The 70,067-nt window shown below is 52.2% G+C and overlaps 2 protein-coding genes and 1 long non-coding RNA gene across 8 annotated transcripts in view; 1 reads left to right on the top strand and 2 right to left on the bottom strand.

Moving 5' to 3' along the window:
• Positions 1-767, bottom strand: part of NPEPL1 (aminopeptidase like 1) — a 21,206-nt gene extending 20,439 nt beyond the window's left edge. The window contains exons 1-2 of the mRNA XM_086702584.1: positions 578-767; positions 1-40 (exon numbers count right to left, since the gene is read on the bottom strand). The exon at positions 1-40 is cut by the window's left edge and continues 146 nt beyond it. Of these exons, the coding sequence (XP_086558710.1) occupies positions 1-40; positions 578-727 (190 nt within the window). The 5' untranslated portion in view covers positions 728-767. The remainder of the gene's footprint in view (positions 41-577) is intronic.
• An 11,555-nt stretch (positions 768-12,322) lies between these two features.
• STX16 (syntaxin 16) lies at positions 12,323-39,323 on the bottom strand. 6 transcript variants are annotated; one of them, XM_086702583.1, is made up of 10 exons: positions 38,402-39,323; positions 30,655-30,690; positions 30,492-30,503; positions 22,855-22,962; positions 22,304-22,444; positions 20,961-21,126; positions 19,747-19,838; positions 19,045-19,188; positions 17,712-17,792; positions 12,323-15,324 (listed from the first exon to the last, which is right to left on the bottom strand). In XM_086702583.1, the coding sequence occupies exons 1-10, from the start codon at positions 38,531-38,533 to the stop codon at positions 15,220-15,222; spliced, it is 1,017 nt and encodes a 338-aa protein (XP_086558709.1). In that variant the 5' UTR covers positions 38,534-39,323; the 3' UTR covers positions 12,323-15,219. The 6 variants fall into 6 exon arrangements, with proteins under 6 accessions (XP_086558709.1, XP_086558708.1, XP_086558704.1 ...); XM_086702582.1 differs by lacking the exons at positions 30,492-30,503; positions 30,655-30,690 and adding an exon at positions 23,088-23,204 and having other exon boundaries at positions 38,453-39,320; XM_086702578.1 differs by lacking the exons at positions 30,492-30,503; positions 30,655-30,690 and having other exon boundaries at positions 38,402-39,322.
• LOC147582846 (uncharacterized) lies at positions 34,459-38,458 on the top strand. The gene is made up of 3 exons (XR_015249569.1): positions 34,459-34,608; positions 37,412-37,506; positions 38,321-38,458. It is a non-coding gene; the product is annotated as an uncharacterized LOC147582846 (long non-coding RNA).
• Positions 39,324-70,067: the final 30,744 nt, after the last annotated feature.

Here is a 70,067-nt window from a genome sequence, read left to right as displayed (position 1 = left end):
TGGGGTTGGGGTTGAGCGTGCTTAGCGCGGCCTGCCAGAGCTGGATCAGAAGGGGAGAGACCAGAGACAGACACCAGACTTCAAACAGCCCGCATGCCGGGAGCCCGGCCCTGCATGCGGGCGCTTGCGTCGCCAAAAGGGCCCTTTTGCAGCTTCCCCGGGGCACCCACGATCCGTAATTAAGATGTGTGGCATCTCGCTGGAGCTAAGCGTGCGTGTGTGTGTGTGTGTGTGTGTGTGTGTGTGTGTGTGTGTGTGTGTGTGTGTCTGCTGGCACGATTCCACCCTTGTGGGATTACACGCTGGGGATTTAAAAGGCCGGCGTGGGGGCCGCCTGGCTTCGAGCTGCCAGCCCGCACCGGGGTGGGCCCGGCCAGGTGCCGCCGCGAGGGCTTCCGGAAGCGGGCGGCCGGCTCCTCCCCCGCGGGGCCGCGCGCGCCCCTCGAAGGCGGCGGCGCCCTGGAGGCGGCTCCCGGGGCGGGGGGGCGAGGGGGGTGGGCGCCCAGCGCCGCCGGGCTGGCCTCGCGCCCCTGCGGGCGCCGGGCGGGGCCTCCGGGCGGCCGCGCGGCCCGCTCACCTCCTCGGTGACCCGGGGCTGCAGCTTCCCGCGGACGTGGCTCCAGGGCACGCGGTGCAGGTGGTGCAGCTGGCCGAGCAGCAGCAGCGGCCGGCTCTGCGGGTCCGCGTCCCCGGCGCTCGCCTGGAACTGCAGCCCCACGTTCGCCATCTTCCGCCGGCCCGCGGGCCCCCACCCCGCCCCCCCCAGGCCCGGCCCGGCCGCCGCCCCGCTCCGCTCGGGCTCCGCTCCGGCCCCGGCCTCGGCACCGCCCCGGCCCTGCCCGGCCCCGCCTCCCCCCCCCGCCGCTCCGGGGCCGCTCGCGAGACGTGCAGGGCCCGCCCGGGGCGCGAGGGGGCGCCGGGCCGGCGGGGCGGAGCGGGCCGCCCTGACCCCGGGGCGGGCCCCGACCTGCAGGCCCGGCCTGGCAGGCGCCCGACCGGCAGCCCGGCCCCGGGCCCGGGGTAGGCCCCAGATGCCGGCAGGCTGCAGGCCCCTGGGCAGGCCCGGATCCCCGGGGCGGGCCCGAAAACCCAGCAGCCCCGATCCCGGGGCGGGCCCCGAAGCCCGGCGGGCCACCCCCTCCCCGCCCCCACCGCCACCGCGGAGGCAGGCCCCGAGCCCCACAGGCCCCCCAGTGGGTCCTGCCTTCAAAGTGAGGGAAACAGCTCTCCGGATAGCTTTTCCAGGGAGAGGCCCTGGCCTCCAGCCCCAGCACACCCTGGTGGCCCTGACCTCCAGCATATCCCGAAATGACCCAGGCCCAACCTCAAGTCCACCCACGCAGCTCCCACTGGACCACAGTCTGGATGAGTCCTAAGCAGGCCCAGCTGCCAGCGGTGGTCCTGGGTGACCCTAGGCTGGCGAGTGCGTGCCCTTCCCACGCCACCCCCCCAGCCCCCCACCTGTCAGGTTTGCACTGGCCGGGTGATGCCTGGACCCCTGCCAGCCCCTGACTTAGACAAGGCCCCACTGCCTGGCGTGCTGGGCAATATCGTTCCTTCCTCCTCGCTTGATGGGTTCGTTGATCGGCTCCCCACTATTTTCCAGGCAGCGTCCTGGATGTGAGTAGGGTGTCATTATGTGGGTTTCCGTCCAGGTTACTGCTTCTGGGACGGCCAGTTATAAACTCAGGCGTGGCCCTGTCCCGTGGAGGGCCCTTCTTCAGCCCACCCCCTCGGCGGGAAGGGTCATCTGACAGCCGTCTGAGCAAGCTGCCCCCTACGGCCTCCCACCCCGCCTGGGGAGGGAGAGAGGAGGCAAGGAGACCAGAGGAGGGGCAGCGGGTGGTTTCCAGGACGGCACCAGAGCCACCCCTCATTGAGGAGGGGAGGCTAGGCAAGGCGGGGGGGGGGGGGGGGGGGGACACCTGGAGAGTGCCTGGGGGGCATGTGGTGGGGTGGTGGAGGGGCCCTGGGGTATGGGGTGGATGGTGGGTGTCTGGTTGGGAAGGGTCTTAGCTCCCGCCCAGCTCAGATACAAGGTTCAGGGAGTGATGACCCGGATGAGGAAGCGCTCCCCGCGCTCATTTAAAAATTAGGCTCCTGCCCACATCCTGATTGCTCAAGGGCCTGTTGGCACCCCTCTCTGTTACCGCCTGCTAGTTCCATGTGCCACCGTTCCCATTTTGAGTTTCCTTCATTATCAACCTTAAAAATTACCAAAGCCATCTCCCCCGGCTCGGCATCCAAGGCTCTCGGCTGCTGGTTTCCTAGTGCGCCTCCCCAGCTCCCTGCCTGGCCAGGCCCCCCGCGAGTCACAGCTTCGTCGTCCCTGTCAGTTTTGAGTCACGGTCCCTGGTGCGGGGTCCCTGGTGGTCCCTCCAGACCGGAGCGTCAGCATTCTGGAGGCTTAAGTCTCTTTGCTCCAGGGCCCAGCACAGAGCAGGTGCCGAGAAAAACAGTTGTTGAATCAGCGAAAGGGATTCCTTCGAAAACCCTCAGCTTTCCCCACATGAAAGTCGACGCTAATTGGATCTTATTTTCCTCAAAAGGTTTTACAGCAGCTGAATGTTTTCACACGTTGTAAAGGGTACGAGAAGAGCTCCGTATGAAGATCTATGGCTGTTTTTTTCTGTTTGCAAATACGTTGCAGAGAGGCACAGGGCACTCCAGCAGTGGGGGGGGGGGGAAGGCCGAGGGGGATCTTCTCCGAGGGGGAGGGCCGGGGGCTTTGTCCTGGAGGGTGAAATGGCACACACAAACAGGGCAGGGAAGGCGTTGAGGTGGGGGGAAACCCGGGAGGAGAGCCCAGACCCAGAGTGGCCACGTGTCCACCGGGCTCTGAATCCCCGGGGGTGGGGGAGGGGCGGGGGGAGATGAGAGGGTCCCAGGGAACAGGGAAGGAGAGGGCTGCGGTTGTAAGCCGGGGATTCACTCCAGAGACTTCTGCCCGCGGAAGGATCCAAGCCACGCTTTTAGCAAGCCGGCTATGGCAGGTTTGAGTGCAGGGAGTTGGAGGGGGAGAGAAACTGCTCGTAGAGAGATCATTCTAGAGGCTCTTTCCTTTGAGAATTCTTTCATATGTAAGAGGAGAATAACCCCAACAGCCCCAAGACAGGATGAACAAGATTACCCAACCCAACAGGCGTTTAGAGAACACTTGCGATACACAGAGCCAGGGAAAATGCTAGATGCTTGTTAGGAGCAGATAGTCCGGATTTTGCCTTCCAAGCGTCCCCTCCCCCCACCCCGAGTCGAAGAAATCCAAACTAAACAGACCGCTAAGGAGTTATTTCACTTCAAATGCCTGCCAGTTTCCTCAAGATGTAGCTTGTGACAGATACAAATATATTCCAGGAAAGTACTTACCCTTTGCACCGCAGACTTGACGGACTCCAACATAAATACGGCAGGCAGCACTTTGTTTAGATAAATTTTTACGAAGGTATTAATCCACAACTTAGTATATATTTCACTGTCAATGAAAAATGCACCTCAACTTCATTTTCTTCGAAAAAATGAAAAATTTAAAACAACTTACCAGATCTTTAACGCAACCCAAGAAGTAACGTATGTTTTTGATGGGGTGTGACTCATCCCGAATTCAACCGGGCGTTCAGGCTTTAGCAGCTGGGGAAACAAGCCCTAAAACTGGAAGAAATCTGAATGAAATTCCCAGGACTCCGGAGGAAGCTTTTGGTGCCGTTCACATCCTAAAACACATTTCTGAGCTCATGCCCTGTAAGATGGCTCTGGGGGTATGAAATGTGCATTTATCTGTTAATTTCACGCCTGTAGTAAACCCCGTCTGATGCCTGCTTAGACTGATTGCCACGAGATTCCCAGATTCCATTATTCTGATGTGAGAAACACTCATTCCCCTCGGAGCGCTTGTTGGTTCTTTCTAGTATCGTCGCTCGTCCAAACAGACACTGAACATCAGTTCCCAAGAGCTCCAGGCCTGGTCAGGCTTTGGGGGTCCAATGGCACGTGGGTGTGTGTGGCAGGGGTGGGGTGTGGGGATGTGCATGCGTGCGTGTGTGCAGAGCTGCGGGAGCAAAGAGGGTGGTGAAACTCAGAAATCCAGTCCCTGGGGAAGACTGAGCTGGGATGACACGGCCAAGGACAAACTGAGGTGCCCCAGGCAGTCTGATCCCCGGTAAGGGGTTTGTTCATGCGAGGGCTCACAGTCCGGAAGAGCACGGTCCATTCAGAACCGTCAAAAGCTCACTTGCACACATAAAGTGTGCGTGAGAAGTACGCTGAGCCACATTGTTTGAACTTGATCTCGCGGCTCACAGAGCCAGTGGAAGTGCCTCGGTCAAGACTAACATGAAATCAAGGTAGGGTTCATTCCTGGTGCACAACGGTCTGCTTCACACGCCCGGACAGAAAGGAGGCAGGATTGGCTCCGGGAGCAGCCGGTGGGGCGGTGAGCCCCCGGTGAACGGACAGACGGTGACACCCGCGTGACCTCGCAGAACGTGGTCTGTGCTGTGCATGTCTGCGTCTTCCTTCGCCACACCGTAAGTGCCCGGGTGTCAGGGAGCACCCCAGTTACCCTTTGTAAATCCTGTGTCAGGCACGGCACCCAGAAGATTTGTGCCAAATGTTTCTTGAAGGATTGAAAATGAACTAATAGCCATGAAAATCACATTTCTCTAGAAATTCTGAAAAATGCATTAACTTCTGGAAAAGTTGAAAAACAAATAGTGAACACTTGTTTACCCTTTACCTGGATCATATGATGTGTGTGTGTGTGTGTGTGTGTGTGTGTGTGTCCACGGACATATGTCTTTTCCTGTACTATTTAAAGTTGGTTGCATACACTAAACACGCTAAATACGTCAGCGTGTATCTCTTAGGAACAAGGACACGAGCCCACATAATCACGATAATATCCTGATCATACCCATGGAAATGAACACTGAAGCAATACTATTACAGTCCACACCGAAATGTGTTTAATTGTCTCCAAAATGTCCTTCATTGCCTTTTTAAAATCCAGAACCCAAATAAAGACGAGGCCTTCTGCCTGGTTGTCAATTCTGTTCGGTCTCCTTGAATCCAGAACAATCCCTGCCTTTGTGTTTCCCGACATTAACATGTTTCATAGAGGGACCCATGGCCTGGATTCGTAGGAGTGTTTCCTTACGATTAGATTCGCGTCAAACACATTGTGTTTCCCACTGCGCCTCATCAGGAACCACGTAACCCAGGTGTCTCCTGTTACTAGCCAAGGTGGGTTGTTGGGTATAAGCGGGGTTGACCAGACCTCTTCACGGTAAAGGTCCATTTCCCTCTTTGTAATTAATAGCATTCAACTCGGTTTCCTCTTCAAAGTGCATGGACGCTCTGAGACTGTGACCTCGTCTGTTTCCTGACCTCTCCCCCCAAAGCTTTCACAGCCAGTGACGATCTCTGCGTCAATCAAGTATGGATTGCAACACGGTGATTTTTCTAGCTGAATCATCCCTCCCACATTTGCCACCTGGAAGTCTTCAGTAGCGACCTCCCTGCCTCCCCTTGTCCCCAGGACCAGTTCACATAATCTGTAGGGTCCTGGTGCAGAAAGGAAAGCGCCAAGAGGCTCTTTGTCAAAAGAGAATTTCAAAATGGTGGCAGTGGAGGATCAACCCAAAAAACGGGCCTGTGCCCTAGTGGTGGCCATGGGCTCCGGGACCGGCCGTGCCCCACTTACGTCCCTATGTCTGGATTTTTCACGGTCACTGTCCCCACTCAGGCCAGCCAGGGCCCCATCACACCAGCCCCCCATGTCTTTTTTTTTTTTTTTTAGTGTTTATTTATTTTAGAAAGAATGTGAGCGGGGGAGAGGCAGAGAGGGAGAGGGAGACACAGGATCCGAACCAGGCTCCAGGCTCTGAGCTGTCGGCACAGAGCCAGGCGCGGGGCTCGAACTCACGAGCTGTGAGATGATGACCTGAGCCAACGGAGCCACGCGGGCGCCCCTCCCCCGTGTCTTTTCCACGTGTCACTATTCCGTCTTTGAGGACTTCTGTCCTCTTTGGAAGGAACTGATGATGCCCAGGCTCTCTCTGCTCCTTCCCTGCCCCAAATCAAGAGTCTGCCAGGCCTCATGGGAGCCCTGTCTTCTTGAAATCGGGGGAATGGCCGTTTAGATTCCCATCTGGAAACCCAGTGCTGCGTGGGAAGTGTGCTCAGTGCTCCTCAGCTGTCGCTGTTCCCGATCCTTTTGGTAGACAGAAGGAGGATTTGGGTTTGTTTGTTTGTTTTTAACATTGTGGGTTCACACAGATTCCTCCGATTCGAAGCCCGTGTTACTGGGCTCGTCCTCACGTGCCCCACCCTATGTTTGTACTTCCTTCTCGCACAGTGAGGACCCGAGGCCCCGGTCACCCTTCTGTGGCTACTGGAGTGTTCTTTCCATAGCATTCGTGGCAACAAACCCACCGCCTCAAGTTGGGAGAGTTCTTTCTTTTTGTTCTTAGCATTACCCCACTGGGGTGGACAGCACTTGACTTGGCTTTTGTGTGTGTTCACCTCATTCCTTCCTCACTGGGCCTCTGTTTGTATTGAACTGAAGGGCTTGCTGTTTTCATTTTTTCATTTTCTTTTTTGAATACGAACAGCATTTATTTATTCCTTTATTTTTAATATTTATTTGAGACAGAGACAGAGCATGAGCGGGGGAGGGGCAGAGAGAGAGGGAGACACAGAATCCGAAGCAGGCTCCAGGCTCCGTGAGCTGTCGGCACAGAGCCCGACGAGGGTCTCGAACTCACGAACCGTGAGATCGTGACCTGAGCCGAAGGTGGTCGCGCAACCGGCTGAGCCACCCAGGCGCCCCACGAACAACATTTATGTGGTTCAAGTGTTGAAACCGCGTGAAGGAATGCTCAAAGATGTTCCCTGTCCCTTCTCCTCCTTTTCCCCTCCCCCCTCCCCCCAGAGGTGACCATTTTTTTTTTTTTAAATTTTTTTTTTTCAACGTTTATTTATTTTTGGGACAGAGAGAGACAGAGCATGAACAGGCGAGGGGCAGAGAGAGAGGGAGACACAGAATCGGAAACAGGCTCCAGGCTCTGAGCCATCAGCCCAGAGCCCGACGCGGGGCTCGAACTCACGGAGCGTGAGATCGTGACCTGGTTGAAGTCGGACGCTTAACCGACTGCGCCACCCAGGCGCCCCAGAGGTGACCATTTTTATCAGGTTTTGGTTTATCCTTCCTGTTTCTTTTTGAAAAAAACAAAACAAAACAAAACGCGTTTATACGTATTCACGGATCTATACAAAAGACAGCATCCTGCACGTGTTCTTTTGCACTCTGTTCAAAAAGCACATTCTGCAATCTCCTCTAAAGCGCTTTTTACCTTCTGGTATCAGTGGGATGAGAGAACGTTAATAAAAATGTACCAGAGGAACCGCTTATTAACAACAAAAAGCATTCCTGCTAACATCAGTTTTTAGGAATTTTCGAGAAAATGAGGGTCTGAGCTGGCTGCTCTGGGCCTAAATTATCCTCCCAGGGAGGCCGCGGGGTCGGACAGTAATAACCCTCCTGTCTCGGGGACCACATTCTTATTTACTCTGAACACCGGCAAAATTATTTCCGTCGCCGCGGAAGTCTTCAAGGGCACATGGAAGACCTGGGACCTTGGGACGGGGTGACCCCGCAGGAAGGAATCGAGAAGTAATTAACAGGCCGGGCGTGGCTCCACATCCCTTGAGGCAACTTAGCATATGGGAAAGAAGGTGTACAGAAAAGCAAAATGAGGGGGTAAATGTTTATTTTGATCAAGAAATCTTTTCCTTAGGAGAACCTTCACTTACAGGATCCTTTTAAGTGGCATGTTTCTCTAGTGCATCAGAAATGATTCAATCTTGGGGTGCCAGGGTGGCTCAAGTCGGTTAAGCCTCCGACTTCGGCTCAGGTAGGTCATGATCTCGCAATTCGTGAGTTCGAGTCCCGCATCGGGCTCGGTGCTGACGGCTTGGAGCCTGGACCCTGCTTCAGACTCTGTGTCTCCCTCTCTCTCTGCCCCTCCCCCGCTCATGCTCTGTCTCTCTCTGTCTCATTTATAAACATAAAAAAATATATATATTTTTTAATAAAAAGACATGATTCAATATTGAAAAACCTGAGTCCCATTTTTTCCTCAGAAACACTCTTGTGTGGAGCAACATGTCTATCGGCATTAGCTAACCGTGGATCTTTGGGAAAGTAAGACAGGATCACACATCTGTTGCTGAGGATTTTGGCAGCTGAGGAGTGTGAGGCAGGGGGTGTGGTGGGGGACAAAATACCAAGCGGGAATTGTTAGCCTTAAGGGCCCCGAGAGGGAACTTCAATACAATTTTTTTCTCACTAACTCTGGAAGGTTCCATCTTTCAGGGTGGCTCATAGTTACAGATGGAAAGTACTGAACGGATGCAACCTTACTCACATTACGATGCAGGTTAAAATGCTAGATTTGAAATAAGATCACTTATCCCTTCTCAGCAATTTACAAACCAAGAGTGACGTTACAGCCCCAACAGGGTAAAGAGTGTTCCAATCAGGTTCCTGGCTCGCCTCACACCTTCATAAATTCAAATATTCGAACATCACCTATGAGCACCATAAAAAGACATTCTGAAGTCTTTTCCTTAACACATTGGGAACACAGGGTCAATACGCACCGTAAAGTACTATTTTTAAAAAAAATTTTTTTTTCAACGTTTATTTATTTTTGGGACAGAGAGAGACAGAGCATGAACGGGGGAGGGGCAGAGAGAGAGGGAGACACAGAATCGGAAACAGGCTCCAGGCTCCGAGCCATCAGCCCAGAGCCCGACGCGGGGCTCGAACTCACGGACCGCGAGATCGTGACCTGGCTAAGTCGGACGCTTAACCGACTGCGCCACCCAGGAGCCCCAGTAAAGTACTATTTTTAAGACGTGATTTATTTGTCCCATTAGAAACTCGGCAGCGCATGAAATCGAGTAGTTTCGTGGGTACACCAAGGGTACACGCGCCAAGAGACCCCTCTTTTTTCTCTTTGAACGAGGTTACTTTCCGCCTCCCAACAGCCCCGGGGCCGGAAGAAGGGGGAGATGGGAGGTGAGTGGGCACCAGGGCGTTCCAGGGTGTTCTGTGGGAATCCCAGGGGAAGAAGCCACGGGGATGGCAGCCGGGGCCTGCGGACTGACCCGGTCAGGGTTCACGGTCGGCTGGCGTGCGGGCACCCCGGTGGGGACGGGGTGGGGGTGGGGGGGGTGACTTCTGCCTTACATTTTTGTGCAACACACAGGATGTCTGCCTCCACGAGGCAGGACGGAAAGCGCTCAAGTTCTGTGTCAATTTAATTATTAGCATGAACTGACGGTACTGTCATTGTTTAACTCAGCCGACCTTTTAAATGGATAACCAACCTTGAGGCTTAATTGGATTTAAAAAAAAAATCAATTTCTAGCCATTTCATAGTGCGGAAATGAAGTGTTACATTCTCAGGCAATTGTAAGATCAGTTTTGCTCAAGCCTACTTCTTGTTATTTACAACTCTAAAATGACACTACCCATCTTGGTAAGCATTTTATGTACACATATACCTTTCGTAAACACCCCCAAGTACACACACGTGTGCACACCGAGTCATGTCACAGAAGAATCATTATTTTCTGTTCGGCAGCCGGCTTAGACATCAGCGGTAATCTCTTCACGCCAATTACACGAAAAACTGAACTAGGGATAATGAGATACCGCTGTTTACAAATCTCTCTTAGCCTCAGTCTGGTCTGATCTTTGTAATAAGGAAAAAATCCTTGAGGAAGCCTTTACCACATCACATCTTGCCATTAAGTCTTTCTCGTAGACGGTCATTTGATTTTATGGAAAGAAACGAACGATCCAGATGACACAAGCAGAAGTGGTACCCGGGTGTGCAAACGAGAACGCTGAACATCCTAGTTCCAGCCCTGGGTTGTACTAGTCATGTGACCTTGGGGAGCCCCCTTGAGGGGGAGGGGGGGTCTCGGTTTCCCCACCTGGGAAAGGGGGCTGGTTGGGGGAAGAGAGGAAGATGGTCTCTCTGCCTAACTGGCAATGAAAATGGAGGTCCACCACGGGGTCCCGAGTCAGAAGGTCAAGTTAAAAAACCATGTGACTCCCTCAGCGCTTCCTCCAAGAGGGACCACGTGACCCAAACCAGAGCCCCTTTGGCCTCCGTTACATCTATGAAGTGAGAGAAACGGTGATCACTAATGGCAGACTTGGGATGATTAGCTACAAACAATTCTATAAGAATAGTTGACAAGCAGAAAACACTCAACCCAACGGTCTACTTTCACGACGTCTGATGCAAATGTACATCGTATCGAATGGCGTCTCATTCGAAGGGTCCCTTTGAGCCAGATCACGGAGCTGAAGTGAAGGCCCACACGACTATCCCGAGCATCCGGGACGGTCCAGAGAGCTCACCTGGACAACTGGACAAATGATCATTTTCTTTTGCCTCAACTGACCGGGTAATTGTGCACGAGTCTCTGCCACTCGACTCTGTGGAATGTTCTTTTGTGGCGTCAGAAGGCCGCGCCGGAGACTGGTAGGAGGAAGTTGAGGGCGGTGTGCAGTCAGGCCGAGACGCGTGAAGCACACAGCTCGTGCCCGCCGTCCGGCTCGGAGTGCCACGTCTGGATCATTTTCAGACGAGCCGGAAGTCTCTGAGCAGGGCCCACCCCGCATCCACATTAGGTCACCTGAACGAACGCCCATCACTGACCTCAATTCCAAAACCAAACTAAACGAAAACATCGGGCAACGAGGTCAGAGGTGGCATCTGGGTGGTCAGGGCCATCTGTAGAGAGGAAATGAGGAGTTTCTAAGGGCTAACACACACAGAGACAAACAACCTGAAGCCACGTTTATGCGTACCCTCGCTGCTAGGTTTCAAAGGTAGCTAACGGCAAACGAGCCACGTTGGCCCGGCCCGAATCTGAGAATCTGACACGGGAACTCGTGCTAAACGAGTCAGTTGAAGTAGCAACACGGCAGCTCCGTCCTAACCTCCCGACACCCGCCTATCAGACGTTCCTCCTGGGAAGAGGTGACCTGGGCCTCTCCATCTGGTTCCCGCAGGTTTTGACGAGACTAGGGGAGCCCGATGATCAAAGTTAAGCCAGCACGTTAGAGTAACACACTATCCTACCCATGATGCCGGGCTGGGTAAGTCATTTTGCTGCAGCTCCAGGAGAACGGGGAAGAATTCTAGGTTGCTCACATTTTGGGTGATGATCAGAGCTCCTGAAGCCCGTTCTCCTAAGGCTCCCTGCGGAGCCTACAGAACGTTCCCAAGTGTTGCCACCTACATGGCTGTCCCCGTCAAAGTGGAGGGTTTCTTCAAGGTTGTTATCGCTGGTCAGAATGTTCTTGAAGCCTACGGCAAGTGTCTACCCTTTGGGAGGTGGCTTCGATTCTTGGACAGAGCCAATGGCTTTTGAACAAGTTGGGGAGATAGAATTCCTAGCCAAAACACAAGGTGAGGACACAAGAGAAGGTTGCTTCTTTTGGGTGGTTCATCGACAGGCTCTGAAGGCAACTAATCGTGACAAGCAACAGCAACAGCCCAGGACTGAATGCCTCGTTGGCCAAGGGGACTGCTGGGCCAGACCGCTCCTGTGCAGATTCCGGCGTTTCACTTAAAAAAAAAAAAAAAAAGACTCACCCCATCATGCCTCGATGACGTGTAAGACAATGCTTGGGTGACAAAGACCCAGCCCAGCCTTTGAGGAGGAGCCCGGGACACAACACATTCGATGGGACACGAGGTCCTGGCTTTGAGCTCAGCTGGCAAAGCCTCGCTCTCAAGTTTTCAGTGGCACAGAATAGGAAACATTCGTAGTCACTTAGAAATGCAAGTCTCCCGGAGCCCAGCTGTAAGAATTACTTCTCGACGAGGCTCACACACCACAATTTCATTTGAAGGTCTCCTAATGTTTCCTGGTATGTATATAAAGCATACATTTCCATAAGGAAAATAATTATCTGCCTCTACGGCACCTTCCCTTTTGTCTACTGGATGGCAGACAGATTGGTCCCTTTGCGAGCGTCCATTAGGCAGATGGATGGACTTTCAGACATTGAGGCAAGGCCTCCGACACAAAACAAATAGTCATTTGGCCCAAGCGATCACAGAACGGATGAGGCCCTCCTGTAACACAGATGCATTGGAAGAAAACACGAGCCCCGTCGTTAAAATTAATACGAGGACGGCAGGATGCTCTTTAATCCGCATGATTGCTTTATTGTACAAAAAGTTTCCAGTAACAGTGAATTAGTTTTAAAAAAGGACAAAAAAAAAAAAAGTCATTTTGGATAGAAGCGCTTCACTAATTGCTTTATTTAAGCACACAAGGAAAAAAAGTCTTATCTGACCAATTAGGTTGGAAGGGTTTTATTACCTTTAAGAAGCCATTAGCTAGGATAAAACACTGAAAGCACTTGTGTCAAAACAAATAAATAATGCTCTCTCAATTAGCAGAGAAAGCGGTAAATCCGTTAAATTAGAGACACACACCGCTTCACGCCCATGGCGAAGCCAGCACCCCCCACCCCCAAATTAATACAACAAGAGACAGTAGACTTGTTACAATCGCAGGAAAGATCAGGAGCTTTGGAGACCTGACGGTAAACGTTTCCTTATCTCCTCTCCGGCCCCGTCAACGGAGCCACCCCCGGACACGTTCAAGGGGGCAGGTGTCCAGGGGCCGAGCCCAGGGCTGCCCAGAGGGAGCCTCCCCCTCCCCCCCACCCCCTTTCTCCGGTCGTGTCCCAGGCGCGGGGAGAGACCGGGCTGGCGGTCATTACCACCAGAGCCCAACAGAGCTGAATGGCCCGGCCCTCCCTGGGACAGTGGCCGTCTGGAGCAAAAGGAACCCGTCTCCTTCAGAGGCACAGAATCACCCGCTACCCTGAGGTACCAGGGCCCCAGGACCAATCTACTCTTACTTCCCCCAAGGCTGCTGATCTTTCCCTAAGTAAAGGCTCAAAAGAAAAACACAGTGTTTTGAGGAGCACACGCCCTGGGGCCGCTTCCCCGCCTGGGGACAAGGTGGCCTGGGGACAAGGTGATGGCAGCAGACAGTGGGGGGGCTTTCTGTGGCACTGCACTGCTTTCTCAGTTCACTGGAGATCCTCAAGATCACTGCTGTGTCAGATCCGTTACTTTACCCTGGTGGGTGAGGGGGGCAAAAACCAGCCCCAATCACCCTGTTAACTGAAAATAAATATAAATAAATGGTGATCCTTTCTTTTTTTTTCTTTTCTTTTTTTCTGGCGATCCTTTCTTAAAGGGTCACTTGCCTTGCACGTTAAGACCACCGAGCCTCCTGTCGCCACTGTCCACCGCTGGGGAGGGAAGCCCCGTGACCTTGAATGGCCCCCCGCTCCTGGGAGCAGTCGGTCCAGAGGAACATCTCGACTCGGCCACCGGATTAAAACCCGCTGTGACTAGAAAATGCCTACGGCTCTTCTCAAGATCTGCAGAAGCCCCACATGTCAGGGGTGATCGAGGAGGTGGATTCTTACTTCCTGACCTTTTTGCCTAATACATAATGGCTGGTCAGGGAATACCAGGCGATTTCCTGAAATGCCAGGGGCACCTTCGGATCGTTCTACAGCCACATCGGTCGTGAGAAAACCAGTGGTGGCCGGGAACTTGGGAAGGGGAAGGCTGGGGCATGGGTGTGGGTGCTAAGACCATGATCTGTTTGGACAACCTGAACCTCTGGACTTGCGTTTAAGTTTCTGGAAACGACTTCAAAGTCAATTCTAAAGACACATTTTATATGTGACTGATCCAAATAAAACATAGCACATTTAATGAGGTCACGCTCTTCGCAAACTTCTCGGGAGAGGTAAAAAAAACAATGGAAAAGCCATCGAAAGTTATACAAAGACCATCAGAACTATACTGGCGTCTCAAGACCAAGTAAAAACACGAACAAGTTGAGCTTTCAAAGCCACCATCGCTTTCCACATTATTCTACAGTTCCAGGAATATATTCGAGCACCATAGTGATAACAGGTAAGGAAACGGCGAAGTCCCACTCTGGCGATCTGATTCGTGCTCGCACAAATGAGGGACTCCTAGTCAAGATTTTCGCAATCTGTCGGAACGTGCTTACTTTCTGGGCATGTTAAGCAGCGACGCAAGAGCCGATAAATCATGCCCCTGGTGGAATATTCTACTTTGAAACGGAGTGATGTTTGGTTAATAATTTGAGATCCACTAATCCTAAATGGGGTGACCCATTTAGAATGGCCTCCGTGTAAATTCACAGTTCATTAAATGGTGGCTAGTTTGAACAGGTCATTATGGAGTTAGTGTGTAAGTAAGGGATTGAGCAAGGATGGCTGGGGACGAGGACAGGGGCACACTGGCTGATTCTGGTGACTTCCATGACACGGCCAAGCTTCCCTTTTTCAGGTTTTCAGGTGCGGTTGGTTCAAATCACCAACTTTTAAATTTAGGTGGTTTTGTTTGGTAACCCCTTTTGGTTTACAGTAGAAAATGCAGTGCACAAACTCTAAATGAGGAATAGTCCATTTACGATTAATTTAAACTTATGAAGCTGTTTTAACTGGCCCATCTAAATGTGTTAATTAACATCAATAATGGTTTCTTATTTTTCACACTTTGTTACTCTGATCATTAACGGTGATGGAAAAGCTAAATTAAGTTAATGGGGAACGGATTATAAATTCTTAAAGGACTTCTCAGTTTGTTTTCAACTGGAAAATATACAGAGAAAGATGAAGAGGCATTTTTGCCTCTACTCATAAATTTTTGGTACCAAATTTCTTAAAAACCAGATGGTTTTTAAAAAACGTTTCCAAAAATTATTTTTACATGCTGCTCAGACATGACTGCTAAAAAAATAGCATATGCACATACAATATCGAACAGCTTGCGGAGTGCCTGTAAACATTCAACTCATTTTCTTTCTAAAAAAAATATATATTATAACTGATGACAGAACTCAATCTCTATTCTGCAGCAGCATCAAAGGTCCTTAAATTCTTGACAACGAAGGAGAAACAGCAGCTCATCCCCCTGCTGGAGCACGACCGTGACGAGGGGTCCAGGCAGGCGCTCGCCGCCCCCACGCGGTCCGCAGCCCGCGCCTCCGCTGTGCCCGCAGGGCGGCCGAGCCCCTCGCGCCCGGGAGCGCACACACGGGCGGCCCACGTGGCCGCACGGCCGCCTAGCGAGACTTCACGCTGATCAGGACAACAATGAGGACAATGATGATGACAAATAATATTAAAATCACAAGCATCTTCCGATTCTTCTTCTGATACTGCTCTGCCTACAGAAAGAGGAGGGGAGAGAGGCCGTCATTTCCCCGAAAAGCCAAATAGCAAGCCCGCCCGCTTCCAGTTCTGGGCTTGCGGGTCCGTCTGCCCAACTGGCGTCTCCGCCACGGGCTGCGTCATCAGAATCCCGCCCGCCAATTCCGGCACGAGTAATCGACACGAGTGGACGAGTGCCACGGTCCCGGAGCCGCCCATCTCCCCCCGGGGCTGCCCCAGAGCCCGGGCCTGGGATCCGCCGTTACGTTACGACAAAGGCTGGCAGGGGGAGTCCACGGCTCTGCCTCGGGGCCGGGCCGACCCGCTTCCCCGCCCGCTCCCAGCGTCTGCGACGAGCCACTCTTTCCACCCGAGCCTCCCGTTCCCGGACACGGTTCCTTGGACGGACGTGTGCCTCCTTCACCCTGACACCCAACAACTGGCTACGGATCCCCCCTGGGACTGACGGCCCCCCGGAGGGTGTTTCCCGCCTCCCCCGACTTTGGAAACAAGAGCACACCCCTCCTTTGAGATGGGAATGGGAAGGAGTGAGCCGCGGGTAGCAAGTGCAGAGAGACCCCGCCCCCCGCCCCCGCGGTCCTCCCTCCCCGGGCTTCTGCCGGCACCACAGGCAGGCGCCGGCCGACCCCGCACCCTCTTGCACACCCCGCACCCTCTTGCACACCGCACCCGCAGACCTCAGCCTGGAGGCCGGGAGAGGGGGCGGACGCGCCGGCCGTCACACCTCCCCTGCCGCGCACAAACCCAACGGCGGCCCGCCTCGGCTTCCCGGGGACTGGCCCAGGGAAAGGAAGAGCAGGCCCTGCGCTCCCCCGGGGGCGGGTGGGGGGGGAAGGACAAGAAGGCGGCAGCTTGGTGGCCACGTCTGCCGAGCAGATCCAGCCCCTTCTGTCTTACTTCCGTGCTCCCCGCCAACCTTCTGACTGGCAGGTCTGCTTCCTAAGTGAACCCACCTACCCCCTGGGAGCCACTCATCCACCGGGAGGAAACCGCGGCCTAGACGGGTCAGCCCGTGTTGCCAGTCGGGCCCGTGTGCGGCCACTCCCGAGGCTCAATCAGCCCCGGAGGAGGTGACGGCCGGCTAACGGCCAGCCACGCTGCTGACAGAACGTGACGTGAGAGGGAGCACGGGGCTGGCTCACTTCTCTGACAAGGAACCCGGGACGCCAGGGGAGCCGATGCCGCACGGGACTTAAAAACCCCTCAGAATGATTCATGAAGTAGACCCTGAAACAGCATTCTTAGTTCCCCCTGGATTTGTACGCTCCTGCGGAGAAAGCTTTGCCCGTGGTCTGCGTCCTATCAGAGGACACGTTTCACTAGTTTTTATTGAAGAAACTCTAACAACAAGAGCGCATCAGAAGCTGGGTATTACAGAGCGGGAAACTCGAGCTGGCGGACGAGTCGGCAAGCGTCGAGCCCTCAGCCCGCCTGAGGCGGGCCTCTTGTTCCCGCCAGGTGCCGGGAGTCTCACTCCCACCCTGCTGCGGCAGCGAGCGTCAAGGGCTTCTGGTCACACCTCGGCAGGCGTCACCTTCTGTGCACTCGACACCACCCGCAGCCGGGACCGTCCTGGCCGGGGAGCAGCCAGCTTCCGCAGGGCGACAGAGCGGTACGTTAGTGGACTGGAAAAATGCTCATGCTATGGCTCCAAGTGTCACTGGGTCTCCAAGATACAAGGAAACGGACAGAAACTTGTCTCCTCTGTGAAGCGTCCTCGTCCCTCTCAAAGCACACAGGCCCCTAATTACACACGAGATCCCCTCGGCTGCACGTGTGTGTTTCTCACCACTGACGACCAGGCTTCGAAGACGCTTCCCGTTTATCGTTAACAAGTATCATGAAAGATCTTCCCGAAAGAGCTACCTTCCCAGCAAAGAGTAACGGAGCTAGCCTCACGTCAACAAACGACTCTTTTCTCAAGGTAGCGCACAGAGACGCCGTGGCAACTGAAAGGGAAAACGAGAGTTTTATCTGCTCCAGAATGACCCTCCAGCAGCAATCCATCAGAAGGGCGTCACAACAAGAGAGCCCCGAGTCGGCACCAACGAGCCAACGGAATGTTCGACGCGCGTCTAACAAATGCCCATTCCCCTGACTTCCTGAAACAAGATTCAAAGAGCGAGACGCTTTCTGACAGAAAGAAAAGCCCAACTGCTTTATAATTTCCTGTCACGGGAGGGAGTTCTCAGCAACGTCAAACCCACGTGTGAGGTGCACCTGGAACCGTTTCCTGCCGGGCAAGGGTAACGACCGCCACGGCCGGCTCCACACAAGCCGCTAGCGTGTGTTCTTGTGCTGCTACACGGAGGGTCCTCCTGGGAAGCCTTGGTGTCTGAGAACAGTTCCTCGAGTTCTAGGTTACTGAAACATCCGACATTACCTTGTGAAGCTGCTTCAGGCCGTCTTTGGTTTTGATGCAGGACTGTTCGACATTATAGTCAATTCTATCAAGGACTGTACCCTGAGTAAGAAATGACAGTTACAGACCATCAACAACCCCAACGGGAAAAACGGAACATCAAAAATGAGAAAGGCACACTGCAGACATCGTTACGCACAGGATTATCTGTTTTACTTAACTGGGTGGTAAAGGTGCACATGGAAAGCTCTGGAATCCATCCCCAAGCGCTATTAGGCACTCAGTGGCAGAGTGCTGTGTTAGTTACAATAAAGTCTACCTCGTGAGACAGAAATACTGACAAACCGAGATTTCTTTTTTGGATTTAGCCACTCTAAGATATGCCACGTTCAGACTCACTGGGGCTTTAAAAAACATACGGTTCAGTGGAAATAGGCTCTGAGAGGCGAAGGGCTGACTTCTGTGCCCATCCGCTGCGTAAATGCTTGGATGCAGGTAAGCAGAGAACGCGGGTTAAACTAGACCCAGCCATGATTAGGCCTGGAAATTGCCCATCATGTCTACACACGTCAACACAGGCTTCCATGGGTCGGAGCAAAGACAGTGAGCTCCAATCCGCCACGTCAAATTACACCTTTGCCTCCAGGAGAATTCTGGTTTTAATTGTTTAATCTCTCGGTTCACACAGAGAGAAGGGAACACCAGGCTACATGCAAGAACAGGGCTCTTAATGGAACACGCTGTATCAGTAGAGATAGCAAGAGCAGTTCCTTGGGAACCACGGGAGTAATTATTGTAACTAGATCTTCCACAGCCTCAACACTCCATTCTGCAGCTGGTGGCAGGGGGATCGGGACCCAAATCCCTGCTGGCAAGATAATAAAACCCCATAATCAGATTGTAACAGCGAACAAACAATTTAATTCTACTTGAAAGCTAGTGGTTCCCGTTGCCATTACGCAGTAACCTGCCAAAATTAGAAGGGAAACTTTATCTACTGCCAGAATCATTGCTGAGTGGGGGGCACCAGACCCCCAAAGCGGGGTGGTCCCCTGAGCATCCTTGGAGTTCGGTTGGAGAATAGGAGACCTTTGGATATTTGTTTTTTACTTCAAAAAAAAAAAAAAAAGAGAGAGAGACAAAGCTCTCGGTATTTTTACAGGGAGTGACGTTAGCACGTGTACGTAATCTGCACGTGTACCTATGTAAACGTGCACGCACACGCATACATACGTGCACACGTGGGGGGAGAGGGGCAAATTCTGTTCCCCGACGGGAACGCAGAATCAGAAGTCTGAAGAAGGACCCGAGGTACGGCAGGAAAACTCAATGACGAGGGAGCTAAACCACGTACCTGCTCCACGATCATCGCTCCTAAGTCCCTAAAGATTTCATTCAGGTCAGAAATGGATTGCACGATCTGGCGTATCTCCCGCTCCCTCTCCTCCACCATCAGCGTGTTCTGTTCCACCAGCACTAACTGGTCATCTGTAAAACCCTAGCGAAACAAAACATACAGGATTTGTACGTTGGAGGCCGCCCCCGCCCCCCACCCCGCCTCCAGAAAGGGATGGTGTGTGATGTTAGACGGAAGTCAAAGAATGAATTCTGGAAACACTTCCACAAAGCAGGTAAACAACACACAAGCACTGATTTTTTCCCCGACAGGCAAGATCCAAACTCCTAAAACACGCCTCAGGATCTAAAGCACGACTGGCCCGAGCAGGGGACGCGGGGGAACCCACGTCGGCCGCTCCGCAAGGGCCGAGGAGCAAAACCAGCGGGATGAACCCTGCGCTTCTCGGGGTTCTTCCCCAAGTGGGGTGGGCAGACTGCTTTCCTGAAGGTTCCGGAAGGCAAGACTGCAAGGTCTCCTCGTAGCCTCTGCAGAGGGAGAAGCAGTATGGCCCCCACGACCGCTCCTCGAACCGCTGCACAGACTCTACCTGAAGCAGCGCTGACCCATCTCATCGCACACAAGCCAACGGTCTATGAAGAGAAGGAACAGAGCGGAGCGCGAGTGTGGAGCAGTCAGTTCTGCAGCCCCTTCACGTACCCGATCATAGAGAGTATTATCGTCTCCATCATCCACTAGTGGTACTGCTGTATCAAAAAAATGCTGGGATCTTTCCTCTCGATTCTTCATGCCTATCATAGATAGGAATTCACTTTACTGGAATATGTAAACCGTCCTGGTTACTGCTCCGCCATTAAAAAGGGGAAATCTGGAGTAAAACTCAACAGTCAAAATGGAGATACTCTCAGCAGCTTTAAAAGAAGCCTATCTCCAACAGAGGTGGGGGGAGAGTAAAGATTATAAACATAAAACAATATGCAAGCATTTGGCGTTTTTCAAGACAAAAATCACACTGCAAATGGGTACAATTCACTCGATGCCAAGTGAGTGACAAAAGGACACTGAAACCATCTGAGCATCTCTAAGTGAGGCAGAAATATTTAATCTCACTGCTGTTACAAAACATTTTTAAAAAAAAAGCGGTAGTTCTCTCCAGAAGCATCTCTAGTAACAATTCCAAGTGGCCCTAATCAAGTTTTAGAAGTAATAAAATTAAAATACAAATATGCCAGTTGTCAGATGGAGGGGGAGCTAGGTTTTTGTTTGTTTGTTTGTTTGTTTTTTGTTTTTTTTTTTTTGAGTATGTGGGGATATTACTGATTGCAGTGGTAATAAGGAAAAACCTAGTTTATGAGGTAATTCGAACGCGGACGTGGCTGACACCAGACTTCCCACTGTTCAGGAAGAAAGGGCAGGGCAGGCTGAGAGGATCACTGGCCAGGACAGCCAGCAGCCAGCATTTCACCCACTCCCAGAAAAGATTTTCAGGCACTCGAATACTTTAGTTGTTTTGCAAATATAAAGCTTCCGCGTGATTGCAACTTTTTACCTCCGCGTTCACACTGTCCTCCAACCCCACATCTGGGAAGCTATGGGCCTCGCCAACGTGCTAGAATGCTTTTCACATTGTTCGAGCTTGGCAAAGAGTAAGTTTTGTTTTTGCTGCATGTGAACTGTTCTGACACCCCGTCCTCGGCCTCGGTCCGGGCATCATTTCACACGGTGTGTGTGTGTGGGGGGGGGGGGGTCCCTTTCGTTGCATAAGCTGTGAAACGTGCTCAAGGGGTGGCGATGGGGGGCTCGGGACGAAATGGAGAACTAGCGGCCAAAAGGAAGGATGGAGACAAAAAGCGGTCCTAGTGCTGGAACTTTCATGCCTCGAAATCCCGTCCATCACTCCCGGGGACACTCACGTCTGAGGTAGCCCGACTGCGCGCGCCGGAAGCTGGCCGACAGCTCCTGCAGGGCCTGGGCCAGGGAGGCCACGACGTTGCGAAGGAGCCGCTCCTCCTGGTCGGAACGGGCCCTGTGGGCCCGGCCGGGCAGAGCCTGCACGGCCCGCTGGCACCTGTGGAAGAGCTGGGAGAAGGAGGCCACGGCTCCCAGCGAGCCGTGGAGGAGGGGCCTGAGTGCCACTGCCGCTGCGCTCGAGGGCCTGAGAGCCGGGAGAGGCTCTGTTCGCACAGGCCGGCGTCACCCAAGGCGCACAGGCCAAAGCAACCCGAGGCTCCGAGGCTCCCAGGCGTGGCCAAATGCTGTGGGCGGGGCGGGGCGGGGCGGGGCGCACACCCCCTCGGCCCGTCGCCTGGCCACGCACCGCTCTGGGACTACGGTCCTCTCCCCAAGCCCCCGCCACCACCCCGAGGCGGCAGTTGCTGCAGTTACTGTTACTGTTCCCGCTTTGCCGACGACAACACCGGGAGGCAGAGGGAGCAAAGGGGAGCCGTGGCGCGGAACCCCGGCCAAGAGCCAGGACCCACACATCCCAGCACCCGGAACCTCTGAGCGCCAGGAGATTTAAACAAGTACACGACGTAAACACTAAGGCTTCCCCACTGGTCAGGTTATTGAAAAAGTACTCAAACTTGGGGCACCTGGGTGTCTCAGTCTGTTGGGCGTCTGGCTTTTGGCTCAGGTCATGATCTCATGATTTCATGAGTTTGAGCCCCACGTCGGGCTCTGTGCTGACAGCTCGGAGCCTGGAGCCTGCTGCGGATTCTGTGTCTCCCTCTCTCTCTCTCTCCCCCTGTCCTTCTCCTGCTCAGTCAGTGTCTCTCTCTCTCTCTCTCTCAAATAAATACACACTTTTTTTAATTGCTCAAATTTAACATTTTACCAGGAATGTTTCTAGGGTGCTAAGTTTCTCGAAGATGCTAATACACTCCAGCCTCGGGCAGCGCAAGTTCCCAATCTTTTCCAATTACGAGGACCGTTTTGTAACATGAACAATTTGTAAGCACTAATATAAGAAGTTATACATCTCTAGATCAAGTGACTGAACTCAGCAATGCTCTGAGTTTATTTTTAAATCAGCTCACGGTGGCAGGTACCAACAACTGGGGAAACAGTCCCCACTCGTCTAAGACACAGGCTGATAACCTGGGGGAGCCCGGGGTCTCAAGTCTCTTGGTGGGCTGCGGGCTGGGAAGCGTAACTCTGGGGGAGGGAGGTGCGATCTGAGAGCTGTGCCACGCTCCGGCCTCTGAGGGGGCCGGGAACTGCCCACTCCGGCCTGGGGACCCAGTCCCACCCTCACCTGAGTGATCTCTTGGGCGGTGATTTCAATGGCGTGTTCCTGCTCACTGCTGTCGTCCAGGGTGGGCCTGTTTAAATGCTGGTCGTGAAGGCTGGCTAATTCCTTCATTTTCTGTTTGATCCGGCCAACATCGTACTGTATCTACGCAAATGAAACCACCAAAGCTGCAGTGCCGCCTGCCAGGCATCTGTCTGCCTCTGAGACGATCAGCTACACTCTAGAGCACAGGGTCCGGGCTTCAGCCAACTTGTAGCCTCACCGACGCGTGAGCGACTTTGCATTCAGATTATCGAAGTTCAAATCCCACTGCTCATGACATGGTGCTTGAGTCTCTCTCTCTAATCCAGGCCACTCCCACTGAAGCCCAAACCACCGGCTCACACCCCCTTTTCCGGTGGGGTGTAAGGCGAGCGACCCTAAGGCGGGATTACTTCCAGGTGCCTGCGTTCACCGTGTCGTCACGCTTCTTACGGCAAAAGCACCTTTACACGTGTCGGCGTCATACAATTACTTAAAAAAACAGGATCGCGTGAAACTAACATTCCACTTACTTCGTCCACTCCGTCCACCCACTTAGGGGGCGACCGCTTTGTCACGCCGATTGCTGCTTCTGGATCTAAGCTAATGCCCGACACCAGAGCCATACGGTCGTCGGCAAGCTACAGGGAAATAAAGGGACATGGGAAAAAAGTTACTCAGGTTCCATTTTGATAAGCACACTCTCACACCCTTTTAAATGTCACTCCCTGAGAAGACCAAGAAATGTAGGAGTAAGTGCACTTGCCTGTATCATAAGCTTGGTTTGGTACTGCTAGCATTTGGGATTGTGTTCCTATCTTTTCATGCACCAGTTCTTAATTTTCTTGGACATACTTGTGAACATGAATTGGACTTGATCTGGCTATAGAAATGTAATAAAAAAAATCAACAGAAGAGCCTTAACAGAAAGACCTCTTATCACTAGCACTACGTACGGACAGGATGGCATGAACCTCAACAATTAATGCGAGCAGATACAAGTTAAAAAAAAAAAAAAAATACGAGGCTACAAACGGAACTCACACAAAATGTTCAGTAGGAGCAAGGTTTACTTACACACGTTTCGCTTATTTTGGAAATGGGACTGAGCCAGTCATCTTGGTCACAAGGTCATTAACCATGTGTTAAAATGTCTCAAAGAACTGCCCGAAATGATCAGCAAATCACCCACCATGCAAAAGCAATCCTCAAAAATCTCAACGCAAGTCTGCCTGTCGCTTCCTTTCTTCAGTTCAGTGTCCACACGCGGTGTTTTCACTTATTTTGATATGATACCCAGAGCTCTGGTTCTTTTCCCGGGTCTCAGACACTGGCTTCGAAAACCTTGAAGACCCGGGGAGGGAAGGCCGGGCCTGGCTGAGTTAAGCTGCTGGCTTGCCTTGAGGCAGTGAACGGGTTGAGAGCCATCTGGAGGTGCCCTCCGGAGTTCAGAATTTATAAATGCCAGTTTCCAAAGATCCAAATGATGATTGAAAAATAATGGAAAACAGTAATATAAAAGTCTTTTACAGGTAATACTTTGTAAATGCCCTAAACCATACTGTGGAACTGGGTGAAGAATTTATGTTGCTTTTCTCTCCCCCCCTTCCTTGCATGTACCTAAAGTTATGTTTTCATTCATTCAGCAAATACTTGTTTGCTTTTCTAATAAAGAAACAAGACAAAATTTAAAAATCAACAGATAAAGGGAAAAAATGTGACATAAGCAAAAACCTACATTCAAAGAATTCTTCTATCCTAATTCTTCTATGCTAAACAGTTTACAGAAAAATTCCTACAAGCAAATTGGCATCTTGCAGCTGCCCCCCCCCCCCCGCCCCTGCCAGGCCCTGCCCCCACGGGCTTAGGACATTCTGTGTGTTCCCGGATCACACCGCGTGCAATGACCACACCGAAGACACCAGAACCCTCGTAACTGCTCCCTGAGCGTCTCTGAGTCGTGATTAAGTCACCAGCATTCCGCCACCGCGTGCACCCTACGGGACCACAGAGTCATCTCGGGTCACGGACAAACTGTGTGTCATCCGACCTGCACAATCTGGGGCGCTGGGTCCATAAAGTGGCAATTCTCAACCACAGCCACCCTGTTTGTTTTCAAGAGTTCACCAATAGGAATCTTATATTCTTTTTATTGTTTTAATCCTCACGGAAACTAGGTGAGCTAGGAACTGTTATTCCAATCTATAAATGAGGAAATTGAAACTCAGAAAAGTTAAGTAGCTTGCCCAAGGTCACAGAGCTATTATGTGACAGATTAAAACTGGGTCCAATGACTCCAGAGGCCCCATCTCCCCCATCATTTTGGCAGGCCCGTGAAATAGAATTGCAATTTGCTAAGAAAACAAATCAGGACAGCAAGCCCTCAGACTGAACCACCACCACGAAACACAGTCCTGGATCCACCCCCCACCAAACCGTACCAGGGAGAGAGGACCAGCTCCCAGTGAGCACAAGAGTCTCAGCATAAAGCGGCCTCTCTCACTGACCACCTGCGGGTACAGCAACGGGGCTCAGACCTCATCGTACACAGAGCAGGAACAGACCGGGAGAAGTCGAGCTGCTTCTTCCTCAAACTCCTGCTCTGAAGTCACGGAAAGGTATGCAACTCTGCACAGGACATACTGACCAAGGCAGGAGGGACAGACCACACAGCCAACTCGTGTGGGACACAGAGCTGTGGGTCTCCTGGAGCAGAACCTGAACTCAAACCTCCAGCTGTTTATACAAAGCAAACCCCAAAACTGCTAAGGTACCTCTTCATGGGTCACAGAATTTCCTCGATGCCAGCTTATTATCTAATCTAGATTATTATTATATAATCTATATACTAATTTCATTAGCATATCATTTTCAATAGAGTAATACTTTATGTAGGCTTTTAAGCTCATGACCTTTTTTGTACTGTTTTTACTGTTTATAAAAATACATTAAACTAAAAAAGATACAGAGGTGGTATTCATCTAAATTTACCTGCGGAGTAATCAGTATCGACTTTTCTGAAACAAATCGACTTTCCTGAAACTTCAATCACAAGTGAAGTCAGCTGAAGTGGACCCACCTTTTTTAAGCGGTACCTGGTTTTACCCAAGAGTTGTGTCCACCCCCCCTCCCCCCCAAATGCGTATAAGTTAAAACTGGGGCCAACACGTTCTCTTTCAAGCTTCTCTGAGGAAGCTTGCTAATTAAGAGATCCCTACCCGAAAGTGACAGATCCCAGCTCAAAAAGCTGGCCCTGGCTTCCCCACATTGGATCAGGATTTTGCCAGTAAGATAGTCTATGCAGTCTTTGGGGCTGCAAACTTTAAATATTGGAAAAATTGTCCCTTTCCTCATATAGTCTATAGCCATAGCTCATCCTGATAAAGAAATTCAGCAGTACTCAGATGAAATGTGTCCTTTATTTTACCAGTATGAATTCAAAATGAAAAAAAAAAAAACCCACATCGTTTTGAGAAGGGAAAAACGTAATTGAAGAGAAATGTCAACTACTTGAAATAGAAACCAATATGAACATTAACAAAATCTATGTTACATGCAAAACAATCACCCCCTTTCAACCTCACTTCACATTTGAAAACAGGTTTTCTTATTTTCTTTTTTTTTAAAATTTTTTTTTCAACGTTTATTTTTTTTTGGGACAGAGAGAGACAGAGCATGAACGGGGGAGGAGCAGAGAGAGAGGGAGACACAGAATCGGAAACAGGCTCCAGGTTCTGAGCCATCAGCCAGAGCCTGATGCGGGGCTCGAACTCACGGACCGCGAGATCGTGACCTGGCTGAAGTCGGACGCTTAACCGACTGCGCCACCCAGGCGCCCCTCTTATTTTCTTAAGATCCAGGATGATCCTGTCAGTTTTCGAGTTGCCCTTTCAGTCAAGACAGGCTTTTTAAAAAACTGCCAGATTTTTTATTCTCCCTGCTTACCCTTGCTGAGTTTCAACTTAGTCCCCTCTCTGAATATATGATGATCCTGGTCTACAAAGCTTTTCTAAAATGAACTTGTGCTTCCGAAATAAAAACAAAAACTTTTCGGTATTTTTTAAATTTAAAAAAAAAAATCAGTAAAAATTCTGAGGAGAATTTCAGAATTCTTGTCTTTGATCTGGGGCTCTGATTTGGGGGTGCGCCGGACCCGGGGTCATCGATGCAGGAAAATTTCAACAGATGTTCAGAACCGCACGCCCACAGGGCTCCTTGCTGGTCTCCCTACAGTTACCTTTGCCCTTGGTCCACTGTAGATGCCGACACTTGTCCCTTAAAGAGCACCAGACAGCACGGGCAAGTTCCTGATCTACGGAAGGAACGCACGCACACGCATCCTCTTCTTATAAATCCGACTGCCGCAAATCTTTCTACTCTTTGGAAACCCTGCCTTTACAAGAAGGCTGATTTGGTGTCCTGTAAGATTAAGGACACAGCAAAGCCTCCGCAGAGATTAGCAAAGTCTGACATATGCTCCCCCCACCCCATATCTGAACACAAATAAAATAAACTAAGTCCCGTCATAATGGATTGGTAACGAGAAACAATACTGACAATTCTGGACGGTTTGTGGCGGCGGGCACTTAGCAAGTCCTGAAGGGACGCTGAAACTCACAGCCTGGCCGCTCTCGCCTCCACGTGAGACAACCCAGGGGTGTGTATGATGAAGTCAGACCACGAGCGCGACTCGCTGGGCTCGACATGGCTGGGGGACTTTGCTCACAGATGGTTACGCCTCAGAAATCTCAGGTTTTTGAGGGAGAAAAAAAGCACGTGGATAAAAAAGAATCAGGGGGTGTCAGCACTGCAGTGTGTTTGATTTTTAAATCTGTGATCATTTAAATAGTGACTAATTTTTCTGGTTGTGAGACACTAAATGTCCAAAAGAGACACTTTTTTTTAAGTGTGTGAAAAATAAATAACAGAAAGATACAAAAAGAAAAGAGGACAAAAACAAAAATCAGAGAATCCTACCACCCAGATATAAATGCTGCTGGTTTCACGGATTTTCCTTTTCTCTCAACTATTGTTCACACCCTTAAAAACTCAGGCAGCAATGATGGCCTGTGCTGTCGCTGCTGTCCTTCCACTGATTGGAGCCCTGTACCCCAACAACAAGCCCTCGGAGAGGATTGCCCCCTGTTGTACAAACATGGACACTAAGCCCGCCCCCCTGGATAGAGACTTTCCAAGCAGGTGACCAGCGGGCCCAGCCTGCGGCCCCCGTGTCCCTACTATGTCACCGTGCCCTGCCCAGGCTATGTGCTTGGAGAGCTTGGCACTTACGTCTTGTAATTTTTTATTATGTCCAATTATGAATTTTAAAGACCCAACAGCTTGGGAGACGACTTTGTTACAGGAAGAGAAGTAGATGAGAGCAGGGAACAAAGCAGAGGGCCAGACACTTCTCTGGGTAAGAAAGTAAACGGTGGGTGTGCTTCCTCCTTAGGGACACCCCGTTGCTACTTGTGGAGAAAGACGCAGAGCGGGATCCCCAGGGCGCAGACTGTCAAGTTGATCTGGGCAGAATGACAGTCTACCGTGGGCACCCTGTAAGGTGCCACCAGATGGCTTCACTCTGGGAGACCCGAGGGATGCGGTCAGGAAATTCTGCTCAGGCCTCAACTCCAGAGGGGTGGGCTTCTAACTCACGCCCAGAACCCGTGTGTCACTCTCACTATCCCCAGAAGACACCGACCCCAAGCCCTGCGGCAGTTGTGGTGAAGCAGGGCTCTAGACACCAAGCCCCAACACCCCCAGCTCCTAACCCAGCACCTGGAGCTGAATGGTAAGGAATGTGCCATTGTAATTAGCTGGGTCAACAATAAACACAAGCAATGAACGAAGTAGACAAAACCCAGGTCACGCACAATTCTGGAAGCTAACTTCATAAAAGATACAATGGTCCTGGACAGAGGACAAGAAGGGCCAAGTGAAGTGCTCACGAGGACGAGGTGGCCACGTGGACCCAGAATGAAGGCTGACTGAGTCTAGAGGATCCCAGAGGCACGGGAGTCGCATGGGGCCAAGTGGCCCTCCGGGCAGCGTCTCTGGTGACAGGATGTGGAGACCCCCCTTTAAACACCCAGAAGCTAAGAAGAAAAGCAGAAGGGCTGCTGGTTCTCACTGTGGGTAGCCAGTTTCTGAAGAGGGAGGCAAGACTGGAACTCGGCTCCCAGGGCAGACCCCTAAGTAACATGACTGTAGATGTGCTCCTCACATGGAAAGTGGCCAGTGTTTCTTTGACTTCTGTTCTTCTGTGGTTTGTTATCTATCCCCCACCTCACACTTCCTTCTGGGAGCCGTAGCCCCCAACTGTTCAAGAAGGGGCTGCATCTAATCTGAAAGGCCTCCGCTCTCAGCCCCCAGGCCTTCATGCCTTTCGAGTCTGGTCGGCAAACCCAGGCACATCATGTCCACTGTGCCCCAGAGACGCTTAACTCCACTGTCGGGGAGCTGCAGTCACTTCCTAGCTCTCCAGGGCTGGGGCCCCGGCCCGGGCCCAGTGCTGGCAGGGAGGCCAAGACACCGGGATCAATGAGCTACTCGCTTAAGGGCAGCTGTTGTTAAATACTAGGTTTTTTCTGTTTTGTTTTAATATATTTTTTTAAACATTTATTCATTTTTTAGAGACAGAGTGTGAGAAGGGGAGGGGCAGAGAGCGGGGTGGGGGTGGGGGGTGGAGGGGACACAGAACCCGAAGCAGGCTCCGGGCTCTGAGCTGTCAGCACAGAGTCTGACGCGGGGCTCGAACCCATGGACCGCGAGATCATGACCTGAGCTGAAGTCGGACGCTCAACCGACTGAGCCACCCGGGCGCCCCAAATACTAGTTGTTTTTTAATGACAGAAGTAGTGCATGCACAGGTTTTAAAACCAGATATCCAACCTAAGAAAAGGGTATGCGATAGAGAGGAAGTTTCTCTTCCATCCCAGACTTTTCCTGGAAGGGATCCACTGTTAACTGTCTACTTTGTCTCTTCAGAAATTTCTAAGCACACCCAAGCGTAAATGGGAGTTGCTCTTCCCAAAAACAAAACCCAGAAGAGCAGGAACCACAGCTTCCACACTAGTTCGCATCAGGCTCCTTCCCACTCGGTGATGCGTCCCGGGGCTCAGTCGGCTGCGGCCCCACGGAGGGACCGCACCCTTCGAGGTACAGGGAATCAAGATGCTATCCAGTTTCTTTAACCAGCTCTCGACGAAGGCTATGCAGCAGGTTGTTCCCCATCTGTTCCTACCACTGACTAGTTAAAACAGCTTGTAGAACGTACAGGTAGATCTTCATCTACTAGTTAGGAGCTCCACTGGTTCTGAAGACAGTCACCCGAATCCCACCTCGGTGGTCCTATCTGAATTGCAATAAACAAAACCCCAAAATACCTCCTCTCTGTTACTTTTAAAAAGGTCTACCCTCAGGAAAAAATATTTTTATCCTTCCACAGCGGAAATGGGTCAGAGAGACACAAGACTGACAGCCACAGTTCAATCCCCTTTTGCCTCAACCCTTTCATTAGCGCTTCTAGACTACAGTGCTAGGAACATGCACCCTGTCCGTCTTCTCGGTGAGTTGCTAGTTAAGTCTTGAAAAGGCCGAACGTGTGCTGCTGGGAAGGGAAGGGGGCAAAGAGGGGACCCTGCAGTGACGAGCACACAGAGGGTCGCCGGCCTCACCCCGGCATGTGACCGTGACCGCGAAGCCTCCCCGGCAGGCCCCCAGGTTGTGAGCCCGCTTCCTTGGGGCTCTCGCCAGACAGACACCATGTCCTCCACACTCTACCTGAGCAGCCTTGCTTCGCAGAAAGCAAGCAGCACGCTTCGCAGAAAGCAGGGGGTTATACACACAATCCTAAAAACGATCTGGCTTTTTATAAGTTCAAGAAAAGGCTCACTCAACCTTTACTATTTATTTCTCAAGTTGAGACACTTTCCCAAGCGTAGCAAATAATTGTTCCTTAAACTCTTCTCTAAGCCACCAATTTACCTGGGGTGAAAACATATTAACACATCCTGAAGATCAAACTGATAAACACAGCAATTATGAGTAGTCAAAAGAAACGCTAAAACGTGTATCAGCTCTGTTAGTATTCTGTATATGACCAAAGACTTCAAAAAAAAAAAAAAAGACATAATTTTATTAACATACAGAAATATTCAAAACACAATACCTCGTCCAGCTCCTGAAGAGACATGTTGTTCCCATCAGTCCCATCCAGTTAGGGATAGCAGAAAAGAAAGAAGGATGGGGACAGACAGATAAGGCATGGTCAGTTGGGAAACACTTTGATTTTAAACAGCTCTAAAGTTGACTAAAAATAAAGATCCACTAACCAAGGCATTTAAAAAATCTCCCCCTTTTGATTGCTCCTTTAAAAAAAAAGAAAAAAAGCTACATCAATACACATGTATTTTTTTTTTATTTACCGTGATTGTTGTTTCGGTGAATGAGATAGGAAACAATAAGCAGTTGTAAAAATTAAAATACCATAAAGCAAATAAAACACACTTGCTTTAGTCTCACAACAATATAATGCTAATCTGTTCGATCAGTATCAAATACCACATACAATATTCTAAATTTCCCTTAGGAAGATACAATAATTTGAGAGCAAAGCTAAAATGCAGTTTTACCGGGTCCAAGAAGTGTATATTTTAGCATGTAAATGAGCCCTGCAAATGCAGCAGAATTAGCAAATGGACAACCCACAGAAATGGTCTATGGCTGCGTTCAGATCATATTTGAGTGACCACACGTGTAAGGTCTCTACAAATTCAATCCCGCAGACACGGCTTTATCCGCGGTAATAAGCCAGCCGAGAAACCCTTCTTCCCCGGAGAGAGACACAGGTGGTAAGAGAAAAGAAAAACTCTCCCCCATTTGCTTGCCATTTATTATTATTAGTCTAGAAAGCACACAGTTATTGGTAAAGCCATTATCAAAGCAAGTAAACAAAACGAAACGAAACGAGAACGAGAGATTTTCCTAAGGGGGGAACAGGGAGGAAGAAGCACCGGCAGCCAGAGGATTAAGTTTCAGTTCAAAACTAAAGGTTCTTTTTTAGATCGACATGGAACTCTAGCTTCTGAACAGATATTTACCGATGATAGATAATCTAAAGAACTAGGTCTTTTTTTTTTTTTTTTTTTTTTTACTTTTTTGTGTTATTGATCACTGAAATAATTTGTGGTAAATTTCAATCACCAACTGTGTTTTTTTTTTTTTTTATGTTCAGCAGTAAATTTAGAAAATTAAAAAACGTAAGTTCCTTATTTAAAAATTAATAGTGCAAATGAAACTGGTCTGTCAGGACCAAAATATTATTAAACAATGACAGTAATAAAAAGTGTAATCAAGCAGTATTCCTCCATGTAAAAATTCAATTAGCTGACATTATAAAGCTGAAAGTCGTCTTCATTCCTTCTACAACTTGCCACGAGAACAAAGAGAATGATATTTATATGCACACCCTGCCGTAACAGGAGTACTAGAAAATTTTAATAGAGAAGACAGTGTCAAATGGAAATCTGATTTAATTACCTTTTGCTTTAAGAAGAAAAAAAGACAATGTTCTTATTTTTTAAGAGCTTAACATTTTCATGCAGAAAGCACTGCACTGTTTTTATTAATAGAACAGGACAGAGGGCAGAACCCCTAACTTCGGTTATCTCAGCCTGTACCTCTGTCCCTTCTGCAGTGGCTACTTGGTATCGGATCTTCGAACAAAGTACCACTGCGAGCCTCGGGTAAGGTCTCTGCTACACGTGAGCCTGTCCTCTTGGATTATTAACCCAGCACACACCCTGATCTTTCAGTTTTTACAATTACTGGCTGATAAGAGGTGAAATCAGAATCACGGACTAGATAAAGCCTCTTTTTGTTGTAAGTAAGAAAACTACGCTGCAGAATGTATAAATCCATTTTCCCAGCATCACAGAGCTTTATGGCTCAGAAGAGGACGACAGACCCAGGTGTTCAGGCCTCTTCCCCGCCCCCCCTCCCCCCAGCATCTCTAATTTTATTAACAATTCAAGAAATTATTAGTGATAGTCAGCTACTACCGTAACACATCGGGAATTAAATTCAGAGGTCAGCTTCCCAAAGAGTCCCCACCTAGCTCCCCCCCATTTTGCTACTTAAAAATAGAGGGTGTTCAAAACCCCCCCCCCCGCCATCAAATTACCAGAAAATCTGGTCAAGAAACAAATTAAAACATTTAGAATTACCATGAGGAAAAACCAAAATACAGCCAAATGAAAACACGTTACTACACATCACCACCTTCTAAATCTTTACAATGTCTAAATCTAGGTTTTTGACCTGCCAATGGCATACAACCAAGCAAATATTGAAAACTCCAAGTAGCATGTGGAATTTATAGTCTAATGAACTTTCTACATAAAACTGAAAAATAAGTGGAAACCCATCTGTGTTTACTCAGGACGTCTGGAAAAGTTGAGCAAAATGACTTGGAAGCACAGGTCTATGCTATCGTGATATTTACTTTATTTCCGTTACTGCCAAAATGAAAGTTTGCTTCTCTTTTATCCAACAAAGTACCCTTATTCTCAAGTAAGCCTCACTGCTCAAAGGGAATCTTTAGAGGCAGGAAAGCAAACAGCTCTAAAGAGAAATATACAATGATTTCATACTTGGATTCTAAAGACAGAGGACTAATTTTCCAACAGACTCAGTGTGGACTAGAACCTTCAATATGCTAGTAAAAACGCAGTTATGCACGGCTGGAGAGCAAGACACAGAAAGATGCTATCCCACTCTAAGGAAAAAACACCCCCAAGACTTAAACAATGGGTCCTTCCACATTCCGGGATGTGCAGCGACAAACAGTACTGCAGCCCAGTGGGTTAGCACAGGGCTCTGGGGCCAGGTTGGCCCGAGACTCTCTAGGTGGGGGGCACTGGACAAGCTCCCTAACGCCCTCCAAACCTTAGTTCCTTTATCTGTATCGTGAGAAAAACAACAACACCCGTGTGACAAGAGCTCTGTGAGGCTGCATACAGAAGGTGCCCACATGCCCGGAGCCCAGAGCCAGGCACATAGTAAGCTCTCAATAAATCTCGGCTTACGTTACAGTCAAGACTGAAGGACTTCAGGTTTCTTATAACCTTAGTTAATCCTCAGTATCTTTTCTCCCCCTAAGGCACACCATGTTTTATTAAAAATAATGTGGTTTCAAACTAATCTAAGACCAATTAACTCCAGCTTCCATTGATGGATTACGCATTATTTTAAAGCACAGGATAGATCAGGCAAGTCAACACTAACCGAGTGGCTCCAAACCCTTAGACCCATTCCAGACCAAAGGCGTCATATGGCACCTCATCAAGATCAGAACAGCAACTCAACAACTACTTTTCATTCATTCGTTTGAGACTTCACACATTTTCCTGAATGATTATTTTACTTTGTAAATTCACTTGAGCTCCTTAAAGCCAAGCTGCCTGTAACTGCTTGAATGAGGCGGTGCCTTCAACCCTGCACTTGGCTGATACAACGTCAAAGTTAGGTCAGCGAGGTCCTGGAGCCACTTCCAAGGATTTTTGCACGACGCTGGCCCAGCGGGCACAGCGACGTTGTTGACTATTTCTCCTTTTCAAATTGAAGCTAGGGCTCCTAGGGCTGTGTGCCTTGGTCAGGGGAAACCTTGTACTGGACCAGAACTCAAGAAGGCATTGTTGAATCCATACGGCCCTCAGAAACCACCTAACTCAAACCCCTCAACTTATAAACAAGGCAAAAGATGTCGGAAGAGACCAAGGAGCCTAAAGACACATTCTGAGTGAGAGTCAGCCACAGAGTGAGACTTAACCCTAAATCGCCAGACTCAGAGTCCAGTGCTCTTTTCCTTTAGTTCACACTGCCGTGAGGCACAACAATGATGGGGGAATCTAGGACTGAGGCCCAAACACAATGAATGAGAAATGCCAACAATTGCATTTTGCTGCAAGTCTAAAAAACAAAACAAACAAAATCAACCCCTGTCTGTTTCTAACAATTAGTTTTACCAATATCAATACAAACAAAACCACAATCAAGGAGAATTTTGTTCAGCTCTGGCTGCTAAACTTTAAAAGGCATAGAGGGAAACTAGATTTCATTCACAGGCAAGAAACTTAACCAGGCTGTGTGAGCCGGGGCTGCTGAGCTAGATAGAGAAAGCTCTCGGCAAGGAGAAGGCTGCAGGGTTATTAGGCAGAAGAAGGAAGAGGCTTCCCGTGTCAGAGACCCGGAGGGCCAGAACCACAGCCAGGACCACAGGATACAAGGTACAGACTTGGGGTTCATGCAGGCAAAGGCTGTTTGGGACTGACTGGCTGCTGGATTCCCCCGTAGCCATCACAGAATGTGGTCGAGGAAGGGAGGCATAAGGGTTATCACAGCTGGGATGTCGGGTCAAGGATCTTTAGGTCTCTGCTGGCCCTGGGGACTCGGCTTGCTTTGTCGCTGCGCATCCTCCTTAAATTCCTGCTTAGCTGTGACATATTTGCCTGAATGCTGCATCAACCTGTTTCAGCATGCACGTCTAAGGACGCACAGAGCAAGCCCACCGTCGCCACCATAGAACTTCTGGGTTTCTTCCCCTTAAACTAGGACGCAGTGAAATGCATGTTTAAGTTTCTTGAACGATACGGCTTTGGGTGTCCTGTGTTTTGAGGTGTGTGAGGCACACACGTGCACACAACCTTCTAATCAAATCAAAAAATCACAGCCTTTTCCTTAAATAAGGATGTGAAAATTCAGCTTTAAAACTTGAAAACAAAAGCCCCCTAACCCCCCTCCCCCAAACTAGCAGTTCGATGTGATTTTTTGATTTATTTTGGGTTGTGTGTGAGGTAACAAACACACATGGAAATCAACTTCTGCAGCTTTTTCTTCTAGCTAGGAACTAGAAATTTCAGGTTATGATTTTTTTTTAAATTAAACTAGAATTTAGCTGCTTCCTTTTTCATGAATCTGAGTTTTATCAGATATTTACAAATTGCCTCCTTTTAATTATTTTGCTCACGTTTTTAATATGCCCTGTATATATCTTTTAAGTTTTTATTTCTAATTTTTCAAACATACTGAAAAATATGTAAAATGTATGTATAATGTCACCCCACATATTCATCAGTAGACTTAACAACCAGTAACATTTTGCCTTATTTGTTTCATTTGTGGGGGGTTAAATATACAAAGTAAGTTGCATTTTACTCATTTCACTACTCAACGTTTCAGTTAGGTATTCTCTAATAAAATTAACAAATTTGATTAATTATAATTAGCTTAATTAACTAATTATTTCTTAATGTCACCTAAGACCCAGGCCATATTCAAATTTAATAACTTTGATTTTGTTTGATTTGCTACATGGTTTTGAAATTTGCAATTCAGAAATGAAGTGTTAAATTTTCTATGAGCTAGACACGCAGTGAAAAATGCTGCAGAAGTTACTGGATAAAGTTTTAAAAAATTGTGTTAGACATGGCTTCCCCCCCCCCCCCCCCAAATGCTTATAGCACTTTTCCAACTTCCAGAAAAGTTGAAAAAATCATACCCTCTACTTAGTCATGTTAACATCTTGTCATGTTTGATTTTGTGTGTGTGTGTGTGTGTGTGTGTGTGTGTGTGTGTGTGTGTAGAACAGTTTCTGGTGAATTGATTGGAAGCAGACTGAAGATGTGTTACTTCACCCCTGAACACTTGAGAAAAATTTGACATGCCATGTGTTTTCTTAATGCACACAATTAAAAATATTAATAGGTGGGGCTTTTTAACTCTAACTTAAGCAAACCATTTTTGTTTACTTGCAAATTCTATTTTTTAGATAGTCTGAATTGACTACAAGGATATTTTAAATGATCCAATTGCTTATAAGCTGAGAAAATTTCAGAGACTAATATCATTATGTAACATTTTAAATGGTGAAACATACAGAAAATATCGTTCTAATGTTCTGACTTAGATATGTATAGTTTGATTCAGAAACCTATTTTCTAGAAATTGCCTCAGTTAGCTAAATATATCTATACCTTTTTTGACATATCTAATTTTCCAAATTATAGACTTTAGCTATCCATGTTTAATTATTTGACTTAGCTTATACGTATATTTTCTAATGGCCTACCTTAGAAAACCAATTTAAAAATCGGTCTGACTCAGAGATGCACTTTTAAAAAGCTGCCCGGCTCAGACACCAGGTTTTTAAACTGTCTGACTTAATGATTAATAATAACGATAATAAAAGTCTCATGTTACCCAACAGTTCAGGGTGTTTTGAACTTTATACGATGAAAAATTTAAAAGCAAACAACGTTGTTTCAATAAATTAAAACCGATACCTTAGAAACATTAACCCGAGTTTTGGTTCTGTTGTTCACCCCCCCCCCCCGCCCCCCCATCAGGTAGCATAAAACCAAGCATTTGAGGAATATGCAATTTTTACATCTTGTTTGATAAAACTAAAGTTCCACTGAGGAATTTTATTAATTCAATTTCTACTCTCTAATTCTTGGCTTATTTCAGAGCATTCTTTTCAAAAAATCAGCACTGGAATTAGCCCGTTTTCATTTACATCTCTTTCGGTACAATACCATTTCTTCTTCAGTTTATAAATGCAAAAAACAACTTCAAATTCTTAAGTAAATACAAATCTAAACATACCCCGTCCCTGTTTTCTATGCCTTTTGACCTGAATTTGCACGATTTTATTCCTGAAACTGTGCACACGCGGCTTACAACAGCTTTTCCATAGAAGCAATATGGCCAAAGACATTTTCCACTTGTGAGTTACAAAAAGGAAAAACTGTCTTTGTCACTCATCAAGACACATGGCATGATTTTTCTGAAGCATTCAGTAAGGCCATAAAGGAAAAAAATTAAAAGGTAATACAGTCCCTAATAGGTGAAATAACTGTGAGGTCCCCAGCGCTGTATATTTCAAGTATAGTCCCTCAGAGTCTGGTTTGGGGGTGACTTTATTTCCTTCATCCTCCAAGGCTGCTTCTATTCAAACCTAGCCTGTTTATAGCAAGGAGCACCCCCCCCCACACTACAAACTAGTTTCCTAACTTCACTTTTCAATTTAAGATCTTCCAGAGCTAATCACGGTCTTGCACAGACCATGCAGCCCCGGCCCTGATTTACCAGAGCAAGAAAGAGCCAGAAACTGAAGCTCAGAAAAGGTAAGCAGACCTCGTCAAAAACAAACAAAAAAAGCCCCTCGGCAATCTTCCCAGGCCCTCCCTCTAAAAGATCCTACCGCTGCGCTAAAGAAAGGTTCAGATTAATTTAATCAAAAAGCATGTGCTATTCTGAAGGTTAATTTTCACATACATACATGTTTGGTTTTTTTTTTTTTTTAAAGTTCGAATGGAGGGAGAAGCTTAATTTCCTGTCTGGGAAATGGAAAACGAAGAACCTAGCACCTTAGTCTCCCAAACAGGAGCCCCCAGGAAAAACAGTGAAGCAATTATTCATAGGGAACAGGGCCCCACACAGGGCCGCGAGGCCATTAAAAGAAAACGGGTGAAACAACAACAAAACAAACACACACACACACACACACACCCCCAACTGCTTCCTCATTTGGGGGAGGGTGTCGTTCATTTGCAAAGATACGGGCTCGGCGATCTTGCAACCCAAAGTGAGGCTCCGTATGGGGGGAGGGGGAGGGCGGGGGCTTAAACACAAAACGAGACAAAAAGGCTTCCGGAAGGCCCCAATTTTTCCAAATCTCCGTGTTAAAACACATGTAAATCGGAGGCGGCCTGTCGGGCAGTGACGCCCGGGGCGGGAGGGAGGCGGGGGAGGAGGGTTGCGGAAGTGAAGAGAGAGAGAGAGGGCAAAGGCAGAGGTGGAGCAGGGGCCTAAAACTGTTTTTGCTTTTTCTTCCCAATCCAGGGTTGTACACGTCCCCGGCCCCTCGCCCAGAGACCTTCCACTTCGGATTATTCTTAGTCTCATTCTTCTTCTCTTTTTTTTTTTTTTTTTAAACAGAGAGACAGACAAGAGACAGACAGACAGGCAGAGCCGCTGTGCACACGGTGCGTGTGTCGGAGAGGCCGCCGGGAGACTCACCGCAGCAATGCTACGTGAATGCAGAGGGCTGGAGGTGGTGTAACTACTCACTTGCTCGGCTAACAGCTGCCGGTTTTGGATGGAATTATTCCGCAACAACAAGAAAGCGTCGGTTAAACGCCTGGTGGCCATGTCTCACCCTTTGTGACCCCCCGCTCAGGGGCCCCCCGCCCACTTAGCACTCCTGGTTTGTTCACTTTTCTTGCTCTTGGCCTGGCCGGGTCGGGCCCACCCTTCACAGACACCTGCCTGGACAAGGCCTCGAGCCAGGCGGGCGCAGCTTTGCGCTTCGCCCAGGCTCCGAGACCCCTCCCCAAATAACCACCTCGGCTTTCCAATTGTCTGACTCCCCCTACTCAAGGCCTGCCTTCGATCTCTAAGCACTTAAATCCCCCCAATCCTCGCCTCGCTAGCCAACGTCCCAGAGACCCCACCCCAATCCAACCCTGGATCTACAAGCGTCTCACTCGCCAATCCGGCGGTGGACTGGGAGGCCCTGAAGCCCCCTACCCCCCTTAGTCTCGGAGACCCCCCCCAGGGGCTATGCCCCCTACCCCTCACTTGGCTCACACGCGTCCAGGCCGTGCCCTGAGGCCTGCCTGTGACTCAGTTTCCCCACCAGAGGCCTGGCCTAGGCCTCCTTTGGACAAACCGAGGCAAGGCCTGGGCCCTGAACTCCAGGGCGCCTGGTACTCCCTTCTTGGGCCTCCTCTGGGCCTGCTGAGGCCCGGGCCCGACCTCCTGACCCCGTCCCTCTCTGGGCCGCCCGGTCCTCCACTAGCCACAGCGGCCTGCCGGCCTCCAGGAGGGCAGCAGGGCCTGCCTCCCCGGCCTCCTCACTCCTCTTCTCCGGCTCCCTCCATCCCCGGATCTGACTGCAGCTCAGCCCCGGGCCGTTTCCGTGCTGTGGTCCCGGGTTCTGGCGTCCCCCCTGGCCCTCTTCCTGTCCGTCCCTCGCGAGTGCCCCCCTGCGACGTTCGCAAGGCTTGCTCGCAACGTTCCGGGCGCGGGAGCTCCCTGCCCCACCCCTGCCCCGGGGCACGGGAGCGCTCCGCCCTCTCCCGGGGTGCTCCCGGGGCGCCCGCTTTCCCCCTTCCCGCACCGGGCCCGGGGCTCGGGGAGCGCGCCAGCGGGCGGGCCCGAGCCTCAGGAGCGCGGCCCCCGGGGCTGCAGAGCGCCTCCGGGGGCCTTGGCGCGCGCATTAGAGTGGAGTTGAGCGGCTGGCAAATTTGGGTCCCAACACTGGCGAAGTTTGAGGCGCGCTCGGAGTTGGGGCGGGAGAGCAAAAGTTGGAGACGACTGCCTCTGGAGGCCGAGCACGCTCCACTGCAGGCGGCGGCTCCGGCTCGCTTTTTTTTTTTTTTTTTTTTTCTCTTCAATACTGTGGAAAAAAAAAAAAAAAGATGTACCCGAAAAACAACCAGGAGGAAAAAAAAAAAAAAAAAAAAAAAGCCAAGCCAGAGCTGCAGGCCGCCCGGGGCCGAGCCGCCGCCGGCAGTCGGGGGTCGTGGGGGGCCCCTCGCCCTCCCTCCCCGGCCGCCGCTTTCTGTAGGGGGCACTGCAGGGTTGTGCAATCTCGAGTGGGAAAGTTCCCCGAAACTTTGACGGCCCCCCACCCTCCTTCCCCGAACGCCGTTTCCTTGCGCGGAGGGGCCCGGGCCCCGCGCCCCACGGCCGCCCCGACGGTCTCCCCGCGTGCCCCGCTGTCCGGCCGGCCCGGGGCAGGGCTGGGGCGGGGGGAGGGCGTCCGGGCAGGGGCCCCGCGGGGTACCGAGAGGCCCGAGCCCCGCCGGGCGTGTGACCTGGGGCCGAGGCCCGAGCCGGGCGCCGCGGCGGGGACGTGGGCTGGGGCGCGGGGGGCAGCGGGCCCGGGTCGCGGAGCCATGCGGCGGCGGGGAGGACACGCGGGCGGGGGTCGCGGCAGCGGGGTCTCCGCCGCGGGAAGCCGCCCCGACCCCGGCTGCGGGCCCTCACGCCCGCGCCCGCTCCCGCGTCGCCCCAACTTGGCACACGCGTGTGTGTGGCGAGCGCTTCCTCGTGCCGAGCGCGGCGGGGAGCGGAGGCCGGGCCGGCTCCCGGGGCAGCGGCGCCGAGGCGGCCGCGCGACCCACACCTGCCGGGGGCGCGTCCGCGGGGGTCCCGGGCCGGGGCGCCCCTCACGTCCTCGCCCTGCTCTAAAGGACCACGTTCCTACGTGTCGCTCGTGAAACTAAAAAGGAACGTCAAGAAGACCTTGGGGAACCAGAAAAATGCATCAAAGCGAAGGAAGCGGGAGCGCCGAAGAGCCGGGCCGGGGAAGGGGCTGCGGCTTGCGGAGCCGGGCGACGGCGGGGGCGCCGACGAGGGGCGGACCCCGCGACCCCGCACGCCCCGCGGGAGGACACCCGGCGCCGCCGCCCGTCCTGCGCGAGGCGGCGGCCGGCGGGGGGTCGCCGACCCTGACTTAGCTCGTGCGGGGGCCATTCGGGGAGCCGGGGTGCACCCCGAAAATTATTTGCTCGTTTGGTCCCCCACCAGCCCCCCAGCGATGTGATCACACCCCCCCCCCCCCAATCCCCTCTCCCGGCGCACGGTCAAGCCCCCCTCTCCGTCCGCCCTCGGAGAACACATATTGTGAATAAACAACCGAGCCGGTGTTTCGGTCGGAACATCAGATTAGAAATGTGGTCCGCACGCTGTTCCTTTCTCTTGAGCACACTCATCACCTTGCAAAGCAGGCCCTTGTTTACTTCAACAGGCTCTCTCTCCCCGGGGCTAGAGCGCGGGCTTCCTCCTGGCAGGGGCCGTGTTTTATTCATCTTTGCACCCACCGCCATCGCACCTGGCTTGGAAGAGGCTCTGGATCGATGTTTATTAAATATGCGTATGAATGACCGAGAGCCCCGCGTTTTAGTCCCCAAACTGTCTGACCTCCGTCGAATGACTTTAAGCCTTTAGGGCCCTTATCTGTTAAGAAGGGGGGGGGGGGCGAGGAGGGGAATGTGGGGCTTTAATAATCCTTGTAATCCGTGCCCTGTCTACCTCTCTGGGGCTATTGTGAACATCAAGTAAGATAGGTGAAAACCTCTGTAAACCATCAGATGCTGAGCAAATACCGTATAGGATGGTTATTCATTCATCCCCTTCGCCGGGAAAGCTTTTAACAAAGTAATTCCCGGGCTTGTTTTTCAGCAGACGGTGGTCGCCCTTCCTGGTCAGTCTTAAATATTTATTGCGGGCCAATCTCGTTCTTACACTTAGGAAATCAATCAGGCTTCCATTTGTTTGAGAGAAATGAACAGTGCTCGCACACATAAATAATGGAAGAAAAATCCTCGTATTCCCAAAACAGCCACCCCAAGCAGCCCAAGAGCCCAACAGCACGGGTATCATGAAGAATCCAAGAGATTGGCAAAGGCAATGCCGTGCAGCTATAAGCCAGCCACAGCCAGGCACGGGATTGTGTGCATGAAACAGTGTTAAGTGAAAAGAAGAGGGCCCGGGAGGGGACAGGCACACTGGCCGAGACTGTATCCATGTATGCCCTGACCCATATTGGAAGGGGGGTGGGGGGGAGGATGTAAATCATTCTATTTGAATGTTCCTTGGCTGTTTAATTTTCCTGTCAAGTGGCTTAAGCCTGATTTTTTTTTTTTTTTTTTAAGCATTCCCTCATGGCCAAGTATGTGTTTCCTTGGAATTGAAATCTGGGTTGATGGTTTTATATTTTAAAAGCTTTCATTGTGACTCATTCTTGGCCCGGGATAGGATTCTGTAATACTCCCCGAGCTCAAAGAGCCTGGGTGTCCTGTTTCTTGGGCTCCGTTCATACCCACTTTCTAGCATTTTGCCAGTGGATCCAAGAAGTCACTTTTGGAGACAAGTGTTTTATTGTGTTCCTGTCATCTTCGTCAGTGTGGAAGGGAACCAGAAACATGGAATTTCCCGGCCGAAGCCAGAGGACCGCAGGGGCCGGAGAAGGTTTTCAAGCGCTGACGAGTTCGTGGTCGGACGATGTGGGTCAGCAGTGCGAGACTCACGCTCTGGTGAAGAAGTTGTAGGGGCAACGAGGCCGGTGAAGCCCTAATGTGGCCCCGGCATCTCGTGAGTGCTCCACAAACGGGCAACGTGGTTTGTGACAGCAGCCGCCTTGCTGACACACAGAAGGCCCTGCTCACGCAGGCTCTGCTCTCCCCGGAAGGCAGCGTCTCCAAAGTGCAGGGCATCGTGGTGGGAACTGGGCACGCTCCGAGCACATTTGCAAGATTCCTGTTCTGTGGCTTGGGAATCCAGATGTGTCTATAATGTACTCTCATGTTTGAGACTGTTTAAACAGTCTCACATAGACACCTTTTGACTTTGACCTTTTTAGCACCTATCGAAAGACAGATGGTCATTTTTTTTTTTTTTTAATCAAGATGAACAACAAAAGCCTGATGCATACCGTGTTTGCACAGATCTGACATAACAGGCAGTTTCTGGCCAGATTTAGGAAACAGGAACTTGATGTTCCATCTCCCCAAACAGCCCCTCGAAACCTTGAGTGTTTCCAACCTCAGAGAACTCCCCCTAGCTCTGTCCTCAGCCACGATGCCTCTCCCAAGCAGAAGAGCTCCAGATAGAGGCAACAGTTCTGTTTTGTCCCGACTCCATTTTACCAGGTTTTGAGACCAGACGGCTCAGTTCAGTGGGCATTTCCACAAACCTGGCAGCGGCCGGGTCTCGCTCTTGCCAGGCGCCGCTAGAAGGGGTGAAACGGAGCAAAACCCTTGCCTTCAAGGAATTTGCCGCGTGCCCCGACTCCACCCACACGCACGTTCTGACAGCCAGCCTCCACGCTGCGGCCGCGGTGACCTTTCCAAAGCACAGAGCTCATCATGTCACTGCCCGATTGAGGCCCCGGAACGGCTCCCTCTGGCCCACACCCGCGATGCTCAGCAGAAAACAGGTGCCCTCTAAGCCAGGCCCTCACTAATAGTAACTAATGATGGTCTTTTTGTGGTTGGCAGAAAAAAAAAAAAGAAGTTAATTGATGGAATAGTGTCCATTTTAGGTGTTACTTTCCTCACTCTTCTTTTTTTTTTTTTTATTTAAAAAAAATTTTTTTTTTTTTAACGTTTATTTATTTTTGAGACAGAGACAGAGCATGAACGGGGGAGGTCACAGAGAGAGGGAGACACAGAATCTGAAACAGGCTCCAGGCTCTGAGCTGTCAGCACAGAGCCCGATGCGGGGCTCGAACCCACGGACCGTGAGATCATGACCTGAGCCGAAGTCAGACGCCCAACCGACCAAGCCACCCAGGCGCCCCTCCTCACTCTTCTTAAGCCTTTGGACCATATTACCCCCTGGCTCTACGTACTACCAGACTATAGCTGATTGGTCCAGAATTCCGGATTTCATTACTTTTTTTTTTTCTTTTTTTTTCACATATCAACATTTCCTCATGTTCTGCCTGTGGCTGAAGTGCCTTCTCGACACGGTGGAGTGTCCCCTGGGATGGAGGCCTGGCATTCGAGGCCCTTCTCAACAGGCCCCCCCGGAGGGCTAAGCTTTCTGGGGCCTGGATTTCAAGTCTCCCCCGTCGGCTTGGCCGACTCTTCCTTCAAGATTTAGTCCCCTCTGTTGCCTGGTGTAACAAATGTTTGGGGGAATCGGTGAATTCGCAGATTGAGAGAAAGACGAGACTAAATATTTGAAGTACCCAAGAGTACCAGGTGGTCGGTACCCTAAATGGGCGGCATAGATAGAGAGTACGGTGACCCTGTCTCCTCCCGCCCCCCCCCACCCCTCGGCACTTGCTATGACTCCAGCCACACTGACCTTCTTACCTCAAACCTTAGCACGGGCTGGCCCCTGTCACCTGGGCTCTCCACGTGACTTGGCTCCTTCTCACGAGTCAGGTCCCAGCCCACCCCCTATAAAGTTGCCCCCCAACTACTTGCCCGTGTCCTTGGGAAAGGACTGGCCTCTCCCAGGGCCCTAGGCCCATCACACCCTGTACCCACACTCCGTCAACTTCAAGATTCAACCAACGTCTAACCTCATGGCTTTTGGTCTTTGAGGCCGAGGAAGAGACCTCTCTGATAGTAGCTCACACCAGCAAAGGATATCTTCAGCACTCCTCTCTCTCTCTCTCTCTGTCTCTCTCTCTTTTTCTTCCAGGACAATGTTGACACATATGTACTCAAATAAATCAACCTTCCCATCTTAACCATCTCCCTTGGCAGGAACAATAAATTGATGTGCCAAAGCAGGACTGACCTGCATGACTCAACCTTTGAAAAATATAAAGGAAATCATTGTGTTTTCATGGTAACAGGTATTGAGACACAGAGGGCTCGTCCATTTCTAGTTTTTTCCCATGGCTGTAGCCACTGACCTGTTTGTTGTATGCTGTGTGATGGGCGAGCACAGAGCTGGGCTGTAGTCCTCTCCAGATACCATCCCCGTAGCGTAGCTGTTTATGGGTCGGGACCCCTTTGGTTACATGTGACAGAACCCAAATCAGATTGGCTTAAGCTTAAATTAAGCAAATATCGTGGCCCAAATGACTTAACAACAACAACAACCGAACAACAGCAAAAACAACCTCAGCAAAGCTAGATCCAGAGGGTACATGGTATGAACAGTCTCTGTCTCTCTCTCTCTCTCTCTCTCTCTCTCCCTCTCTCTCTCAGCCCTCCTTCCTCTGTGTTGGTTTCATGCTCAGGCTGGCTCTCCCCAGGAGGTAGCAAATTGATATCTTGAAGCTCTGCTCTGGTATCTCACAGCATAGCAACCCCAGAGGAAGGACACTACTTTTCTCTAATGAGTCCAGCAGAAGTTCTAGAATTAACTCTCACTGACCTGTCCTGAGTCACATCCTTCTCTCTAGACCCTAAACCCTCAACTGAGGCCAGAAAGCAGCAATCATCTGATCAGTCAGGCCTGAGTCATGTGACGGCGTCTGGACTCAGGAAGGCGAGGGTGTCGGGGTCAGAGCCGCTCAAACAAAACGCAGTACACATTTGCCTTTTTTGGGATCAGTGTGTTGGACCCAAGAAAAGGGATATTGGGTGCTCAAATGCAACAGATTTCTGCCTTAGGCCAGTTTTCCATCCTTGCTCTGTGCCCTTTACACATCACCATCTGCCTTTCCTTGAAACTCCCTCCCCGACTTCCAGCACTTTGGGCGTGACTGGTTCTCCTCCACAATCCCTCTGTCACCCAGCCCCCGAATGCTGATTTGCCCCCAGTCTTTTGTCCTTGCTTTTCTTTCTTTCTTTCCTTTTTCAGTTACTTATTTTATTTATGTTATTTTTTCAGAAAGAGAGAGAGCCTGCGAGCAAGCAGGGGAGGGACAAAGGGAGAGAGAAAGAATCCCAAGCAGGCTCTACACTCAGCGTGAAGCCCCACACAGGGCTCAAACCCACCACCCCGGGATCATGACCTGAGCCGAAATCCAGAGCTGGACGCCCAATCGACTGAGCCACTCGGGCGCCCTGTCCTTGCTTTTCTTGTCCTATCAACCTGCTGTGGTTTCAGGTGCCGGCTACCTGTGGGCTGTCTCCACGGATGCCACCCTCTGCTCTTGTCGCTCATTCTGAACACATTCCGGCCGCACAAAGCTGCCTGGGTGTCCTACAGAGGCCACACCGGTCCCTGGTGCCTCTATCTCTTGCTTTCTCTCCAAAGTTCGGCAGCAGACCTAGAGAAGAGTTTTCTTTGGCTCTCTATTAGATGTGACTTCGCTATTCTCCCCTGAGGGCACGACAGGGAACCCCGGCTTCCCATCTAGGGATGCTCCTCCTCTGTTGCAGATCTCCATCAATGGCACTACTCGTCATTTGGTCCCCATAGACAGATTCGGTCCCCCTTGTCAGCATCCGCCGCGGGCAACTCCTCTTTGCCCGAGTCAGTATACCACTCCCGACCAGATGCTGCCATGTCTGTGGCCCTTCCCCCTTTCCCTCCCCATGGCCACTCCATTGGTCTCGTCTCTTTTGCCCAGAAAATCACAACCACAGCCAGTCTACCCGGTCTCCATGCTCCCAATGCTGGTCCCTGCTGTGGGACAGTCTCTAAACCATCACCCTTCTGCAAAGACCAATCGGTTCATGTTCCTCTCCCAGTCAGACACTTGCTTTTTCACCCTGCTGCCTACAGGAAAAAAACAAACTCCTTAACTTTGCCTCTAAAAGCCTAATGTGCCCATGGTCTCTCGAGCTACACCTACTGCAAATCCTATGTCTTGTGGAACATTCTCTGCCCACTCTGTGCTTACGGTTTCTGTTCCTTTTGACATGTGATATCCTCTGCCTGGAACAGGTGCCTCCATTTCCACCCTCTTCTCCTGGAAACTTCTCAAGATCAAGCTCAGACGTCACTGGTGAGGCTTCCCACCCTCCCCCGGCCCCCCGGCCCCCAGGGAACATCAGTCACTTTCACTTCTTGGAGCACAAAGCACCACGTTCATTCATGGCCTGCAGGAGACGCCATCTTGTCTTGGGTCCTCACATCTGTCGCCTCCACTAGCCAGGGATTCGGGGAGGGCAGGCACTGGCCGACACACCTCTGAGTCTCCAGTGCCTGCCAGCGGAAGCACTCACACGTCGCGCATGACCTAATGAATGACATGTGAACATCCTGAATGGGGGGGTGGGGGGCGAGGTGGGCCCGCCGGGGTCAGAGGGGGCTGGGAGGCATCAAAAGCATCACAGTAGGAAGATGCATCCTTCTTTACAACACAGCCCAGGGGTCAGGATGTGAGGTTTGTGAGGCTGGGCCAAGCGGAGTCCAGGCAGATGTCTTTGGGGTCTGCTACCTGTAATCGGGAGCCATCCGTAAGCCCAAAGGCCTCAAGGGGTATTTGGGCTAACGAGAAGGTTGTGATGAAAGGGACAGAGGGGAAAAATCCAGCTAAATTTTGTGTCTCCAACTGGCACTTCTCCTCTTCCCTTCGAAAGGCCAGCTCATCGTCAGCTGGCCGTCTAAATCAATTTGAGTCTCAAGGTTGGATTGTCGGTGATAAACACATGTCCCTGGTACCCTCTTTCTCTTTTTTTCTTTCCAAAGTTCAGTAGCAAACCTAGTTAAATGTTTCCTTTGGCTGTATTAGATGTGACTTCACTATTCTCCCCTGATGGCATCGACAGCCTGATTCGTGTCTTCTTGATGGAAATAAAGGCTGATTGAGTCGGACTCGTGTCAAATTATCTCTGGAAATATGACTGGACGTGGGGTCTGGGTGAGGCTCATTCGATTCTCTCTGGACGCTCCATTTCTCAGGAGGAGCCAGGGAAGTGGGTGGGATGTGTTTTACCCACACCTTCCAAAGGAGAGACGTTCTCAGGTCCGTGGAGACGGCAGAGTGGTGCACCTCGAGGTACCCGCGGGCCACTCGCGCGCAAGGCCCAATCCAAGGAGGGTGGGGAAGGCTAGGGTAGGTCTGGAGAGAAGCCGAGCGCCCCCCGACTCCTCTGCATGGGTGCTATCTCCTACGACAAAGGTTATCAGGATCAGGATGTTTAGCGCCTCCTTGTTGCCCCGAGGACCATTTCCAGCAATCGGTTATTAAGATCTGAGTCAATCAATGAAGGGACCAATCGCTTTACCAATATGGAAGAATTGAACCCCTACCACGAGCCCAGCACTGCAGGAGATGTTAGAGGTCTGTGTGACATACTCTGCTCTCAAAGAACTCACAGCCTAGCTGGGGACACAAAGCCAACAGACGGGAAACAATTAGTGAGCAATGGAGCTTGAAAAAATATGCCAAAGTGACTATAAAGGCAGCGACGGTTCAGAAAAGGGAGAGATTGATAATTTCAGCAGAGGCCTCCTTCATGAAGGAGGTAGAGGAAAACCTATGCCTTGAAGGACAGGAAAAGGCTTCAGCAATGGGAGGGCATGGCACAAAGGGGAGCCTGCCTGAGCTGGGTGAACCCCGAGGTGGGGAGAGGGGAGGAGGACGCACACCTAAATTATGGCAGAGCGAGATCTGGAGGGCCCTGGAAGTCAGGGCTTGAATTTTGATGTTTACTCAGTTCACAAACGCTTACTGTGTGCCTGCTGGGTGCTGGCCACTGAGAATGGTGCTGGAGATTCAGGAATGCACAAGACCCAAGGAGAGTCAGACACAAGAATATCTCATAGTAAGTGCTACCGTGGATGGACGCCCCAGGTGCACGGAGACCAAAGGGGAGCAGCCAGCCCAGCTCGGGGAAGATCTTTTTTTAAAAAAAAAATTTAATGTTTATTTTAGAAAGAGAGAGAGAGAGAGGGAGAGAGAGACAGAGTGTGAGTGGGGAAGGGGAAGAGAGAGAGGGAGACACAGAATCGGAAGCAGGCTTCAGGTTCCAAGCTGTCAGCACAGAGCCTGGTGCGGGGCTCGAACTCACGAACTGTGAGATCATGACCCGAGCTGAGGTCAGAGGCTTAACCGACTCAGCCGCCCAGGAGCCCCCAACTCAGGAAAGATTTAAGCAAGCTTCTTGGAGGGTTTCTCATGGAGCGCTAGAAATTGGCAGGATGTCGTAGGGGCAGAGGCATGATCTGGGCACGTCCAAAGATGTTCACTGCAATGTTGTTTATCAGAGCAAAAACATGGAATCGATCTGAATTTCCAACAAAAAGTGGCCAGTTAAATAAATTATGGTCCATCCAGAAGGAATCCCATGGAGCAGTAAAAAAAAAAAAAAAGCGGCTCAGTATATAGTGATTTGGAAAGGTCTCCAAGATACAGTGTTAAGAAAAAAAAAATGGCAGGGGCACCTGGGTGGCTCAGTTCGTTGAGCATCCGACTCCTGATTTTGGCTCAGGTCATGATCTCACGGTTCATGGGATTGAGCCCCGCATTGAGCTCTGCACTGAGTATGAGGCCTGCTTGGGATTCTCTCTCTCCGTCTCTCTCTGCCCCTCCCCACCTTATTATGAATAATAAATAAATAAATAAATAAATAAATAAATATTTATATATATAAATATTTATTTATTTATTTATCAATAAAGGAACTTAAAAAAAAGAAAGAAAAAAAATTGCAAGATCCAGAAAAATATTGTTTGCCATCTTTCATGTGAGGAACACATAAATTTCATTGGTAAATGACTAGGCTGTCTCTGGAAAGAGACACAAGAAACACGGAATGCCGGATGGTTCCCAGGGAGGGGAAGGGAGAAGAAGACAGAGAGGAAGGCTGTCACTCAGGCTTGGCGAGAAGTGACTCCACAAGGAGACAGGGCTCGAAGCTTGAATTTTAAAAGGTGCTGAAGGCCACCCAGGTGGATGGTAGAGAAATAGTCTTCTGGGTGGGGTGGACAGCCTAGGGTGTTGATAGACTGCAGGGGAACGTTGGGAGGAAGGTTCTCTTGGGACAGGCAGCTGTGGGGTCAGCAAAGCCTGGACCGCACAGAGAATGAGGTGCTGGGCTGAGTTCACACTTGGTTCCAACATCACTCGCTCACTCACCCCATCAGCCAGCATCATGTGGACCTAGGATGATGGCTTTTGAACGTGTGAACTTGTGGTCTCAGTCTGGCCGTGCTGTTGTAACAGAATACCCCAGACTGGGGGGGCTCGTAAACAACGGAAATCTATTCCTCACAGTTCTGGAGGCTGGAGGTCCCAGATCAAGGTGCCTGCACAGTCATGTTCCGGTGGCTAAAGCCAAGGAGCTCTGTGGGGTCTCTTTTACAAGGAAGGGCGCTGATCCCATTCGTGAGGACTCCACCCTCATAACCTAATCTCCTCCCAAAGGCCCCACCTCCTAACGCCATCACTTTGGGGGGGTTCAGATTTCAACAACCGAATCTGTGGGGGCGTTCAGACCCCAGGGGCGTGGCCACGCTGAATTGTATTTCCTAGAATTTCCTTCCTTGCTTGTTGACAGTGAGTCTGGGCTACAAGGAGATGCCTGCAAGATTTGGAAGGTGCTGTTCCCAACTTGGGGTGGTGGTGCCTTCCCACGGTCCCTTTTCTAGGAGGAGGAAGCAGAGAATAAGCAAAAAATAAAAAACGTGAACTCAGAGACTGAGAAGTGCCAGGAGGAAACCAAAGGGCAAGGGGCGGGTGTAGACCAGGATATTTCAGGAGGGCCGCTGGGAACGTGTGGCGTTGACCTGCGCCCTGATGGGCAGCAGGACCCACCATGTAGACAGCACTCACACGGAGGGAATGTTGAGGTCACAGGCTTGGAGGCAGGATGAGCCCCGAGTCTCGTAGGAACAGAAAGGAGTGGGGTGGGCTGGCACGTAGCATGCTGGGTGAGATCAGAGCCGCGGGTCTCCCTGTTGACCTTGGAGGTCAAAGTCAGGAGACTGGAATTTGCTCTAAGAGCATCCTGGGGGTCAAGGCCTCTTTCAACGTTGGCCAAGTAAAAGCCCACATGTGACTTTTAGAAAAGTGGGGAAGAAACACGGTCTTAGTGCATGTGGGTGGATGTGTCGGGGGGCGGGGGGAGGAGAGAATTTCACATCCTTGGTCTTTGTCTCAGGCCAACCTGCAGTCCTTTCCATCCTGCATCAGTGCTACGAGGGCCCGACTGCCTTCTCGTTTCACCAGAATTCCATCTTTCCAAAGAAATCAGACTTCCTCCCTCTAAGGAGTTCTTTCCAGGGACCCTGATAAAAGAATTATGTGAAGCCAAATAACTCGTGTGGTTTTATGCCTCATTTCCCTGGGATGCCATTAGCCACATCACCTCTTTACTTGACAGAATTTCCTACCCTGTTCCACCTGGAACAGAGGAAAAACAGGAAGGAGGACATGGTGTCGGGAGGTTGGCTTGGGAGAGGTGGCCTTGGGGAAGGAAGTCCGGCAGAGGGAGCGTCTCTTCAAACAAGACAGATGGCAGCCATCTTCCCAAGGGGTCACTGGTCAGCCCCACATACTCTGGCTCCTGTTCCAAGCCTCCTGGCCATAGCATCTCTAATTGATTTGGAAATAACGAATGTTATGGGATGGACGCCCAGAGACCATGCAGGCCAGAGAAGTGAAGCCATTTGTCCAAGGCCACACAGCTGCCCAGTGCCAGCATTGGCCTTGAACCCAGTTCAACTCCCAGAGCAGCCCTTTAGTGCACTATCCTGTCCCTTAGAGACAACTTAGTGCCTTCCCAAAGTCCTCTACGAAGCCCAGTATCTCTTGCGTGTGGCTCTCAGGAAGGATGGGCGCCATTTCTCACTTTGGAGATGCAATCGCTTATCCAGTTCAGAAGCAAGGGTTCGGGTGAGGTGTGCAGGTCAGAGGGAACGGAAGCAGGGAACCATTTACGTGCTGGTAAAAGGGTTCAGGCCCTCTTGCCAAGCCACACACACTTAGAACACATCCAGCTTTTCTTGGAACCATCTGGTACACAGTGCATCCCCGACTGATGTTGGGTGGATGGGTCAGTAGGTGACTGACCACCTGGTGGGGGTGCTGGCCATCCTCACTTGTCTCCCGTCATTTAAAGACCTAAAACTCTACCTTCAGGAAGTCTTCTCGGATTGATGGGAGAATGAATGGATTCTTTGGCCTTGACTAGTGTTTCTGGACTCATTGGTCATTCCGGGAAAGGTTCCAGAACTGAGTCTCATTGGCCTGACTTTGGCCACACAACCCAATTAGTTGCTCTCACCAGGAGAATGAGGCTCCATCCAGCCCAGCCTGGTTTGCCTACTCATGAGAGAGCCAGAGGTGGGCCCTCTCCCCCAGCACACCGACTGGGGCAGAGGTGGGGGGATGCTTTCCCGAAGAAAATCACAATATCCTACCCGAAGAAGGAGAAGTAGACGCCGGGCAGGCAAGGAGCAGAGAGCCCCACAGACTGAAAAGCAAGGATTTCCTTATCTCCCTCCCAGAGCCACAAAGGGCTGTGGGACCTTGTATACCCAATTCACTTCTATATTATGCTCAAGCAGAGTGAGGGCTTTGTAAATATTTGAGCGAATGAAAGAATAAATGAATAGCAAATGAATGAACGAACCTCCTGAGAGCAGAGGCCGTCCTCACGATGGGAAAAAAGCGGGGCCCCGACCAGAGCTGCGGGGAATGGCCGGGCCCCACGCTCAGCGGGCTTGGCCTGGGAGTCAGTCCGGAAGCCCAGGCCGTGTGGAGAGTGTGTGCAGGGCCACGGAGGCCGGGTCGCATCCCTGCCAAGGGCACTTGGGCCTCAAGTTCGGCGCGAGGCCACGCACGCTGGCAAGCTGGTGGCAGGTCTGTGGGCTTAGGGTGCGGTGTGGTGTGAAATGAGGGGATCTCTCCTCAAATGCATCCGCCTTGGCCAGTGGCCCTGGTCGGGGAGGAACTTTCCAGGTAACAGATGGATCCGGAGTGATAGGAGAGAGCCCCCGGGCGTGATAATTTCCTTGCTCCTTGAAAGCTGAGCCCAGAAGGGAGAATCATTGACAGGCATTCTTTCCCCAGATGGGGGATGGGCTGCGGGAGGCCTGAAACAGGAGATGACCAGATGACGGGGCAGCGTGGCCTCCCCGGAGGCTGGCCTGGCCCGCGTGGGGCTCTCCGGGCTCCTGACGGCAGTGCTGGGCAGATGTAACTGTGACCGAACCTGTAATTCTTTAGTTTCCGGTTAAGGAAGTTCTAATGGACAATCTTGAGCATTTACCTTGTAGGAAGGGGAGGAGAGGGGCCTGAAGGCAAAACAAAGATGCCTTGGGATGCTTTTCACGCAAATCTACACCTGAGTTCCCCGTGTGGAGGGAGAGGCTGTTTCATTGCTCCTTGATCTTTTAAAATGAGAGGTGCCTGGAGGGCCACCCAATTTGGAGGCCCCCCCAAAGGGCATACTGGTAAAGGAACACCCCAGGCTCTCAGCTCATGGAGAAACAGCATCCCAGTTTTCACGAAACTCTGCCTAACCAGGTTCCTTCTGGTGTGTGTGTGTGTGTGTGTGTGTGTGTGTGTGTCTGCTGTAGCCACAACTAAGTTCAGCACCCGAAACGAATCGCCTCCCACAACCGGGAAGCCAGGGCCGCTAAGCCTCCCCATTCCGCAGACAAAGAAGCAGTTGTATGTGACTGACCTGAGGTCACAGAGACATAGAGCCAGGCTGAAACCCAGGTCTGACTGGTTCCAGAGCCCACACCCAGCCCCTCGATCACACTGTTAACTGGGGGAAGGGGATCTACTAACGTCACCCATGACATTCGTCAACCCACTCAGCTGAGAGCACCTTGTAAGAAAGTCCTCCGAGGTCAAACCTCCGCAAAGTCCCCAGGAACAGGAGCGTGCAACCCAGTCGTCAACAGACATTGACAGAGTACCCGCGACATGCCCGGCACAGAGCTGATGGCTGGGGATGCTTCGGCCAGCGTGACCCAGGGGCCCTGCCTCTGGGCAGACGGGAGATTCCCATGAAGGGTGATCTGGGAAGGCCTCCAGGAGGGGGTAACGTTGGAGCAGAGAGACCATCCTGGAAGAGTGTCGCCTAGAGAAGGAATAGCAGGAGGGCGGGAGCCTGGCTGATGCACTCACAAAAAAGCGGGGGAGGGGGAGGGCATGGGGAAGAAACACAGCAGGGACCAGAAGGTGATGCAGAGCCTGAGAGGCTGTGGGAAGGACCGTGGGTCTGGCTGAATCTAATGAGGCTCTTGGCGACCCCTGGGGTCTGTACGCGTGGGTCCTCTCGAGGTGGGGAAGGTTCAGCTCCCCTGACGGCTGAGGTTAGCAGCACTCCCTCTGGACGGAAGCGTTCATTCAGGCCTTCCAAACTACATCCCCGCGGAGAAGGTTCTGAGCCTTGGTGGGGGGGGCGGGGTACAGGTGAACCTTCCTGCTTCTCACGCCTCGGGCTCTAGATGGTGGCCCCGTGGCTGGTTACCGTCTCCATGTGACGGTGACTCAGGGGCTGGATCACGCACGTGGACACTGTGAGGAACCTGGGAGACACGCTGTGGACCTGCCCGGACATGACTGTGTCATGTCATCGACCGGGTCGCCTGTCTCTTGGTTTTCAGAAGGGATATCACCTCCCGTGGATGCTCGGAAAGGCAACTGGGCTGCAGAGAAGCCTGCTGGACGCTCCCCTGTGTCCTACAGGAGCGTGATGAGTGTTCATGAGCGCCAGCCGCAGGGAGAGGGACAGGCTGCGGGAACGTGGGGGGCGGGGATCACCCACAGTCAGGAGCTAGTGGCCCTGGTTGGGGCCCAGCGGCTCCTCGGCGAAGCTCCCCTATGTGCCTCCCCAAACTGGCTGGGTATGGCCTGACCTTTACTTTCCGTACACTCTCGTTTAAAATTTTTTTTTCCTGGTTCTTGGCTCTGGAAAAAGTGGGAAACCGTATACAGGGACCATACTGTTGACGTCTTGGTCAGAGAGGAGGAAAGATTTCACAGTTACTGCGAGAAAACACCGGTTGACGTGGGGGCTCATAAATCACGCCCACGTTTATGAATTTGTGGGTATGGGTCTATACGGTATTTTTCCTTTTCTCAAGAAGCGAATTTAAGCTGCAGACTCTCCGACGAGGCCCCATTAAATAGGGCCTTTCTCCTGCCTGCTGAGGGCTGCTTTTATAAGAGTGTTTATCAAATGGAACCTGAATCCGTTTCCCTCCACTGGGAGGGCAGGGGCCATGCACTCCGGGGCCTTCGAGGGAGGCGAGCACGGCTTCTTTGCACAAAGTTCATGAAATCAGAGACAGCAAAGGTGCCTTCCTGAGCAGGGAAGCTTCCCAGGCAAAGGAGGAATGGCTCCCGGTGCCCAGATTGGCAAGACGGTTGACCTTTGTGTCGGGCACATTGCCCGGATCCTCTCTGGCAGCCAGATGCTTCTAACACCGCCCTCTCGTGTCCCCCGCCCCCTTCAGCCAGCCTGCAGTCACCGGGCTCTAAAACGGCTGCTGAATAAACTATCGATCAAATAACAAATATTTTTAGCATCCATCATGTGCGTGCCACTGGGTTAAGACCTAGAAAATGTATGGGGCTTTGGGGAGGGGGAATGAGGTTCTCAGCTATGAATGATGGCAAAAACATGGCACGCCAGTGCCCACTCGCGCCTCCCGTGCTCCGAGCAGACATTGCTAATCGATCACTGTGTGTGTAGCTCCCCAATTCTCTGTTTGACACTGGGCCCCTGGTTGGGGGGGGGGGGTTCCTCCTTGGGAAGGTCTATTAGGACATAGGCTCTGGGAGACGAGGGGTCACCTGCTTGACCGGCCAGAGGCATCCCATCAATCCCGGGGATCAGTGGAATAACAGACATCATGCTGTCCTCTTCTGCATGTCTTGGGAGGATTAGAAACCCACCCCTTGTATACAAAGCAAAGACACAGGTGATGACAGCCAGGTCAGGAAGCCAGGCCTAGGCTTTCTGCCGTGTTGCCACTCACCTGCACCAAGGCCACCCTGAACGACTTCCTGGAGGTGCAAAGAATGAAGAAGAAATAAAGCCCAGACGGGACTGGGGACAATGGGGTCTTTGCAAAGCCTCTCCACAGAACAGCTAATTACGTTACGTATTTCATGGAGCCCCGGTCGCTACGCTGAAGCTGCCGTCGCTCTCACACGGCAGAACTCTCACAGCGACCCGCGTCCCCCTGCGGTGCGTCACTGGTCCTCTGCGTGTGTCCGGCCACCTGAATGCAGTGGGGCCTCAGCTCCCTCCAGGTGAGTGCCGGAATCAGGCACGTCGAACGTGGGGTTAACGCCACCAGCAGCCCCTGCACGAAACCCGCGTAGACCGTCTACCTGAGGAGGTAGGCGTTACTCTTATCTCCATTTGATAGGCGGGGAAACTGAGGCTCAGAGCGCTTAGCCATCATTTCACAAAGGGGGAAAGGGAGCTCGGAGAAGGGAAGTCCCTTGTTCAAGGCCACACAGCTAGGGGGCAAGAGAGCCAGAACTCAAACCCAGACTGCATGACCCTCTTAGGGCCTGGTACATTTCAGCCAGTCCCTCTAGCAGAGGGTCTCCGAGGGGGAGGCAGGTGAGAGCTGAGCCCACACGTGGGCTCAGAGCTGAGGGGTTCTCGCTTGGTCAGGAAGGTCGGCTGCTGCTCCTCGGGGAGACTTCTGGCCACCACCATTCCAGGACCTCTGGTCCCAAGTAGGAAGCAATGGGGGACACACTAGGAGCCCAGCCCACATTGGGACCACGTTCTGGGGGCCCTCGGCTGCTGTTTGGAATGTTCTCTGGGCCATCCATTTTCCCCAGTGTCGCTGGCTATCGGAGCTCCACACAGCCTGGAACAGTCCCCTCCACAGACGGGTCCACCCTCTCCTTTGCAGCTTCCTAGCCGGGACCCAGCGCCAGGCTCCAGGGTCTCAGCTGTCTGCCACCTTCTCCCAAAGAGGTTCAACTTCAGATTCCTCTGGGTTATATTAGTTTCGTGTGGCTGCTATCATGGAGTGCCATAAACTGGGCGGCTGACAAAAATAGGGATTTACTCTCTCACAGTGCTGGAGGACAGATGTCTGAAATCAAGGTGTGGGGCGCCTGGGGGACTCAGTCAGTTAAGCATCTGACTTCGGATCAGGTCATGATCTCATGGTTCATGGGTTTGAGCCCCACATCAAGCTCTGTGCTGACAGCTCGGAGCCTGGAGCCTGCTTCGGATTCTGCGTCTCCTTCTCTCTCTCTGCCCATCCCCCCCCCCCCCCCCCCGTTTCTCTCTCTCTCAAAAATAAACATTAAAAAATTTTTTTTTATGAAATCAATTTGCAGACAGGGCCACATTCCCTCTGCAGGCTCCCAGGGGAGGGTCCTTCCTGGTCTCTTCCAGACTCTGGTGGCTCCTGGTGTTCCTTAGCTTGTGGCCCCATCCCACCAGTCTCTGCCCCCATCTTCACACCGGCTTCTTCCTTCTGTGCCTTGGTGTCCTCTCCTCTTCTAATAAGCACACCAGTCATTGACTTTAGGGCCCACCTAAATTGTCCAGGATAATTTCATCCCAACATCCTTAACTAAATACACCTGCAATGGCCCTATTCCCAAATAAGGTCACTGAGGTCCCAGGTGGATGTGAAATTTGCGGGGGCACCTCTCAGTCCACTACAGGGGTCCTTAGGGCAGTGGCTGGCTGTGGGCAGGGATCCCTGAGCATCCAGGGCGGCCGTCAGATCCAGATGCCCCGGAAGAGAGGGTAATATCAGCAGCCAGGGCTCCCCGTGCTCACTATCCCCGTGGGCATCACTCCCCTAAGAGTGGGGCTTTCTCACAGTGGGGTCTGCACATACCCCGTTCTCCAGGGAGGCTTCAGAAAGGGCCTGTGTTGCCTTCTTTTCTTTAGGGGCCAGATGGAGATAAGGTCACCTTGATTTCACCATCATCATCATCATCACCACCAATTTTTGCTTTGTTTTTGGTGTGTGTGTGTGTGTGTGTGTGTTTAACTTGTTTCATTTCTTAAAAGGCGCACTGGGGCCAGGAAAGAGTCTTTAGGTCCTTGTAATGTTTGCCACAGGCTGACAGAGGATCCATTGTCCTTAGGGCCGGGGGCCCTCTGGGGAGATGTCAGTCTCTCTCCTTCTGGGGCCTGGGGCTGGTCTCAGCTGTCCCCGAATCCGGATTTGCTGGGAAGTGGGCTGCAGAATGGACCCCGGGAGAGTCATAAACCCCAGGCAGGAATGAAGCATGGTTTAAAATGTGAGGATTTGAATGGAATAATATACAGCCTGGGAGATAAGCCTCTTACTCCAGGCCTGGATTGCTGTAACAAAGCCCACAGATGGGATTACTGCAAAGAACTGAACCAGGAAAGAAACATAATGACCTGTGTGCTCAGCAGGCAGAGAAGCCAAAGCCTCTGCCCTTATGGAGCTCCCCCCCTCGCACTGAGCTCCCGGGGTACACCCAGCACCCCCAAAGCTTCTCCACACAGGATCCAGAGGAAGCGTTCAAAAATCTGATAAGTGGAGCTCTATCAGATGGTCCAGTAATAACTATATTATTGCAAATGACAGGGGTTTTAGATTTTTAAAAATATATTTATATATTTTATATATACTATATACTGTACAAATATGTATTTATTATATATGTGTATGACCCTTGGAGTCTATCTGGATCTCCCTCCCACCTTGGCCAAGGGCAGTTGTTGAGAATGAAGGTCTTCTCCACCTCGCAGTGAGCAGTGCCCCCCCCCACCCCCTCCCGCCACCCCACAGGGCTTCTCTGAGCCACCCCAGACCCGCAGAACCCCACTGGCTCACCACCTCCCTGCTGGCGGTTCCTGACTTCTTTTGGGGGAGAAGTTGATGCACATTTCTGCCTGCAAACCCTCTATTCTTTGAAAGCCACACACAGCTCCTGAGACCAAAAAACAACCAACTTTGCCCAGATTTGAAGGGTCCTCGACAGGGCCGAGGGCCTTGGAGGAAAGAAAACGTTCTCGCCAGGGAATAAATGCATCCCTCAGTAGGGAAGATGCCTGGAGTGTCCACCTGGATTCCAGAACTCTCCAAGCAAATCCATGGGCACCACTGTCAGGTGGCTTCTGAAGCACCTGGCATAATGCTGGGCACAGGAAAGGTGCTTGATAACTACGCGAGAAGGCCAAATAGCAAAAACATTAATCATCACGCTAATTATCAGTGGCCCTTATTGGGCACTCATGAGGAACCAATCTCTGTGCGGAGCACTTTATTTATTTTTTTTAAGTTTATTCATTTATTTTGAGAGAGCAAGCAAGCAGGGGAGGGGCAGAGAGAGAGAGAGAGAGGGAGAATCCAAGTAGGCTCCATGCTGTCAGCACACGGCCCGATGTGGGGCTCAAACTCATGAACCATGAGATTGTGACCTGCGTGGAAACCAAGAGTCGGACGCTTAACTGACTGAGCTACCCAGGCGCCCCGGAACACTTTATCCTCAACAAGAAGACGCACGCCTAACCCAGATGGTGGCAAGACCGGGCACATTTGGGCTAGGGGCAGGGGAGAGAGATGGGTGGACATCTGCCCAGCCCTCTGGAAGTTCATGTCTAGTTAGAAAGACAAGTATCGAAAACCTCACTGCTGATAAGGGTTAAACAGCCGTTCAATACAACAATAGAAGAGATATTCAAGACATTACATGATTAATTGCCCGGAGAATCGTAGGGATGATTAATGTTTTAGGAACTCAGGGGAGGGAGCCATTTTTTTTTTTTTTTCAAGCTGGCCAGAACAGACACCATAGGGGTGACTGTGCCCTTTCAAAGGGGGCTGGTGGAGCTGTGGTCTACAAGGGCTGTTGTCTGGGGGACCCATGAGGGTAGGAGTTCTGGGGAGAGTGTTATTTTTAAGGAGTGACTGACATTCAGTTGCCCACTTACTATGGTCAACCCATGTGGGTGTCTTTAGAAAACCAGCAAGTTCAAGGAAATGGGGAACCAGTGGAAGGTTGATATTTATTGCTCCTCCAGGTGCTTAAGCTTCTCCAGGACAAGCCACTCATCTGAAATCTCCCCTCTGGAGGAGGTATTGGAATCTGGTGTTTGCATTATGGGAAACCAGGGCGAAGACTCTGGCTTCGAGCCCTGAAAGCAGCTGGGGCATTTCCCCCCCTGGCAAATGGGTCCCACATAATATTCCAAAAACACATCATTTTCACGGTTGTGATAGGATTGACAAGTGTTTGGATTTTGCCCGAGATTTCAAGAGGCAAGAGCTGAGAAGTTTCTTTGAAGCTTCTAGAGCTCTGGATTGTGTTCGGTTTGGGTATCTATTAAGAAAACAGCCATTTCATCATGGCTAGCACCATAAATTGGTTCGTGGATGCCCAAGGCTTTATCTCATTAAATCGTGTGGCTATCTATAAATGGCATTCAGGCTGTTTCTCTGGGAGCAAGGTTATCTGACTGTTTAGAAACTCCAACCCGGACTGGTGAGATGCCTCTATCTGCAGACTTGGGTGAGACAGCCAGCATTTCCAAACATGCGAACAATCCAGAAAGGTCTGCCGCCCTTCCAGGGCTGTGCTGGGTCAGGGTGCAGCTACCCTTTAGCCCGGGTGGGCCCCCGCTCTGGGCTCTGGCTGTCCCCGGCAGTGAGAAAGCAGATGGCCGATCATGAATCACAGACTGTCATCTGCAGGGGCTGGCCGGCGACGTCACAGCTGGGGAGGGGGCTTCTGGAGCCGGGAGAGGCCCAGAGAGAAGAAATGTACCGAGCACTGAATTAGCCACAATGCCCCGCCCTCCCCTCTCTTTTTCTCTCCCCCATTGAACCTAACTGACTTGAATCCCTCATGAAAAAGCTACTACCTGCAAAGACGCATCTTGTCACTGGTGCAAAGCCACTGGTGTGGCCCCTCCCCCAGCTGTGTCTTTTTTTTTTTTTTTTTAAATTTTTTTTTTTCAACGTTTTTTACTTTATTTTTGGGACAGAGAGAGACAGAGCATGAACAGGGGAGGGGCAGAGAGAGAGGGAGACACAGAATCAGAAGCAGGCTCCAGGCTCCGAGCCATCAGCCCAGAGCCTGACGCGGGGCTCGAACTCAACGGACCGCGAGATCGTGACCTGGCTGAAGTCGGACGCTTAACCGACTGCGCCACCCAGGCGCCCCTTCCCCAGCTGTGTCTTAAAGGCAGCTGTGACAGAACCGTGATGAGAGGTCCCACGGAGGCTGCAGGAGGCAGGCCGTGGGGCCAGAACTGGGGTCGAGGCCCCACTGCGCCACTCCCCTGGGGGCCAGCCTCTCGGCTTCCTTGCCTGTAAAACGAGCCGGGGCATCTGGGTGGCTCAGTCAGTTAAGCGTCCGACTTCAGCTCAGGTCATGGTCTCAGGGTTTGTGAGTTCGAGCCCCACATCAGGCTCTCTGCTGTCAGCACAGAGCCCGCTTCAGATCCTCTGTCCCTCTCTCCCTCTGCCCACCCCCACTGCTTGCACTCTCTTTCTCTCTCAAAAATAAATAGACATTAAAAAAAAAAAACACAACTGAAAAAGAAAACGGCCTTGCGGTGGGGAGGACATCACACGAAGCATCCCAGTGGAGAACCGGCCAAGGTGGGGGTGATGATGGCAGCACAAGGCCTGACCAGGGTGGTCCTGTCACCGAGAGAGCAAGTTCCCTTGGGCATTCCCTCCACAGGGGGAGATGGGAAGGGTCAGCGTATCTGTGGAGCTTTCCTAGCCCGGCCAGGGCCTTGGCATAGCCCCTGAGGCATGGGAACGTTTGGCCAAGCCAACCGGGGGCGGGTGGGGGCGGGGGGGAGGAGATTTTCCAGGCTGGACGCAGCAACAAAGCCCCAGAGGTAGCAACAGCCCCGTGTTTATGGGGCAGCCGGGGACGATGGCAGGAGGCAGGGGGAGGGAGAGGAAGGGGGAGTCTTGTTCTATTACATTAAAAATAAGTTCCATATGCTGATGGTCCCCAAGGAAGGCAGCCTCAGCACTGAAGGCCCTGGCAGTCATTTGAAGACAGGCTTTCCGAGGGCCAGGCCTTGTGAAGAACCTGTCACCAAATATTTCATCGGCTGCTTGAGCTATTGAAGGAAAACAATATTCCGTGAGCCCCCCTGGCACATACATGGTGCTGTCGCGACATGAGGCTGGAAGGAAGGAAGTGGAGGAGAGCCTTCCAGAGACCCTAGACCGGATGCTCCCAGCGACAAGGCTGGCGTGAGAGAAGTTCCCAGAAACAGGAACAATAGCTACCACTCGGCAGCCCCGAGGTCCTTCACCCCACTGGCCCGCTGTGATGAGACTGAGCCGTGCCCGGTACAGAAACTTCCAGGGCCTGCCGTCTGTCTGCCCCCCATCCTGCCAGGGAAAGTGCAAACCCAGAGCCTGGTTCTGGAGCCCCTCACCTGGGAGGTGGAAAACATGGCGGACTGAATGGCTCCAGGGCCCAGAGGCCCAGCACGACACCAGCTCCGCTGTGATGCTTGGGGGCACCGCCCCTCTGCCCACCCGTTCCTCTGCACGTCCACTCAGGGCCATCTTGGCTCCCCACCCGGATCTGGGCTTCTCTCCTGGGCTCTGCCACGGGCCGTGCCACCCTCTGTCATGCACCCATGCCACCTGGGACCATGTCTGGCTTCCTCCCGGGAAAGTGAGACGCCCACCAACCTATATGTGGTTGGTCGCCTCCGGGAATCACATGAGCCTCGTGACCCAGGGTGGGTACCACCGTGTGGTCGTCCATGTATATGCCACGGGCCTTTCCAGAAAACCAGCTTCAACAGACGCAACACGTCCTCTGAAGGAACCGGATTCTCAGTCTGAGGCAGGACCAGCGAGGCCAGGAACCTGCAGCGTCCACTCTTGTCAGGCCTGTGGAGTTGGAGCCAGTGCAGAAGAGGAAGGGAAAGAGGAGTGGGGTTGGAGGAGGGAGGAGCCTAAGAGGAGAAGGAAGGTGGGGGTGAAAAGCAGAGACACCAGGACGAGGCAGTGAGAACGAGACGGTGGAAGGGAGACACGTGAGGCAATCGAGAGAGACGGAACGACCTTCAGTTGTGTCAGCCCCACCATCTTGCAGGTTCACCCCCCCCCCCCCAGGAGACCCGTCTCTGATCCCAAACGTGGGCCATCCCCGAGCTGGGCCCTCGGCAGGCCCGGGCCCAGCCACAGGAGAGACAACTGCCGAGGTTCTCAGTCAAGTGCATCCTCGGGCAGAGGGCAGGGTGCACGGCCGAGGGCACAAGGTGCCTTGATGCGGCTTTGGCTCACGGCCCCTGGAGGACAGGCGCGGCATTTATTCCCAGCACAGCATTCTGATCAGAGATACCCAATACCCCAACCGTTTAGAGCTCTGGCCGCCTAATAGCGTGATTTCTTTCTCTGTCATCAGCGGTAACAGACTGACCTATAAAAGGCTTTAAAAGTGCTACGGATCGTTCCTCCAGCCCCCCGAAGTGAAGCTCATTGGGGAAACGGGTGATCGTATCGCTCCTTGCCAGTCTGGGCGTTTGGACCTGGGTGACAGACCGCGCTCACCTCTGCGGCCTCCCGGAGTGGGGTGAATCGAGAGTAGGGTGGCAGGCGAATCTTCGCGGGGCGGTCGGGGCAGCCTCCACCCCCCACTCTGCCCCTGCCCCCCCCCCCCCGTCCCCATCCGGGGCCACCAGGGGAGGCAGGCCAGGCCTGACGTTAAAGCTCCCGCAGGTGCAGTGGGCGGCCCTGACCGGAGGGGCGGGGCGTGTGTCCCGGGACACAAATAAACGTGGACCTACTTCCTGTGGTCCCAACAGCTATGGAGAGGCATGGGCAGCGCCTCTCACCATCTGCTTGCGTCTCGTTGTGTGTCTGTCCGTCTGCCGTCTGTCCCTCCCACTGGGCCGGGGCTGCCGTGTTCCCGGCCCTGCCCCCGCTGCCCACTCGGGGCACGACGCGCCCGGGGGACCCCTGGGGCGGGGGCGGCCCGGGTGGCGCGTCTGCTCGCCCTGCCCGTCTCGTGTCTGGCCAGGGAGCGCGTCCGCGGCCTCCGAGCCTGTCAATCTCTCCTCCCACCTCAAGAAGTGGCCCTTTCAACACAAGGGCAGCACAGGCGTGGGTGTGGGCGATCGGCGGGGGCTTCGGCCGAGAACGGAGGCCAGCGGGGGATTCGGTGCCGGCGCGGCCCCCACGTCTGCATTCAGACGAGGGGTGACTCACCCGGCGAGTGGGGTGAGTCAGCTCGGCCGCACGCTGATGAGACCGGCATTAAAAATGCACAGTGGTAACGGGCGAGCCGGCAGGCAGCCCTGGACGACGCCACACACACACACACACACACACACACACACCCTCGAGGGTACACACGCGTATTCACACACGCATCTCTCTGTGCACACTCATAACCCCCCCATACACACACTGACACTCACATTCACGCACACACCCACGCAGCCACCTTCTCTCCCTTTTCTCTCTCCCCGCCCCCCCCCATTCTCCCTCCCCCCTCTCTTCCTTCCTGTTAAGAACGTGGGCTTTGAAACCCGGCCATCACACCCCAGCCCACCACATCCCAGCCGTCTGTGACCGCGTACAAATGTCCCCCCCTCCCCGGCCTGGTCCCTCGTGCCCTGGTCTGCAGGGCACGGAGGCCATTCACGCCACCCCCTTGATGAAGCTCCATGCAAAGTGCTTGCAATGAGGCCTGACTCATCGTCGCAGGCGCCCTGGGTGGGTCTGGGCCCCCGAAGCTAGGGTCATTCGTGGAGTCCTGCATCCAGCCAGCATCCACTGGGTGCCCAGTCTGTGCCCACAATCCTCCCCAGGCACAAGGTCTGGGAGCAGAGCCGGCAGGTAAACAACCGAATCACAAGCAAGGCAGGAAGGCAGCTACGGAGCCGGGAACCGAGTGGGGTGGGGGTGGGACACAGCAGGCTTAGATTCTGAGGACGGAAAACCGTAGCAGCGATCTGGAGGCAGGACTGAGGCCGGGGGTGGGGTAGGGGTGGGGGGATGACTCCCGGATCAGCGCTGGTGGGTTTGGTTACCCCTACAGACAGTAGCGGGGGGAGAGGGGTCGGTAGGGACTCAAGAGCCAGGGAAGTGGCCTTTGGCCAGAGGAACCCCCAAATGACTGGGGCTGGCTGCAAAGAACACACTTTCCCTGTGCCCCTTATTTTTGTTCGTCTCTGCAGGGAGGTCCGGGATGCCTTCTTCTGTCGACAATGCTCTTTTGGTTGACAAGAGCCGAAACCCAGTTTAATGTGGCTCAAGGCACATTGTGGGACGACACTGATTCCATAAAGCGCATATCTAGATTGATAGGGCGGATTTCAGGCATGGCAAGATCCAGGGACGTTAAACCTGCTATCAGCATCTTGCTCCGTCCTGAGCTCTGGTTTCCTCCACATTGGTTGCATGCCTAGGCAGGCTGTCCCTGCCCGTGGCTCATGGTGGGTCCTGTTTCACAGCCTCCCAGATCGGTCAACCCAAGGAGAGGACTTGCTTCATTAGAGCCACACTCAGAGCCGCACAATCGCATCTCCTTGACCCCCGGGCTTAGGTACCCAACTCTAAATGAGCCAGAGTGGCCACAAGGTAGATACTCTAACTGACCAGCCTGGGGTCACGGGCTCTGTGCAGACCTCTCAGGTTGAAAATCGGAGAGGGGTAGCCCCCCCAAAAGAGATCCAAGGCACCAGAGCCGGAAGAAGGGGGGAAGACGCTGGGCCAGACATTGTCGTCCTTCTGCAGCAGTGGAACAACAAAGCCTGCTCTCCAAGGGGCCACAGAAAGCAGACAGAGGGCAGCTGAGAGCAAGGGGGGTGGGTGGGGGGCCCCGGGGAGATGGAGGCAGGCCGCATCCCCAGTGAGAGACTGGACCTCAAGGCGGATGAGGGGTGGGGGTCTGTGGTGAGTTGATGGCGTTCCTCGGGGTGGGGGATTGGATCCCGTAAGGAGGATAGGATTGCGAGGGCCTGCCAAATGACCACAACCCAAAGGCTTTAAACAACGGAAATGTATTCTCCCACAGTTCTGGAGGTCAGAAGTCCAAAGTCAAGGTGTCGTTGGCAGGGCTCTGTTCCTCTGAGGTCTGTGGGGAACGGTCTGTTCCAGGCTCTCTCCCAGCTCCCGGTGGCTGTCAGCAACCCTAGGCGATCGTTTGCGTGAGATGCCTCGCCCCGCTCCCTGCCGTCGTCGTCACAGAGCTGCCTCCTCTGTGTCTGTGTGTCTCCTCTCTGTCTGACAGGAGGACTCATGTCAGTAGACCCAGGGTGCTCCCTAATCCAGGAGGATCTCACCTCCAGACCCTCACCTTAGTCACATCTGCGAAGATCCTCATGCCCAACAAGGTTGCAAATAAGGATTTGGGTGCATGTATCTGTCGGGGGGGGGGGGGGGGGACAATGAAACGCACCACAGGGGGCTTGATTTTTGCGAGGGAATTGACAAAATTGTATGTTCGTAAGAGACTCGAGTTCTGTGCTGAAGTCAGATGAACGCCTTCGCCTCTTTGCTGATCTATCCAGACATCACTAGCCATCAACCGAGTGCAGCAGGTGGGCTGGGGGTCTCTGACGGGGACCCCATAATGAGACGGTGATGGGGGCTTCTGGAGGAGGTGGAATGGGAGCCAGGGGTGGGGTCGGGAGGCCGGGGTCCAGGACTGTGGTTTCCATGGCAGCTGTGAGGGCTGCACTCACGGTTTTAGCCCATGGCGGGAGCCCCCAGAGTTTTGGAAAGTGTTTACCATGGCGCACCCGGGCCAACAGAATGAAACTCTACACCGAGGTCAGACCCTCGTGGGGACCCAGTCTCCGTTTTCTTGGGCTCCAACCCGGTGGGTCTAGTCAGCAGTCCAAGACCACCTTGTGAAACCAGAAGGCGTGACAAAGGCTTCCTGCAGGGTTCTGGGAAGCCCTGGGTCTCTGCCCCAAGCTCTACCCATCTGGCCTCCCCAGAGCCGGGGGGGGAGGGAGGAAGAGGACCCCAACAAGGAGGAGAGGCCCTCGGCGGGGAGGCCTCAGGGCCCCAAATCCACCCCGCGAGATGGCTTGTCAAAACGGGCTCACCGTTGGGATTGTTCTTGCTCCCGGATACTACGGGGTTTGGGGGGTCATCTCCGGGACCACCCAGGAGTGGGCGGTTTAGGTGCCAGGTTTACTAAAGAGAAGCGTGCGCACACACACACACGCGAACACACACACACACACATAACGCTCTCACACTGACCCGCAAGCGCCCACACTCACACACGCATAGGCTTTCACACTCACATGTAAGCACACACAGAAAACACACACACTCCCGAAGCAGCCCCTACTCACGGAATAGAGAGAGTGACAGGGGAGAGGAGGAGGGGCGGGAAAAGGGAAGGAAGAGGAAAGGAGGGGGAAGGAAGAGAAGTCACCAAACCCACCAGATCACCAAGAACCCAGTCCCGTGGGTTCTACCCCCGACTGGGCGAAGGCTGCCCTCAAGTCCTGGAGAGAGAAGCGCGTGTGTCCATCCATGCCCAATCAAATGGAGCGCCCACGTGACCCAGGGACACTTCTGCCTTTCTCCCTGACGCTCAGGGGACACAGACGCCACCCGCCACCCCCACCTCCGTAGCAAGACCAAAGGAGCAGACTTGTCAGCAGGGCCTGCCGTGGCAGGGACCGGGTTCGAGCCGTGCCAGTCGTAACCACGCACTGAGTTGCTCCTCGGGTCGGACGTGGGACACAGAGGTGCCGGCACCCAGTCGGTGGCCCAGAAATAGGACGTGAGTCAATGGACCACCTTATGAGGTAGAAACTGTTTCTATACGAGGACGCCGACGCTGGCCAGATGCTCGCCCAGGATCACACCGGTATTAAGGGCTGGAGCCAAGATACAGGCCCGGTTCTGTTAATTCTAAAGCCAGTCGTCTGCGTTCGCCGTTGCTGCCGTAACCAACTACCACCCGCTTAGTGGCTTAGAACAACACGGATCTAATATCCCATAGTCCTAGAGGTCAGAAGCCCAACACCGGTCTCGCTGGGCAAAGTCAGGTGTTCCCAGGGTCGGTTCCTCCTGGCCGCCGTGGGCACAGTCCATTTCCTTGTCTCTTCCACATTCCAACGGCCTCCCACATTCCTTGGCTCGTGGCCCCCTTCCTGTGGCCCCCTTTCCCTACCTTCAGAGCTACAAACGTGCATCTGACCCTGCTTCTGTTGACACACTTCCGTCTGACTCCAGCCTGGAAATGTTCCTTGATTTTAAGGATCTGTGTGATTAGATTGGACAGTCTCCCCACCTCGAGGTCCATAATGTAATCACAGCTGCAAAGTTCCTTCTCTCAGGTTCCAGGAATTAGGATATGGGCATCTTTGGGGGGCCAGGAGTCTGCTCAGGATTCTATATCGGTGCTCTGAGCTGCTCCCCGATCAGTCGGGGCCTCCAGGAAGCTCCTGACAGAACCCCCAGCTCTATCTGTAGGCCACGCTGCCTACAGGGTTATGGACTGTCATGAGCAGGTCACACTATGCCACTGAAGCCTTCCCAGCAGGCGCCTGGGGTGTGAGGCAAGGGGTAGGGCAGTAAGGCTGGTGAAGCATGCTCTCAGTGGGAGGCAGAGGGCATATGGGGAGCGCAGGGAGGCCAGTGGGGTTGGAGGGAAGGACACAGTGCTGGCAGGTTGAGAAGAAGAGGGAAGGTGGGGCTGGTGAGGGCAGCAGAGGCTGGACCACAAGAGGCCTGTGTTGTTTTCCAGAAACCTAGCTAAGGCTATGCTTGGAAAGGGCAAGACCGGGAACTAGGGTCCCCCCTGGGCAGCTCTGGGGCCAGTTGACAGGAGATGGCAGTGACAGCTGCAGGTGGGTGGCAGTGGTGGAGGTGGAGACGGATGACAGCATCCAAGAGCTGTCAGGGGGGAGAATGGACAAGGCTTGGTGACTGCGTGAGAGGGTGGTCTGGGAGAGGGAGGCCAAGGACTCGGGCTGGGACTGCCCAAACAGAAATTGATTTGGAGATAGAGTGAATGCTTCTCCCTTTTATGAGTCAATGAGGTACAACTCTGCTTGCCTTCGTCCTCCAGACAAGACAAACCAGCCCTTCAACCCCAAGAACTGGGCCTGGGGAACCCACTCTCCCTTCTTTGGGTCTCCTCTTCATGTAGCTGTCTAGGTTGCCCCCCATGGGAGGGGAGGAGTGTTATGGAGATACACCCCATAGCGATAGCCTTAAAACTCATTTGAATTAGTGTTTGGCTAGCCAGAAAGGTCCTCTGTTCATGGCCCTGAATGTCACTTAGTGACCCAGTCATGTCCAGAGTGAAAACCCATTCCATTCCCAGGAAGGAGTGAGAGAAGATGGGGAAAGGAGAAACCTAACTCCAATGCCAACCATAATTCATCCCAACTCAACTTCCAACCCCCGATCTAACCTCAGCCCTAAACCCAATCCAACCCAACTCAGCCCCAACACCAACTCTAGCCCCAGCCCTAAACCCAACCTGACTCAACCCCAACCCTAACTCTAGCCCCAGTCCAATCCAACCTAATCCAACCCAACTTTACTGCTATATCTAAACCTATTCTTTTTTTTAAAAAAACATTTATTCATTTTTGAGAGACAGGGTGTGAGCAGGGGAGGGGCAGAGAGAGAGGGGGACACAGAATCCACAGCAGGCTCCAGGTTCCGAGCTGTCAGCACAGAGCCTGACGTGGGGCTTGAACTCACGAACTGCAAGATCCTGACCTGGGCTGAAGTCAGGCGCTTAACCAACTAAGCTACCCAGGTCCTCCTCTAAACCTACTCTTAAACCCAATCCAATGTTAACCCCATCTCAACCCAACCCAAGCCAATTCTAATTCCAAACTCTACTCCTGACCCTAAACCTAGCCACCTCCAGCCCTGACCACAACTCAAAGCTGACACAACTCCAACTCTAAGGAGTGTTCCATTGGTGACTTCTCAGAAAGCAGATCCCTATGCATTGAGGTGACCCAGATAAGCACCGTTTGCCCCATTGTCCCAATAGGTGAAATCAAAGAAGAGGTACCAAGCCCCAGGAGCCCCAGGAGCCCCAGGACTGAAGTTCTGGCTGCCGGGACCGATGCTGGAGCCACAGTTAGGACCTCCTGGACAGGGCCCGGTGTGGGAGTCGGCCCTCAGCAGCACCTCGGACTGCTGCCAGTGTTTCGCCTGGACTGCTATCAGACTCAGTGCTGTGTTTATTGCCTTGCACAGCCTTCCTGGCCAAGGCGGTTTAAACAGCACATCGCCAGCCTGGCCGAGGGAAATGGGATGACCTTGGGCTTGCCTTCACGTTTTAGACAAGCTTAAGGAAGCCGGGAAGGGAGGCGCAGAGAGGTGCAGAGGAAGAGCTCTGGGAAAGAGGGAGCTAGCAGGGAGAGGAGACGTGAGAGCCCTTCCAAAAGGAAAGAAAATT

Source organism: Puma concolor, chromosome A3 (genome assembly GCF_028749965.1).
Source record: "Puma concolor isolate L17-30 chromosome A3, mPumCon1.1.hap2, whole genome shotgun sequence".
Taxonomy (NCBI): Eukaryota; Metazoa; Chordata; class Mammalia; order Carnivora; family Felidae; genus Puma; species Puma concolor.
Note: the sequence above shows the minus strand (reverse complement) of the source record. Positions and strands in the feature narration are given on the sequence as shown.

What these genes read in the sequence shown, in the direction of transcription:
- STX16 (XM_086702583.1), bottom strand. Translation starts at nt 38,533, where the DNA reads ATGGCCACCAGGCGTTTAACCGACGCTTTCTTGTTGTTGCGGAATAAT. An exon ending in ATTCACGTAGCATTGCTGCG is followed by an intron (nt 30,691 to 38,401) that starts GTGAGTCTCCCG and finishes TTTTTTTTAAAG; the next exon opens with GAGCAATCAAAAGGGGGAGA. An exon ending in CCGCCCAAGAGATCACTCAG is followed by an intron (nt 21,127 to 22,303) that starts GTGAGGGTGGGA and finishes TCCTTCTCCCAG; the next exon opens with CTCTTCCACAGGTGCCAGCG.